General features: G+C 45.8%; 2 protein-coding genes across 2 annotated transcripts; one reads left to right on the top strand and one right to left on the bottom strand.

Annotated features, from left to right (window-relative positions):
• Positions 1–39,197: 39,197 nt before the first annotated feature.
• On the bottom strand, positions 39,198–50,121 carry LOC149358750 (translation initiation factor eIF2 assembly protein-like). The gene is made up of 12 exons (XM_089570927.1): positions 49,932–50,121; positions 49,697–49,790; positions 49,378–49,446; positions 48,356–48,398; positions 46,306–46,341; positions 44,651–44,853; positions 43,520–43,656; positions 42,845–42,967; positions 42,497–42,525; positions 42,232–42,336; positions 40,242–40,376; positions 39,198–39,309 (listed from the first exon to the last, which is right to left on the bottom strand). The coding sequence occupies exons 2-12, from the start codon at positions 49,768–49,770 to the stop codon at positions 39,256–39,258; spliced, it is 1,008 nt and encodes a 335-aa protein (XP_089427053.1). The 5' UTR covers positions 49,771–49,790; positions 49,932–50,121; the 3' UTR covers positions 39,198–39,255.
• Positions 50,122–50,293: 172 nt separating this feature from the next.
• LOC149358749 (vezatin-like) lies at positions 50,294–69,260 on the top strand. Its single transcript, XM_089570926.1, has 13 exons — positions 50,294–50,499; positions 50,708–50,851; positions 51,453–51,527; positions 53,101–53,231; positions 55,200–55,472; positions 56,544–56,702; positions 57,519–57,660; positions 59,761–59,845; positions 61,214–61,433; positions 62,783–62,943; positions 64,316–64,425; positions 65,301–65,366; positions 68,555–69,260. Exons 1-13 carry the CDS (start codon positions 50,458–50,460, stop codon positions 69,095–69,097), a joined length of 2,151 nt encoding a protein of 716 aa, XP_089427052.1. The 5' UTR covers positions 50,294–50,457; the 3' UTR covers positions 69,098–69,260.
• Positions 69,261–71,760: the final 2,500 nt, after the last annotated feature.

The raw sequence follows: 71,760 nt of genomic DNA, 5'->3' as shown, positions 1-71,760 counted from the left end.
CAATAGAAGAAAAGGAATCGGTTATTTCACGTTTTTCTCGCACTCAAGCAACAGGACACGTTTCATTAATTTGTTTCTTATTATTGTTGTGCAAAAATGTTTATCACCTCACCTTTATCAAAACGCATCCTCCTCGATCGTGGTTCAAATACGCGCGAGCCGATTTAAAGACTTCGAATTTTTCAGCCCACAACAGGGCGGACAAAGAGTAAGCACTGATTGTTGGCCTTCTTTTTTCTATGTGTTAAATGTATATAGCACTGAGAACGAGCCTTTACGATGGCGACCGACTTGCATGTATATAGCAGGCAGACAGAAACGTCGCTTTTAGAAATATCGTGGCTATTAAAAGAGAGCTTTGTAATCGGAGCTGAAGCTTTATAGAACCATGATAGTGCGCGTCACCCGTTGTGTTGGGCAATCAACTCCTCTTTCAGGCATGTCTACTTGAAACATGCCTACCCTTCTTAAAACAAATACTGATTGCAAATCGGGCGTCTTCATGTCAGAACGTGTGATTTCTTCGACTCCATTGCCCCTTATTTACTTCTTCACCTAAGCAGAGTAATTTTGACTCGACTGGTTTAGATTAAATTAAGTTAGGGAAGGAATGCGCCGTAACTATCTCACTTCTCAGTGGACACATCAACCACTCCGGAAAGTAATGTAGAAAGGAGGGAGTGAAAGAAGGAAGGGAGAAAGAGGCGAAACACAAAGAGACCCGTGTACTGTGCAATGTCAGTGCACCTTAAACTTCAGGTGGCATGCCTGCATTTGTACTGTTAACAAGAGAAAGAAAGAAATATTTAAGTCTCTGGGATGATACTCCACTCCAGAGGAGAAGGAAAGGGCAATGAGAGAAAACAGAAATAGGGAGAGAGGGGATATGAGAGATGACAATGGGAGAGTATAGTGAGCTGTACTCGCGGTGCTGACTTCCTGATGTGTATACATGCGTCTGCGTTTCCTGTGATATGTGCCGCGCATTCACTGTATTCAATATTTCATTAGAGTCAAAATTTATTCTTTTTACACTCAGTTTACCCACAGCCATGCCACTAAATATTTAGTACTGGGGTATTATACTCTAGCCGATGTATACAGCATGTTTATAGCATTAGAATTTGTTCGTTTCGCTATAGTTCTGACACTAGCGAACCAGCGCGTGTACAGCGCCAGTTGGCGTCTCGCACGCGAAAAGCCGATCGGCGAGCCAGAAAGGCATTTGGCGTCGAGCTGCTTCCCATAAAAGACTGCAACACGGACCAGTACGCCAGCTACTGCGAAAAGGTGAAAGGCGACACGGTCTGCCGACTACTCCAAACACGACGCCGCGTAGGGGTGGCGTTGCCCACTCGGCGATCAATTAAAAGCCCGAGCCAGGGAGCGCGAGTAGTAGCATTGCCTTCAAAATGCAACCCGCCCACCTACCGCGCACCTTTTATCCCTTCTCTCCTCTCACTGTTTCCCCACAGCACGTGAGTTATGTGCCCCTTTGGAAATGCTCTCCCAGGTGAGAACTTCACTTTCTCGCTGTTTGCTCTGAGTTAGCACTTCGTGCGCGGTCTGGCGAGAGTAAAATGAATAGACATATACAGCTAGGCTGTTAGCGAGAAGCTTGTAAGTCTCGGTATGTTTTCCCGCTCTCGTAAAAAAAATGGGGTACTTTACTTTTTCGTTGAAGAGTTGACCATTTAGAGTTTTCGCGTTTGCACTTGCCTGTCTGCGGGTTTACTCGTAGACACAAGATCGTGTGGATGAAACTCTAGCTCAAATTCAGGACAACATGATACAATGTATTTCACCTGTACATTTTTTTTTTTGAAGAAGTTAGCGCAAAAACGGACAAGGGACAGAAGAAAGGACACATAAGACATTCACAAGCGCTTATGTGTCCTTCCTTCTGTCCCTTGTCCGTTTTTTGCGCTAACTTCTTCCCAAAATGCATCACCAACTAGCCCGGCAGCTTGCTCTCCTTCACCTGTATAGACCGTTTACAGCGCGCAGTTCTTCCGTTTGAGACCAGATGGCGCCACACGTGCGCTCCGAACACGGCACCATTACTTGCCTCGTAAGTCGCCGGCGTGTACGCCTCGACGCAGCAGTGGAAATTTCGCGGGTGGTTGCCGAATGTGTTCTTTCTACGATGTGAAAAGGCAGAGGAAACACATGCTCTGTTGTGGATTGCAAGAATTGCGACAGAGAGTGAAAGGTTCAGGATGCGATCGTTTGCGAGCTTCACGAAACCGAACTGCACAAGGAGGTAATGCCAATGTTCGCGCCCGTTCGCCACGCACCCTTTCCGAACTGGCGAATGCAACAAACACATTCGCCAGCGCTAGATAGCTAATAAAGAAAGGTTTCGATCTTGGAAAATCTGCGAGGGTAAGTGCACAACACAGCCGCATGAAGAAGCTGTTCCGCCACCGAAACCATGACGGCGTGCTTTCAGTTATTGTGCACTGTGCTCAGACCGCATTGATCGTAAGTTGTGGTCTGTGACCATTAGTAAAACGAGCGCCGGAGGCCGAATTAGAAACGAAAAAAAAATGACTACTTACGCTCCTTCATACGCCTGCTGTTTGTTATGCACTGCACAGCCGTGCGAGCCGACAACGCTTACCGTCAGTCCGTGTATTACACGCAGTCTTGGTGCTACTGTTCAATTTCGCTCCAAGTAGCGCGGTTTTCGTGGACCGTGTTCGGATTACAGCATTTGGTTTACGGCTGCTGTGCCGGACGGTTGTCACTTGCTCGCGGTCCATGCGAGACAGTCACTAAAAGTGACTCCGTACGCTCAGAGTGAAGCTGATTAATTACAACCAACGAGACCACGAGCATTTCCATGTCCGCATATCGAGCGTCGAGCGTACCAAAATTTCTTATATGAGGCTGACGTTACTGTGAAATTCGTCCAGCATGAACGCGTGGCCATGCGCGCGTTATAACAATTATATCGTGGAATCCTTCGAAACGATTGCACGCCAGCTTGTGAAGGCTGCTTGATGCATGGTACTGCTACCATGATAGCCAACCTTTGTGTGTCTATTTATTTTTGTCGCTTTTCTATGTTTAGTCAACCAGTAAGAAATATTTCAGGTTTCCTAAGCACCGTTAACAGGTTGTAAACAAATGCATACGATGTGCATGTGAGCGTTTCAGACCAGTGTCTGCATGCATGTACAGAATAGGACAACAACCTGTAAGGCCGCAAGAACATTAAATATTGCCGTTTTATATATTAACAATAAAAAAACATTAAGCAGAGTCTTCAGCGCATGCAAAGACAAGCATTCAGGCGATCCGTCCGTTGCCTCGAACAGGCGGAGAGCTCAGCGGCTCTCCGCGACATGAAGTCCGATCGTGTTTTCACGCGTGAAGTGATCAAATTAGGGTTCTCACATGTCCTTCCAAGCTTTGGCCAAACCATAGTTTCGTCTTCCCACTCCTTTACAACCGTATCAGCCGGAACACTGCCTGCCGGAACCGAACCGTCAGACGCAGCAGCCTTCGCGACGAGGCGCGCGCCGAGCGGTCAGGAGGCGAGTAATGGCGGCGTGATCACGTGATCAAAGATGGCAGCCCCCATGATACGCCGCTGTAAAGCGTCTTAGGACTGGGCGCCATACTAGACGGTATACAGGATGGAGACGATGGCAGAGAATAAAGTTCAGGGGTACTTATACAGGAAACAGGAATTCTTGAACGAGACTGGCAGGGGAAAGGAAAAACTGTAGGAAGTTGGCGGGAGGGGGGGGGGGGGGGGACGTTACTTTTGTGGAAGACGAGAATCGACTGTTCATGCTATTCTAGTATTTTTTCTTCTTGCATGCTGCACGCATGTACACTCACCGTCAAAAGTAAATTGAAGACGACTCTGTCAAAAAAAATTAATTTCTTTAAATCTAAAGCATAATGGTCCATGTTTGTTGGTGCACACTGCAATTCGCACAATCAAAATTAGGCTGCACATATGTACTCAAGGATGCATGAATTGAAGGGCAGGCAATGATTAAATTTTATCGTTAATATTGCCTTCCCTTTACTTCTGACGGCACCTGTACACTGCACAAAAAGCAACTTCCATGCATATTCTGCTGGCATGAGCTGCCTTTATGTGTGTGGAAAAGTGTTACGCAGAATTAATCGTTCGCGACTCCTGATGTCATCATCTGCGAGTACACACCGGTCACTGTGAGTGAGGGAATGATGACAATGACGACGATACCGAAGAGAATAACAGTAAAACCTTAAAGAAAGAAAGAAAGAAAGAAAGAAAGAAAGAAAAAAAGAAAGAAAGAAAGAAGGAAAGAAAGAAACAAAGAAAGAAAGAAAGAAAGAAAGAAAGAAAGAAAGAAAGAAAGAAAGAAAGAAAGAAAGAAAGAAAGAAAGAAAGAAAGAAAGAAAGAAAGGCGATTCCGCGGTTTTTAAACCACTCAGCTCGTCGTCCGTGTTGAAGCACACTAGAACATGAAAATAATAAGAAAATAAAATAAATCCTTGACAGGCAGACGAAAGGATCGAGCCGAGGCTGTGCGGTGAGACCCCAAATCACGCCGCTATATACGTTCAGCTCTCGCCGCGCGTTATCGAGCGAGCGAAGCTTTTGCTTTCTTCCAACTCAGCGGCGCGCTGCGGTGAAGTGCACGGCGGCTGGGGATCGCTTCCCTTTGTGCACGCACACAGCACTCCTCCTCCCCCTTCGTCAGCTAGGGTTGAAGCCAGGCCCCGCTGCGCTTTCACGCTTCCGCTACTTCCGTTTCCTGCGGAACTCACGTCTCTTCTTAATGGGGTAGCGCGAACGGGTCGTTAAATTCTCGCCGGTCGAACGACAATCAATGCTCGTCGACGACGACCGCCATCACAACGAGTGCTTCCTTTCCATAAACACACCCTTCAGAGCCGCGACTCTAGTTTTTGAAACTTCACGAGCGCACGCCGACGAGGTTCTGCGGATCGCGTCTGGACTCGTGTGTGTTTTCACGCGTGTACGACGACGACGATGCGTACTTGTACGGGGACGACCGTTCAGAAAAAGTGGAGCCAATCAGTGCACTGTATTCGCCATATTTGGGGACTTGTCTGTTTTGCGCTGTGCTCAAGGAGAACATAGATGACGAAAGGGTCCTTAATAACGAAAACTGCACCGACTGCATGGCTCTCGTAGAAGGGACATCTCAGATGCGGTACGGCACTCACTGAAATATACTCGTAGACTGCGAACCACGGGACGGCTGTATGAACGTTCATTTATATGTCTTTTCTGTTTTTCTCCTAAGGCACACGAACTCTGAACGGCGCGATTGGCGACGTAGTGAAGACAGCATTTAATAATTAGAAAAGTTTATAGGTCGGCATTATCAGTTAAAGCATAGCTTGCAGCGCATGTCATGATCAGAGCATGTCCCGCTCAGGGTAAAGGGTAGCTGATGAAAGGTAAAGGACGGTAGCGGTAATTACGACGAAGGCAACGGTGACGATGGCTGATGATAAGGGCGATGGTAATGGAGAATACTAAGATCAGTAAACAAATGACACACAAGGCAAAACGCAGCTGTCAAGACTATAGTAGTTTCTCCTTCGCGTCTCCTGCGTCGTGTATACACAGACGCAGCTGGTCAGATTGACGGAAAGATAATAATAACCGCCGTAGATAACAGAGGCAAAATAATTAATTGCGCCTCCATCTCTTGCGCAGCCTTTGATCATACAGAAGAAATTGCCATAGCCGTAGCGGTTGCCTGAAAAACTTACCATTACATTATAATATATTACATACCATACCATTACATCAACATAACTGGCTCTCAATTAGCATGCAGTAATTATACTAAAGGAAGAATGGAAAGAACAGCAACCTCATCCTACAATGGCAGAAACCCGATTAGATGGCGAAATCGTCGTCTTAATCCCAGCCTACCAATCTGCCAGTGGTCGACTGCGCCCACACCGCTGTCGAGTCGTTGTCATTCGAGCCCCCAAAATGTCGGATAAACCGCAGACCAGCCCGCTGCACATATATCAAGAGCTTCTCTAGCACTACAGGTTTAGCAGACAAATTTATGTACCACATAACTCGAAACTTAATAAAGAGGGAGAAATTATATTTCCCAGACTATACAAACCCACATATATTTCAACCTCGTGTATATTAAGAAAATCTACGCGAACCTCAACGACGCTAGATGCCAGTTTTGCGTTAAAAAAAAAAAACAATTCTATATCACACGATGTAGGCACGCCAAAACAATCCAGCCATTAAACAACTGGACAATCCCACGATTGAGCAGTGGAAGGATGCGCTGTCCGGCTCTGACCTCCAAGAACAGCATGGGCTGGTGGAGCGGGCCCGAGCTGCGACAGAGTCCAACAGTATGCTGGAATAAAGGACACCGACTTCGTCGAGCGTGTGTTCGATAAAATTTCATTCATTCATTCATTCATTCATTCATTCATTCATTCATTCATTCATTCATTCATTCATTCATTCATTCATTCATTCATTCATTCATTCATTCATTCATTCACGAAATTAGCGTGACTTTTGACAGCTTTCACGCTAGCCTTTCTTCTTTCCTTATGGGCCGCATATCGATCTTGCTTCTTCTTCCGAGTCTTCCCTGTCCTCCGTGTACCAAATGCATGGGAGGCCTAGTCTATCCAGTACTTCCAATCCCGCCCATGCGACGATTTCGACAGAGAAGGCTCCTGGGGGTAGAACCAAGACGTCTCTGAAGATGCCCACAAACCGCAGGAAATAAGCATTAGTGAAAATAAAGTTTTCCCTTCCTTCCTTCCTTCCTTCCTGATAGCTTATCATCTGCAAAATCGAATGCCCTTCAATAACTTCGTGTACCGTGTTGTTAATGCCCATGTTTAGCAGTCTGTTCCCGCGATGACCGGGATGCCGACAACTTTCTTATATTATTTACGTATTATAACGTCCAACTTGATCTTCTCACTTATCTATCGTTTCAGATATACGGCGCTGTGTAAGCGATCCTGCTGACTGGTTGGCGAGCCAAAGAGACGAAGGCGGCTCGTTCTCGCTGCTCACTTGTACATGAGACCTAAGCAGATTACGCCTGACCTCCGAGTCCAATTTGGAGTAGTCACTGCTCCGTATCAATTCTCACGGATCGCTTCAGTTTCCGCGTCACCCCGCAGAGCGAGTCTTGCCTTTGTGCCACTGCGGTACCCGCACGTAACGTAGCAGTGTAGTCGTGTCGCGTCCATTCAGCGGGGCGGTACTGAGACTACTGATTCATAGGACCCCTTTCTAGAACAATATGGGGCGTACCAAGCGATTTCGTCTACCAAATTAATTACAAAAATTTTTCAGGTCTGTAGGCAGCACTTTTGAAAACCCGTATGCAGTGATCTCACGAATTAGTGCTCTTTTTCTAGCACAAACATATCCTTGAGCGACACACTGCCTTTCCATTCAATAAGTCTTTCTTTTTTTATTGCATCCTCATCTCGCTCACTAAAATTGCTCTTCACCTGTCAATACGGAAAGTTCTATTCAAACGCGTGCTCGTATGCCTATTCGGTAATCTTCTCGCATTACAAAACCGGCCCAACTGTGGCGGTAATTTAAGCCAATGAAGAACAAGCGTCGCAGGGGCGACGTTCTCACATATTAAACACGAAATCATGCTCTGTTGAACACCTAGTTAATATAGGAAGGGTATGAGGAAAGGAGACGGAAGGGCGAAGAAAAAGCAACGGGAATGCTCCATAAGATATCCAGAAGGCATGTCTGGATGTGCCAGGGGTCGTCAGAGAAAGAATCAGGGAAGACAACCTTAGTCTTCATTACCAGCTTAGTACCGTGCAGTCGGTGAGATAGACCGGAGACTACGTATATGCATTCTCAGAACTCATGGACTTGAAACGCCAACAACTGACCGCAAGCAAAGGCGAACAAAGCTGTGTGCGACCGCAAAAAAGAAGCGAGGCAACCGCGCACGGACAATACTAACCGAGCTAAAGAAGCTACTTCGCACACGACGAACGACGCAGAGAGCTCAGTAATCCAAAGTAAACGAGAGGCGAACGGGACCCCCGCGCTCTCTCTTTCACTGCCGGCCGCCGGGACACACAAACACACAGAAGCCGACCTCCTCATCGTGCATCCAAGGCAAAGGAGGGGGATATTTGAGGGCAGTGCCGTCAACGGTCAGCTCTGCATTGACCCACCCAGATTGCGCCCCCTCTCGGTTCCTCTTTATCCAGGACCGGGAGACCTCAATGTAACCTTTCTGTCATCACTCCATTAGCCGCAAAGACAAGCAATATAGAAGAGGGGTCCTTTCAAAGTGAGCTAGCGCTGCCGCCGCCACCGCACCTTCTCTCTCCTACGAAGAAGGCTGTCCGGTGGGCGAGCAAGCTAGGCCCGGCAGCACAGTTCTTCCTTCCGCTGCCCATACCAAGGGCAGCCAAGACGTCTTTGCTAGCTCGCCGCAGAAGCCACTGCTTAGCCCCTGAGCGGCCACTGTGGGCAGTTCATGGGATGGGAATTAGGTCTTGAGCACACACAAGGCGCGCGCTCATAGAACGCGGAATGAACAGGACACGAGGGACACTTTGGGGGGCGGAGGCGGAATCGTGGCATAGGAGGGGTGAAATAGAGCGAGAGAGAAGGAGAGCGGAGTGTATACATTGCGCATACATACAGAGATACGCCAAGGGAGAGGCAAGAGCCTGCGCTGGCCGGGAAAGCGGCTCTGAAGAAGTGGTCCACAAAAAACCATTGTCGGTTTGTCCCCTTCCACGACGCTGTCCTCTTTTTTTATACTTTTACGCACACACACAGTGGTCACCATAGCTTCCACTCCTGAATGAAGCCGCCCTAGCGGCTGTCCGAAGGACTTTTCGTCTTTCCTTTACCGCGCCGTCACAGTGCAACGGGAGAAAGGGCGGTCCCCGAGGACGTCGGACTTTGGCGTGGCCGCCGGCCGCTCGTCGAGAAGAGCCGGTCCTTTTGTAGTATGCTTGGCCGGACCCGAAGCGCGAGCGATGCGGTGCTCTTCATCGAAGTATTATAGGTGTTGACGCGGTGCCGTCAGGGAGGGGAGTTCAAGAGGCTCGGCATCGTCGACAGTGGCAGTATGGCCCGTAGCACGACGCGCGTTTCTTGCTACTTGCGGTGTGTCGTGGCAGAGCGTGCTTTATCCGCTTTAGCGTTACAGAATGCCCTGCATTATAGCAGAACCCAGCCATCGTTCTTAAAGACGAGCTCCATGTGATGCGCCGCATGCGAGGAGAAATGTCCGACTGTGCAGCTGTAGAAATCTCTGGTTTAGAACTGGGCGCTCTCCGCGGTCCTCTGATCCCCCGTATCCACCTGCTTACCCCGTTCCCCCATTCCCAGCCCCTTTTATTCGTAGGCGGAAGGTTTTTCGTAGCATTCTTGCCTGCCGAGTACGCTGTGCTCACGTATCCAGCTGTTGTGTGCTGCACCTCTAGGAACGTGTGGAATGTGGCGTGAGAAATCCCCCTTTGAACGTCGTGCGCGTGCAGACGCCTTTTTACCCTTACCTGTGCCTATTTATTTCTTTTTCTTCCAGCGTGCTTACTGAGAAAGGTGGGGAGTGTGTTAATAACAATATGGCGCACAAACTCGGCTCTCACGCACGGTGGTTAAACGGGCTGCATATGGCATGACCTCATAAAGGGAGAAGTTTCAGTGAACTATGCAGACCACGCTGTACCTCACGTGCTTCGCAACGCGCACAGCGCCGTAACATATGGTTGTGGTCACTTTTCACATTTCTGAAGAAGTTCCTCTTCCCTCAAAGTTTCGGTAATCGTAATGCTCCCACTCCTTTTTGTACTGTTTCGCATTGTGTACTGCTTCGGATCCTGAGGGGCAAAAAAGCATGAATGGTTGTTATTTTAAACATTCAAGCTTCTGTGTCTTAATGCAGGCACATTCAAAAGGGCGGGCGGGGTTGGGGGGGGGGGGGGGGGGGGGCTAAAGGGGATTGCCTCCCACCCTTTCCCCATTCTTTTGGCAGTGCGCTTGTTGGGCATACGCATAGCCCAAGATTCCTCCCACCCCCTGATGCAAGAAACATACCTTCGGTCCTAGTGGCTACGTGCCTGTGTTATTGGCTGTATTTTTGTGGTTTCGCTAGCTGAACTGCGGTTATACCTTTAAGCGAAACCACTACTGTGGAGCCTGTGATGGTTAGACTTGGTGATGATTATGATGAATTTTTATGGCGCAAGGGCATCTGTGGTTAAAGGGTGCCATGGCACATGGTTTTCTTCTACTCAAGATGGCGTCAATGACCCATATCGCAACCATTTCACTCTAAAGAAGCCGAGCACCAGGCAGGGGAAAACTTGTACCCATTGTATCACCGGTGGATACCCGGCGGCACTGGGAATCAAACCCGGCACCTCCTACATGCGACGAGGATAACGGTTAGGCTTGCTGCAGTTCGCAGTATGCCATCGCATAAAAATAAGCGCTGGAAAATTATGTTGAAGCTGTATCTTACGGTCGATGTTGCGGCGAGCAGTCGTTGTCCATGCCTACCGCGAAGTCCAAATCGAACAAACAATCTTGTCTGCGTCAGTTACCTACCACCGTTTCCTTAGAAAATAGACACAGAACGCTCAGCTCTTCCCAAGGCTGCTACCCGCTACGCACTTGAAGACACAAGAAAACAGCAACATAACTGTACACACGAAAAAGCAGTGCGGTGGTCTGAACTCAAGGACGAAAGAACGGGACCGACAAACACGAAAACAGGCCTTTTTAAGCAAGGCGGCTCCGGGAAAAGCATCAACAGCGGTGTACGCGAACTCGGCGCGTACGCGGAGCAGTACGGAGAATTTCGCGAGAGCACAACTGTTCTGAAAAACGTATCAACAGCGCCCTACACACTGAACCGGAATAGAGAAAGGCGAGCAGGCAGGCACTCATCTCCCGCAGGCTCCAAATCGCTATTAGCTCGTCACAAGCGCACCCCCTTCTTCGGCTTCCGCTGTGTAGCCCCCGCTTCCTTCCTTCGCCTACGACACGAACTACGAACGTTCCGGCGCCTCGGGGCGGATAAACCGCTCCAGCGCCAACGTATATATCTCGGCAATGGTTCGGAGTAAACGTCGTTACGCCCATCAACCTCGACTTCGCGGTCTCGGACGTGTTTCTTTGTATGTAAACATTTTTTTCTTTAAGTTTAGGCTTTTGTTTCTGTTGATTCGCCCGGTGCCCCTCGCTCTTCCTTGTTCCTCCTTTCTCCTTCCATTTTCCTCTTCCTCTCACACAACGCGGGCGACAGTGGAACCCCGGGAGCGTTATTCAATCTCGCTGTTCGGCGTGGGCGCAAATAAGCTGGAACATAACCGCGATGAGGGCGAGAGCTGTGGTTTTCGGACTGGGTCACGTGACGAGAGATGCACTTTGGGGCAGCAGGGAGGACACAACCCACACCTAGTGCGGGTCCCTCTGAGGAAATGCAGTTACGACGTAAGTTGCGTGAAGTGCGCTGGTCTCTCTGACACGTTGCGTGTTCGACGTGGTGGCATATCGGCGCTGCGGTAACTAACATAACAGCCTGCTAACTTCATTCTATTCCATACAGGGACATGCCCCCTGTATGATGGCTCAGGAGATGTGGCGTTCGACTCCTAAGCACGAGTTGAGTGGTTTGACTCTGTGGCCGCGGCGGCCGCATTGAGAGATTTGCAGTCCACACGCTTAGTTTCGCATTCTCGAAGATTTGCGCAGGAACGAATTGAGCTGCAACTATAGAGACAAAAGGTCTTGAAATGAGTGCTCGGCGAACAAAAGCCACTAAAGTAAGACAACCACACCAACCCCTTCGGGAATAGAGAATGAGGTTGCTTCGAAGGCAGGAAAGATCGAGGAGAAAGAGAGAGAGAGACAGAGAGGGGAAGAACAGGGAGAAAGAGGGTTAGGGAGGGAGCCACAGGGTGGTACAGCGGGAGGGCTCAGCGTTGGCGGCAGCGGTGGCCGGTTTTCGATGCATAGCTAATGCGGCGGGACCCAAAGAGCCGAGCTTGAAACACGCTGCGGGCGGCGGTCGTGGCGGGATCCCGAATTGGCGGCGGAAAGTTCGCGCGCCGGCGATCACGCTGCCGACAACTGCGGCACGGCTTGAAATGAGATGCTAATGGCTTGGGAGCGCCGGCGGGGAAGAAAGCGCGCTACAATGTGTCTCGAGACAGCCGCGAAGACCGCTCGAGTGCGCTGATGTGTCCCTCTCTCTGCCCTCCTTGCTACTTACTGTGTGCACTGCGGAATGAAGAGGGGAAGTGAAAATTGGGGAGAAAAGAAAAAGATATGCGAGGCTTTGAGAAGGAACGCCCTCTGCTCAGACAGCGTTTCGTGGGTTCCAAGCTGGCCAGATCGCTTTAACAACACGCTTAGCATGCAGTAGGGGATGGTGGTGGTGGTCGCACGTTGACGGGAAACAGTTTATTCGAGGCCGTGGCCTCCAGGGCTTACAGTCGAAGGCGAAGGAAATAGGGTGACTCGAGAGGAAAAAGAAAGTGCAGCGCACATTCGTGCACCTGTGTGGACGACCGACGGAGTTTTTGTTTTATTTTTCCAATCCCCCCCCCCCCTTTTTTTTTCTGGCTGATGGCTTTGCCGCCTCGCGCTTTTAGACGCAGTGAAGAAAACTTGCCGTAAGATGGTTTATTTACATATTTCTTTCTTTTCTTTCTGGGACCGAGTATCTTGTTATACGGTGCTGATTTGTGGAAATGAAGTAGTTTATATGATATCACACGTTGCAGATATAGTGATTCTTTCTGTTTTTTATGGCACTAGTTTCATTTCTTAGCGCTCTGCCATAAAAGCATTGCTGCCCCACGAACTATGCGGCCACACAAGCCAAAGATATAGGTTGGAAACAAGCGGAAACTATTTCCACGAAATAATGTCTGTCGCCCAGAAATTAAAGTCGCTCTGTCGTATCATAAGATTTTCCCCACGTTAACGTAGCCACGATATAAATAGGATGAACATCTGGTACGGCATGGTATACGTTATCTAGCATACCGTACCTGAGACGTCATGGGACTGGTCTATGACACTGTATGTCATAGACCCGAAGTATTATATGTTTGGTATGGTATGGTATGGTATGATATGGTATGGTATGGTATGGATTTATATAAATAACATATTGTGGCGCTGCTGCCAAGCCTTATGTCCATGAATAGAAGAAATGTACAGAGAAAGGCACACCTCTTCCACAAAACGCCATAGGCAACAAACGCACACTTTTACTCACTCCTTATTTATTCCTCATCATGGCTACGTACAAGCAGGCATATTAGGGACATGAGAGCACTAACTGGGCGAGGTGACGGGACACTAAATCAAACAGTATTTTGTTTACTATCATTAAAAAACGGAAAGTGAAAGAACTCCAACCAGAAAAAAAAAGGGGGGGGGGGGGAATCTAAAGTAAATAAAAATGAAAATCTAAAGGTAACCGATGAGATCATGATCTCCGGACCCGAAGAAATACAAAATAAGAACATCACTGGCAAAGGCTACTGAAATTGCACAATCCTCGCCAGACAAATGAGCTCGCATAGATAGGTCTCGGAGGTGTATTTTCTTTCCGATTCCAGCACTCGCTCTTGCTTTAGCCCTACCGTGCCGCTTTTCTTTTTTTAATCTTTTACTCACTTCGTGCTCTGGCCCAGCGCAAATCTAGCGCATGGGATCCTTTGTCCAACTCGGGGAACTCATTTTCCTCTTCTTGGCGCAGTAGTGGATGATTAAAAGAAGGACTGCAGGGACCTCGTCGCTCTACTCCGGCGCGCACAAAAGGCGCGCAATTATCTCTTCTGTGATGAGGCCCTCGCAGGGAGCGGAGCGCAGATATCAAAGCAAGATAAGAAGAGCAAGAACGCAGGGGTAGGAGGGCTCAGTCTAACACAGCGCGAACCTTCAATGAGCGCATGAAAACAGCACCCGCCTGCAGAAACGCCCCGAAGCGCACACAAAGGAGCGAAAAAGTGCGTATTTGTATACATGGTGACATAGGTGCAAGTGAGGAAAGAGATGCCCAGATGCTTGATTTCGTTTCTTTTTTTAATCTCTATACTTCGTTCTCTTTCTCTTCGACAGCATGCGACAGCAGCGATTAGACCGCGGCTAGTTTTTTTATCGATACTTCCGTAGTTCTTTTTTTTTTTTAGCCCTTTTCATCCTAATCATGTCGCTTGACCACAGGGTATGAGAGGGCGGTGAAATAAAAACCGAAGACAGAATCTGGCTAATATGGAAGCAGTTATCGGTGGTCACCTGCCAAATTGAAATAAACTTTGTTTCTTGTTGTCATTTTTGCTGTTGTTGTTTTGTTATTTTTTCGTACATATCGACGTTGGCTCTGCAGATTGGCGTTAATCCGACATCGCCAGTAAACATCACTGGCGTGTTGCGTATTGCACGGTGAGTTCCCGAGGGATTCTTTAGTTTATTATTTCCGCCAATCATTAGTTTGTTCCTCCTCTTCCTTTTGCCACCATGCATGCAGGATAGCCAACTAATACCTTCTTCTGCAGTGGTTACCCTTCACGACGCTTTTCCATTTCCATTACTCCTCTCTCTCTCTCAATATATATATATATATATATATATATATATATATATATATATATATATATATATATATATATATATATATATATATATATATATAAAATATATATATATATATATATATATATATATATATATATATATATATATATATATATATATATATATATATATATAAGCAGAAGCATAAGAGGGTTCTCACACAGCTTCCACCCTCGCCGTTCGATGACGTTCTACGTCACATCAGCGGTAACTCAGGACGTGCTACGTCCGCCGCTTAAGAACGTGGGTGGCGCTGGTGAACACTCTCAAGGTTAGGTTATTTGTAAACATAAATACCCCCGAAAGCAGAAGGTTTGACAGCCGTCGCCGTAGCTCAGCGGTGGAGCACCGGACGCGTAATTCGGAGGTCGTGGGTTCGGATCCCACCGGCGGCATGTGGTTGTTTTCTCTTCTGCTTTTCTAATCAATTAGCTTTAAGCGACAACATATTCAGTAATATTCTTACTTGATCAACACCACAAAAAAATAAATTAATTATAAAAAAAATCCTCTGTGCTCCTTGGTTTCTGTGGCTGTTGGCTTCTCTCATATTTATAACGAGCCCCTCATTCCCCTTCCCTTGTTTGCTTAATTGCTTAGCGAGGGCCTCGGTTCTGGCAGCCTTGACGCCATAGGAAGCATAAGAGGGTTCTCACACAGCTTCCACCCTCGCCGTTCGATGGCGTTCTACGTCACATCAGCGGTAACTCAGGACGTGCTACGTCCGCCGCTTAAGGACGTGGGTGGCGCTGGTGAACACTCCCAAGGTTAGGTTATTTGTAAACATAAATACCCCCGAAAGCAGAAGGTTTGACAGCCGTCGCCGTAGCTCAGCGGTGGAGCACCGGACGCGTAATTCGGAGGTCGTGGGTTCGGATCCCACCGGCGGCATGTGGTTGTTTTCTCTTCTGCTTTTCTAATCAATTAGCTTTAAGCGACAACATATTCAGTAATATTCTTACTTGATCAACACCACAAAAAAATAAATTAATTATAAAAAAAATCCTCTGTGCTCCTTGGTTTCTGTGGCTGTTGGCTTCTCTCATATTTATAACGAGCCCCTCATGCCCCTTCCCTTGTTTGCTATATATATATATATATATATATATATATAAGAGAGAAGCCAACAGCCACAGAAACCAAGGGGCACAGGGGATTTTTTTAAAATTTATTTATTGATTTTTGTGCTGCTGTTCGGTTTAGAATATTACTGAATATGTTATCGCTTAAAGCTAATTGATTAGAAAAGCAGAAGAAAAAACAGAAGAAAAACCAACCACATGCCACCGGTGGGATCCGAACCCATATATATATATATAGTATATATATATCGCTATTCCCAGCAAAGAGGAGCTGCCAGCGCCACTGTCAGGCACCTTATATATGTGCATGTTGCACGCGCCCAGCCTCATCGGCTTTTTTTTTTATTTGGATATAATTGGAGGGGATGTTGGCATTCATTGTCGCAACCGCCCATTCCTGCTCTCATAGCGCAATCTATGCGCAATAAAATAAAACTTAGGTAAAAGAAAACATCCCCACAACTCCTAAATGATGAAATCCAGCTCCATCGAGTCCTGCCCCACAAACGAAGACTCCGCGCTAAATGGGCATATATGTATACCAACGTGTACAGGGTGCTTCACTTTTGGCTTTACGCAATTTAAAAAAAAGGCTTTTTTCGGCATAGCATTGTCAGCGGTGAAGTACATCAGAATACAGCTATGACGTGCTAACCTCAGGCTGGTTAACTAATATTGGATAGTTATTTTTTAACTATTACTGTTAGGCTCCCTAATTATGGAGAGACGTGTAGCCCACGGTAAGTGGTATCCATATCAGTTTCTAGAATTTCGAAAACACGGTTACCCTCGGCGTTGTGGTCCAACAAAATTTGGCCATTTCGACGAGTTACATGCACTGGAGAGGTTGCTTTGACAGCAAGCTTCTCGAAAGCGTAGAGGACAAGATACCGCGCATGTACTCGACTAGATCCCGCCACCTAATGCAACGTTTCGTTTCATTTTTCTCCATTGAAAACATGTGTGGCGCACATCTGCGGAGGAAGGCGTGCAGGCAAAGCCGTGCGACAAGCATTCAGTTGTGAAAACCAGTACTAAAATCCCTCTTATAGGAAAGAGCCGTACATATTCAATGTACGGTAAAAAAAATGGCGGTGGCTTAGCTTTGGTTAAGCATGGTAGGTTGCGAAAGCAGGTGTTTTATACTGCATATGCAGCGCCTCTAGTGGGAAGAGCGCGGCGCGCCGTTCCAAGCGGCCGCCGTTACCCGACGAGCCGAGTTGGTAGCCCGTCTCTCGCTCCTGGTATGACGTCACGCTGTGACGTCACTCGGCATGGTATGACGTCAGGGGTCATTCTAAAGGACAAACGTGCCAAATGGCCGCCGCTACGCGAAAGGGCGTTCTTGGGAGTAGTATTGCTTTCGCAATAAAACAATGAACGAAAGAAAAGCGGAACATGTGATCGGATAGTGGACTAAGAAATTAGTGATAAAAAAATAAAATTATGAAAGAGGCATCGTGAAAGGACGATTTCTGACGCGTAAGGATACAAGAAACCACAAACACGGCAAACTGGCCAGTTTGAAATGAACTTCTCTATTCTTTTACTTTCCTGTCGCAGCGCTGCTCATTGCGACAGAAGCGAATAAAGAAAAAAAGAAGGGGAAGATGAATCTGTCGCTAAATTAAGCACCGTATAGGGCGCTTCAATGCCTCATGTAGTAAGAGACAGCGGTGCTTAGGAGGGAACTTCAACTTTGCGGTGGAAGATTAAAGAATGGCGGCAGTCCGCAGCTGTAAAAGAAAAGACAAAAAGCGACGAAGGTACGACAGGTATACGTAAAGCGAGCGAAAACAAAAAGAGAATACAGGACGATGACTTAGTTGATAATCTAAGAGGGAAAAGCAGTGGAACGGATTCCCTATACGCGCTCGACAGTTGCGCTTACTTCGTTCTTCACGAGCCCCAATCACAGAGGAGCTGTCTGTGTATAGGAGTGATGAAGAGACCCTTGCTTTTTATGCTTTTTTTTCTTGCGCACCAAGGATTTACAAACGAAGCCATGGATGCCTGATTGTAGCTCAAACTTTTACCGCAAATTTTTGTTTCATGTGTGCCTCGAGCAACGTTTGCATATTTCCGGAAAGGCGCACAGATAGTAGCAAAGGACTTCCTGCTTGAATGCTAAAAACTGAAATCGCTGACGGACAAGTACAGACGGACAGAACTGACTTGAAAGGGGGCCTCTGTGAAGTTGGAGGTAGAGCCGCTGATGAATAACATGGGGCTGAGTACTGAAACGTAAAACATATTTATCAAAACGGCGCATGCGGGTACTCTGGCGTTGAAAGCCATTTTTTTAGTTCTTGTTTTATAACGCACTGAAGTGCTTTAGCTAACGGACACCAACGCAGGTCACCTCTCGTCCTAAGTAGCACCGACTGAAATCAACTGGCAAGGTCAGACAGTGATTCAGTTACTAAGGTGTTCGGCTGCTGAGCCAAAGGTGGCGGGATTCAATTGCGCGTCAGCTGCGGGTGTATTTCTCCATAGCCAAAGTGAATGAATACCGGCGTTCTGTAGTGCAAGTTAAGGAACCACAGGTGGTCGAGGAGAAGGCAGAGGATAAAACTTTTATTGCAGGCATAGAATTAGAGTAGAGTAGGTCACAACGGTTGGAATCCTTCGCCCAGGATTCCACTGCAGACTGCTGCGGACTTGGACTTTGTTTCTTACTGGGTCGGTTGATTCTAGGAATTGCGTCATTTTGTTGATTCCAGTAACACGTGGTGTGGGTTTGAAGATTTCGCCTCAGGATGAGCACTTATAGAGTAGCGTGGATTTTGCTGAGGAGACTGAGGTTGTGAAAGGAGTTAGTTTTAATTATCCATATAGGATAGTTCACTCTTTTCTGGTTGGGGATTTATTGGGGCTCAACAGACGGTAATTTCACTGAGTGTGCGGGGAGTGACTGCGCTGGGCCTCATTTCCTTCCGACTCTCGATTGACTAAGCATCGAGAGAAGCGATATTTAAAGCTGTTGCCGCATGTAGATGAATGGCCAGGTACTCTAATTATTTTTTCCCCTTTTATCTGGTATTTTGCCACGAGTAGGATATTAAGGGTTATATCCGAGATTCTTCGTGTAGTTTCTGCATGCACTGGTCGAAGTCAATCCAAATCAGTTCGGAGCGCTTCATTACATAGAAATTCTTTCTCTCATCCTCTTTTTACTTCCTCCTTCCTCCCTTCCCTCGCGCTGTGGCTCAGGTGTCTACAGCGAGTGAGCCCTAAGCCTTTCCTTTCTCGCACTTTCCTTTCCTTCCAACGTTAGCTTTCTGAAGACCTTCCTTTTGCTCACTGCATCTGAGAAGGCGAACGTAACAAGTAACATTAGACTGCAAACTCCTCTGCAAAGCATCAACTCTCGATGTTGCGCCCGATGCAGCGCATAAAACCGGCAAAACTAGTGACGAAACAAGGTAGAAAACGGGACGTGAGAAGACAAAGAAAAAAATGTAAAGATGCAGATGCTAGCGGACACCGGATGTGGAGCTGCCCAGGTCTACCGCGCTTCCCGCCATCCCCTTGTCGTCGTGCGTCCAAATTTGTCCTCGCGCTGCGTGAAGGCACGGTGCGGGCGACAAGCGATTAGCGCGACTCCTGCCGCGGTGTCCGTACCGGGTAGACAGAGCCCACCGCCGTCAGCTGCCCGTGTCAGCGTCAAAGGCCGCGATGCTTCCGCGGGCCCTGGCGGCGGAAGCAAGCAAACCCCGCGGCGCACTCAGTCACGCACGCTCTCCGGAACTGGCGCTTTCCAAGCCCTTGCGGGAGAAATCTTGTTAGCACCGCGCCGGGTCACACGCTGTGTCAGCCGACCTTCCCCCCGTCGAACCCACTGCCTTCCGCAAGCAAGGCCCGTTGTGCTTGAGAGAGGTGAGGGAATAGGGGTGTGTCACGTATATCCGACACGCTTGTCTCGGCGTAAACGCCTTAGCTGATTCGTACCACCCTTGGCTTGGGATAACTGTTCATCTGTGCAAAGCATTTAATTGTGTCTCGCTGTCTCTCTCTCACCTCTTACCCTGTACCTGTAGAGAAGGAACGTTTCCTTCTTTCCTTATCCCTGAAGCGGCGTAGGGACAGAGGGAAAAGCGAAAATTCGCAGTCACGTCCATGCTAACGCCGGACTAGATTACTGCTGTAAGACATTCGATGCACTCTGAGGCGGGCACGTATACCGGTGTTTTTTGGTGCGCAAGCAATTATAGTGGCCATTCCCCGCATTTAGCCGTTGTATGTTTGCTTGTCTAAAGCCTGGCACCTAGGTCACGTGACCTTGTGGCGGCGTCATAACCTGCCCACCAGATTGTGAGCAAACTGCCCACCGTGGCAGGTGGCAGTGCAGTTAATGATTACTCGTCCAAAGTTCTAAATAGATGGAATAAAGTTCTCTAAGTTCTAAAGTACGTTCATTCGACTGCTTAGAAAAATTTTTTTCATTTTGTTCAGCATACAGTGTGTGTCATATACTTGTAGAGGGTGGTTAAAATGGTATCTGGAGCGGCTTAGCGCGGAAGAAACTCCTTACTGCATTTGATATTCACGGTTTCCTTTGTTCTTCACCCACCAGTAAAAAATTCATCTCCCGCCTACGAGCTTCTCAAGTTGCAGTGTGTGAAGTTATGTACAGAATGAGGTGCGACGTCACGAACGTCATCACTCGGAGCTGTTCGGAACACACTCAGAGTCACGCGGAAATGCTCGGGGACGCTCGGGGCTGCTCAAAGCCACTCGGAACAAATGAGCGTGGGGAACGCGCGCTTAGCCAGTTCGATGCGTACGGACGTGTCATGCATTAGAGCCACCCACGTCGCCAGATCTGGCACCCGCGGCGGAGAAGAAGCGTGCTGCGGCTGCTGAACGGAAGCGACGGTCTCGCCAGAATGCTGCGGTACATGAACGTGATTTAGCACCAATGTGCCAAGCTCGACATCGTGATCACACAGCGCATGCGAAGGACGCTGAGCCTATGCGACGGAAGCGCCATGCTATACCCCGAGCTGCGACAGCGCAATGCTGAAACCAAACGTGGGAAGGGCATGGTGCACAGTCGCGATCAGAATGGCCTGCAACGCTCTGGCGGCCCCCTTCTCCTAGTTTGCGTTTGATATAAAGTGAATACGTTGTGCTGCACAGTACCATGCACGCGGGCATGCTGCTCGGCATCTACATACAGAACATTGCAGCAGAGCCCGACTCGCATTGTTTCGTGACGTCAGCTCGTACCACCGATGCGTGTTGCAACTTGCAAGTTTCTGTGCGAATCGCTATCGCCGTGACTTTTTCACCGCGCAGGGAAAGAGAAAAAGAAGTATTTTTCTCTTTTTACTGCTATCATATCTGAAGGTGTCATATAAGCCCAACCTGCGTCCATACTCAAGTCAAAACATTGGCCATGTGGAAGGAGCAGCCTGTGGAAGCGAGCACGGCGTGCACTGGGATGATATTGAATAGCTTCACACGCTTTCAGCACGTGCATGCTCTTCCAGATCCTCCGTGTCGTCCCTGCTACTGCCCGCTGCTGCGCGACCCGCTTGCAAATAGTATTTTGTTCTTTCTTCACCAAACAAACCTCTTAACAAATTTAAAATCCGGAGCCATTTGCGCTTCGATACACCGTATTCTCGACTCTCTCAGCTCTGCCTAGCAACCCTTTATCAGAGGCTTTATTATTTTTTTTATTGAATCCATACAGGCGACGCAGTACACAAAAGGGAAAGAGAGAAGAGTATTCAGGTTTTTGTCGGGTGTCGAAAGCAACTTCCTTCCATACGCGAGTCTCTGCCGGATCCTCAGTTGAGGCACCAGATAACCAAGTTAACGCGCTTTCAGCGCATATAGGCTGTATAAAATAAGAATAAAAAAAAGAATAGCGCGTGAAAGAAAGAGAGAAAGGAGGAAGAAAGAAAAAACTGCATTAGCGAGGACATACGCAGCAAAAGACGCGGAAGTGGAATCGTCTTTCCGTTCGTGCTTGCCGCGAGGCATAATACAGCAGAAGGAAGACGACAGCCGGGTCGTCCGTCTCCGCAGTCGAAGCAGCAGCAGCAAGCGCGTCGCGGCGTCCGTCTCACGCTGCGCGGGACCCAGGAATCCCCACCTGCGATGCGCACGTGGGCACACGCTCAATAGGGACCGGGCACGCCGGCTCGGGGACTCGTGCACCGTTTACAATGGAGCCGCCGCTGACATCCGACGCCTGAAGCGGCGCGGCGGGCTGAGCTCCGCGCCAACGCATGGTGGCGGCATCCGCTGGAACGGGTGCCCGCGGTCTCACCCGCGGTCCAGGGTGCCTCCATGCAAGCGCATTCGTTTAGTGTCCTGGCAGCCAGTGTTCGGTCGGGAGACTCCATTTTGTTTTCCAATGACAGCGTTGCCCTCTTATGTGTGCATGGTGCTTCTAAATTTTTACCTGAAATAAAACTTATGTGCCTGGGCAACTGTGTGTTGAACGAACTCATGCACCAGACAGCCGAAAATGCGACCTTTCGGAATAAAATTGCGCCGCCGTTAAGTTGAGTCTTTGAATCATAATGGCGTAGTTGCTAACGCTGACCAGCCGAACACCGAAGTCTCGCACCACGGTCGCTACGTAGACTTCCCCATCTGGTGTATCTGCTGCGCTTTGGAATCGCATGCAGGCGCGAAAAGACCAGGGAGATCGATGGACTTACTAAACCTTTCAGATGCGCATACGAAGCGCAGGGTGTGACTGTTGAATAAATACATTGCCACCAATTTCCTGTCGACGTTCGTGTATTGTTTCCAGGCTACCTTCCTCCTCCACTTGCTCCTGTCTTCCTCTTCATCGAAGCCCAGTTGGATAACATGAATAACTTATCATTCTACCTGGGAGATCATGTGTAACTGATAGAAGAGCACAGTGATGACGTCCTCGCTGAGATTATCGGTGTTATAGTTTGTTTTTGTTTTTTTTTTGCGTAACCTGTGCGTATGTGCCACAAGCTGGAACTGACTTCTGCTCGCTGTCCAGGGCGTGTTGTGGCTTTGTGTCTTCCCTTCTTCTCTCTTTGTCTAGAACATGGGTTTTTACAATTCGACGCGAGAGATTGGCGGCGTAGGTGTTCCGCTATTCTCTTGCATCACGCACGAACTCGCCCAACAATCTGTTTTTCCAATTCGGCGCCAACCGACAAACAGTACTGAAGCTGTCTTGCAATTTCTAGTTCTTTTGGCCGTGTACGTCTCTTCATTAACTCGACAGAGGCACTCTAAGCTATATACTTAGCGCCGTAAAGCCTGCATGTCTTTAGAGCACCCAGTGAACAATTCTTATAGCTTTCTGTATTCCCTGAAATAACCGGAAGCACCTTAGATAAACTGAAGTCCGCATGTTTTTGCATGTCGGGAGTAAGTCACTCGGCCCTTCAAGCCCTGCATCCTGGTCAGTAATTAGGCTTCCACAAAGGCAAGCATATTTATTCATTATTTCTGTTTCTCAGTTTGTCTGTCTATCAGATGGCGCACAAGCGTGACGGTTGCCACCGTCATATGCCCCGTTTCTGTCGCCATATATGGAGGGTTTGGTGATCGTCCCATTTTTCCGGTCGCGACCTGCGGCACGTCCCAGCTTTGCCACCCGAAACTGAGCAATTAAATAAAGGGCTGTCTTCATCCCCTCAAAACAGGACTAGGAGCCTTCAGTGATATTGAAAACAAGGAGGAAAGCGGGGGACAATGGTCCACTGTTAAAGGGAACGTCCGCCGACAGCCAGCGAGAATCGTCGGCACAAGGCGCATGCGCCTGGTGCTGACCAATCTCGCCGACAGCACTTCGCGAAGCGCGGAGGCCACGCAATCGATTTTTCTCTTTAACAGTGGACCGTACTGTAAGTTATAAAGCAAACGGCTTTGCATATAACCACGCGTTTTGTATAATTTAAAAAAAAAAAAAAACTTTATGAAAGTGTTACCAGCCAGTAACAATTAATTGAAAAAAAAAAGATACTACCTAAAGTTGCGTTCCCACTTTTCCAATTATTTGGGCAAGTTGGGGGCGGGGGGGGGGGGGGGGGCGAAGATGTGACGGCGGCTGCACATCGCCGGCAACATGTACGGCGGCAACATGTAGTTGTCGTCGTATGGAAGCTGTCTTAGGAGCATGCCGGGCACGTAAAACGCAGTTGGTCTTGGCGACTTCTTTTGTTTTTAAATTGTCGGCTCCCAAGTTGGGCGGGAGCGGCCCACAAACGAGCGCCGTCCTTAGTCGAGTGCATACGGTATTTCTATTGCTGCGCGTTCGGTTCAAGTAATCGCCGTTCACAAAAGCTTACGCGACGACTATACAGACAGCCCCCGGAAAGTTGGCTGTAGTCCGGGCTTTCCGCGTTTGGAAACGACCGGCCAGAAACCGCACCAGAGAGCGGCAAAAAAGGACCCCCGCAGCCTCGCCGCATGAGGCGGGGCCGGGCCTAGGAGATGGACTCGATGCATGCTGCGTAATTTAATAAACCTCCGGAATGGGGCCAGCATGTACGCAGTTCCCTTATCCGCAGAGAGATCGAATGTCACGCCTTGAGGACGAGAAAGGATGCGTGCGCTCTGTCAAGAGCAGACGCCAGCTCACCGCGGGCGGACCTTCTGCAAAGTAGGAGGTGAAAGAGAAGGGCGATGACTGGAGCGGTCTCCCACCAATTCGGCACTTTTCACAGGCTGAGGCAAAAAATTTTTTTTTTGATAAATTGGTGTTTTAAGGGAAGGAAATGGCGCACTATATGTCTCAGATATCTCGGTGGACACCTGAACCGCGCCTTAAGGGAAGGGAGGAAGGTGGGAGTGAAAGGAGACAAAGAGGTGCCGTAGTGGAGGTCTCACTGGCCAAGGCAAAGATCTGCGTTTAGGGAAGTTCTGACCACGCCCATCCCCTGCCGTTTAGCCAAAAAAAAAGCGACCGCAGTCGCGCAAGACAAATTAGCTGTGGCTTAGCTCTGGTTAAGCCTGAGTGATTGCGAAAGCAATAGCTCCCTGGCTGCGCTTGGCTCTGCTGGTGATTTGGCACGGCGCCGGCGTTTGCGCGCAGCACGTCGCTCCAGCGACGCCTTGTACAACTCCTCAGACATGACTAAGCAGAGCGCGCCTGCGGCGCCCCGTTTATCCTCTGCTAGCGAGCGCCCTCACGCGGCGGGCCGAGGAGGCCGTCACGTGGTAGCCGCCGCGCCGGAGCGAAGGAACGACTACGGCCGAAGAGACGAGTTGGGGCCCCTGCGCTTCTCTGGTCGTGACGTCACGCTGTCACGTGGTCGTGCGCCGCAGCTTCGCCGGAGCGAAGGAACGACCTCGACCGACGGCAGAAAAGTGCTAGCAGTATTGCTTTCGCAATAAAATTTTGCGTGGAAGAACCACTCTGACCACCGACTCCCGGCAGCCTATAAAACCCGCCCATTGACCGCGCCCACGAACACTGCTTGAGACAGCGGTGATCAGTGCTCATACTGGCTTTCTTGGACACTTCGTATTTGACAGGAACGGAAGCCGAGCTTCCAATGAGGCGTTTGTCGCGCGCTTCTGGCGCTCTGGCCGCTTTAGACGACTATGATAGTTACACCCAGTGTCTCAAGCGTGTTACACTGACCGACAAGAAAAGAGCTGTGAAAATTTTCCAGAGACGCTGTATTGTTTTTGTTTTTTTGTTCGATTGAGGCGAAACGTAAGGCGCACGTGTGCAGGGGTGTGGGGCACTGGGGTATCTGTTACAGCCGACGTCGTCGCTTCAGCGGACGCGGTTGTTGCGACGCGCGTCTGTTCTTTTTCCTCTCATATCTTCCAACTCTCCTCTATCTGCCCGTGGCAGCGATTGTGGCTCAACTCGATCCAGTAGGCAGGCCCGTGCAATTTCCTTTTCATCTTTCTTTAAATCGCAACAACAATAACACAACTGTGCGAAGTCAGTGCACGTTAAGGATCCCCAGGTGGTCGCAATTATTTCGGAGCCCTCCACTACGGCATTCCTCATAGTCCATGTGCAGCTTAGAGGCACACGTAACCTCAGGTGCACATCGATGCTCAGACGTCACCTCCAGTTTCACTGCCGCGCTGATACAACCGGAGAGTCGTCCGCGGTGCGGCAAACCACCGCTCCAGCGCTTCTCGGCGGATGCCTCCCGCGGAGTGCTCCCAGAAGGGCCGTCTCCGGCACAATGGGCCGCGCATGGAGCACTCGCGATCGACGCCGGGCTCCACCTTGCTGCAGAGTGCCCCGTACCGCGTTTTCTCGCTCCTAAGCCTCGTTCCTCTCGTTCTTACGTGTTCTTCAGAAAAGTACTTGCATATCGAACGTCATAGCATGTCGTAGCTGAGAACGGCAGCGTTGATTTTCAACAGCATCACAGGACTAATAAATTCATAAGGGACGCGTCAACAAAATTTGAACTTTATTCGCTTCCTTTCATAGATATTATAGGTTTTATAATAAGGGAGTGACTACTCATTTGCATCCACCCAAGCGCAGCCATATACGGCTGCAAAGGAAAGCTATACAGCTTTCTCAGAAACTTCGTTCTAAAGAAAAATTCATCCTGGTCTGGGGTTCGAACCCGGGACCAACGCTTCACCGGGGCAGTCGCTCTACCATTATACCGAACTAATACCATTATAGGTATTAGTTCGACTCGGGGGTTTCATTTTACGGCCATTAACAATCAGGCTTTTGCACCCTGGAAGTTTAAATCCGCAGCGTTACTCTCTGGCACGAACAAATATAGCCAGTGCATCAATTAATTAATTAATTAATGCACTACAAAAAAAGATAAAATAAATAAATCGAACAATCAATCAACCTGATGAGTTGTGCCTCACAAAGCTTCAGGTTTACAGACTTAAAACGCGAGTTGAATGTTAGGAGCTACCCAATAATCTGTAAATCTATATCAATTTCTATTTGCAATATTAATTTTTGTTCTGGCTCGTGAAGCAATTCTGCGGATGCGACACACATTACTGCATGCTAAATTTTGAAGTGGTATGTATTTGTTTTGTTTTTTGTTTGCTATTCGTAACTGATGCAACCGCTCTAAAAATAGGGTGCTGCGGACCCGTCCAGTTGTCTACCAGCAGCTTTTTCATGCATACTTGTCAATCTGTAATGTGTCATGTGACAATAATAAACCTTGTTTTAATGGAACTAGTTGCATTTCAACTTTTATTTGATTTGATGAAACTACCTGCATCTCCCTGTCCGTTCGTCTCTCTCAATTCTTCGATGCGCCGGACAGGCACCCTTGAAGAAAAATTGGAGACAACGCTTAAGCTCGGCCTTCAGGGTACGACGCGACAGCGTAATGGGTTTATACCAATATATTCAGAAGGTTATTCTCTATACTTTACACTCATAGATCCCTAGGAGTCCTCATACCCCTCCTGGCGCAGTGGTGCAGCGGTTAAGCGATGCGCCACTGGCCTGCGATGGCAGGTGCTGCCACCGGTGGGCCTTGCGCGACCTATAGGTTGCTCTCCCCGAGCGACCAATCATTAACTCTCATGGTGGGCAGTTTCCTCACTGTCCGGTGGGCAGGTTGTGATGACGTCACAAGGTCACGTGACCTAGGTGGCCCATCTGTCTCCTAGGGAGCTTGCTCTCCGGGCACCACCTGTTGAGTCATGCTCGCGATTTTTCGATCACAACGTCAAACCCCCCTAAATCAAACCACATGGAACACACTTGGTCCGGAGCCGAGGCAAGCGCTGGTTATATGCTGGATAAAGCGGTACAAATGCCGCCTCCACCTTGCGGCACGTGCTCAGAGCACGTGCGGGAGGCAGCGGAGCGCTCGCTCGGCCGACAAGCTGCGGCGGCCGCATGCAGCGCGGCGAGCAACCGCGGAATTATGACGCGTGCCGCTTACGGGCCCAGATTTTCCAATTATGTGCGTGGCGTGGGCGGTCATGCGCCGCGAGGCTCGAGCTGAAAGGAAAGCGGACTTCGTTAATTACGCTTTATCCCGCTTTTAAGTGCGCACTTCCCCACTGCCCACCATTCATCCCTTCTGCTTTTCCCTTTCGTTTTTTTTCTCTTTCTATACACCTTCATTTTGCTGCCCTCGCCCCGGCATATATACGGCACCGCACAGGCGAAAACACGATGTCTTCTCTACCGATCATCTCGTTCGCAACTCAGAGGCATCGTGACAGTGAGAAAATGGTTCTGTTACGAAAAGAGAGGTATAGAAATTACAGCCGGGAATCATACTCGTTGTTTACTTTCCTAGCATCACATGTTGTTCCAGAACTTGTTACTCTCCACCAATGGCATACTTTAGTGCAGTACGAAACGGTACAGCGCAGTAGAGTACAGTATGGTATGGTATGGTATGGTATGGTATGGTATGGTATGGTATGGTATGGTATGGTATGGTATGGTATGGTATGGTATGGTATGGTATGGTATGGTATGGTATGGTATGGTATGACGTCTCGAAGCGGCTAGTTTGGACGAAAGGCGTCGTTGTAGAGGGCCACGGATTAATTTCTGGTTTTTGGTTTATGGGGTTTAACGTCTCAAAGCGACTAAGGCTATGAGAGACGCCGTAGTGAAGGGCTCCGGAAATTTCGACCACCTGGGGTTCTTTAACGTGCACTGACATCGCACAGTACACGGGCCTCTAGAATTTCTCCTCCAAAGAAATTCCAGCCGCCGCGGCCGGGATCGAACCCGCGTCTTTTGGGTCAGCAGCCGAGCACCATAACCACTGAGCCACCGCGGCTAGTTAGATTTTTAGGTACGCTAATATCACACAGCACACCAGCGTTTTCACATTTCGCCTCGACTGTAATGAGGACGCCAGGACCGGGATTCAATCCCTTGACCGGCTCAGCAGATCACCTTAAATATCGAGTCATCGCGGCGGGTTCCACTGAAAATGTTAGCGTCTAAAAAACATTTCTTCATAGCATTCCTTTTTTTTTTTTACATTACCGAATTGCTGTCATTACGCTTTCGAGATACAATAACGTACGGACCGCTGCACAAATACTGTTCACATGCGCATTTCTGTTTCAAATAAAACTCGGAGAGCAGTCGGTAGCACTATTTTTTATAATGAAAACACAAAAAGTTTTCGTAATCAATACGTTGCCCACCCGAAACGCGCAGCTGCTTGCGTCACAAGTGCGTTTCTAAACTGTGAGCATCGCGGACACTTAAGGGAAAGTCAGCACGTAGGCATGACGAAAGGATCGTACATTATATGACAGAGACGGAATTAAGCTCATTGGATACATCGCGCACACTGAACACGCGTCAACTGTATCAGTAACATCGCGCTCAGAACTTGAATGCGCCTTCCACCCCCTCCCCTTGTCCTTTTTTTTTTTTGTCGATAAACGTGATTGACAAGCGTTTAACAACACAACGAAAACAAAGGGAAAACGGCGTAGCCTAATGCGACATGACGCGACGATAAGGCACCGTGTCCCGGAGGATTCGAGGACGCGTTTGAGGCAATTAAATATGACAACGCCACTGGCGTCCCGTCCCCAGTGTCCCAATGTTCCTATCTGCCACATCGTGAAAGCTCCTTCTGCTTACACTGGGGGAACATCCGATAAAACTTCTCATCTGTTCCAAGTGACCGGCTGAAGAAAATAGTTTGGAAGAACAGTCCTTTTCTGAACATATGACGTTTAAGGTGTAGCGTAAAAAACTGCGGGCAGTCAACATCATTCTTCCTGGGAGGCTGCTTTACGGACCGCTCAGCCCGCCGGCCAGAAATGGCTGGTGGATCGGGCTTTACGTGAAGCACAAGCCCGTGGACTCCTGGACCAGTAGGGGACCACCCTGGAAGATTTTTTTTTTGTGTGTAATAAAGTTGTTTCCATCCATCCATCCATCCATCCATCCATCCATCCATCCATCCATCCATCCATCCATCCATCCAACATCAATACACCATATGTGTATCTAGACAAATTTTTCCAGCTACTCTACAAAACATCGAATGTAAGAGAATCCATACTCGTGTGAAAAAAAAAAAAAAGAAACACTGGTGATTACGTATGATGATAGCTGCTTAAGGTCACTTCAGTGCGTGACTGTCCAGTGAACACTCGGGCAGACAACCAACACTGTGTCCGTATTGTTTCTGGCTTTCAAAGAAGTATATGCTCTTGGAAGGAATTGCAAATCATTTGAGTTTGCATGCGTGCGTGCACGTATTTTATTCCAATTCACGGTAACGGCAACGTCTTTTGAAATGCCATTACAAAAAATTAAGAGATCATACGCATGATATCGCCTTGAACTTCACTATACTCTCTGGTCTTCTTTTTTTTTAATGGATGATGTGTCTTGTGTTGGGTGCAACTATTACATACACGGAGACTTTATTGGCGCAGGAGTGGATGTGGCTGACTAATATTTCGGTCAGAGTCACTGTCACAGCGTATGCGTTTTGATTAATAACGAGAGAAGAAGTACCAGGTTCAGGACATGAACGCTAACATAGCCTTAACAAACATTTAAAGAAAATAAAAATATTAAATTATTATTCTGGTGCTGTAGGAATCCGACTTCGTTTTCCATGATTCAGCCTTTGCGGGAGTGGTGCGACGTGCTCCAGAGGAATTCTCGGCTTCGATATCCCTTTCCAATCGCGTCCTTGAGACACGAGAACTGCCGGCAATGGCATCATCAAACGGGTGTCGGCAAACAGACCTTCGAATCGACTCGCAATGTCAGTGCTCAGCCTTTGTCACGTCGTATCAACGAGGACTACATACAAGCAAGTGACAAGCATGGACTCGGAGGTGGGGATGGAAAAGAAAACAGACGACCATTCTCCTCGTTTTCTGTTGTTCCTGTCCCAGTGCCTTCATTTCTCTATTTCTTCCCTCTGCCTTCATTTCTCCATTTATGTTAGCCCGCACATGATGTTACAGAACGCGTAAGAAGCAGAGAGGAGAAAACGGGGGGGGGGGGGGGGGGGGGGGGTAGTGACAACCAGCGCCAGATGGAAAGCGATGGTCGACGATACCTTCTTTATTCGCTTAGCGCTGCTCGAAGCGCGTTCGTCAAGCCCTCGACGGCGAAGCGAAAAGCACACAACGCGTTTCTCCCCCCCCCCCCCGCCCCCCCTCTATTCTTTCTCCAGAAAGCAAGCGCGACGACCGAGGGGTGTACTGGAGCACGGGGCTAGCTGGGTGGGATGAGAGGCGGAGGGGAAGAGAGGTTGTATCCACTCAAAGAACACAACTTTCCCCCCGTGTCCTTTTCCCCAGCTCTGTCCCGCCGGCTTGGTGCGCACCGCGTATGCGTCTGGTCCGCGGCCGTTCATCCCTGAGGCGATTCCATCCGCTTGTGTCAACTCTGCGCACGCACTCGGGAACTGTTTGCAGAAGAGTTCCCGGGGAGAAAATATTCGGTGGCGGCGCTCTTCTGCCGCTCGACTCCCCAGTCCTTTCGCTTTTTCTCTTTTATCTTTTTTTTTGTTCGCTCTCGCCGAGCGAACTGCGAGCGAGTGCCGGCGAAACGACTGGCGCTGGAATGCGAGCGCTGAAGCTCGCTTTCCATGGCCTCCTGAAAGCGCGCGCTTTTTCAGCCTGGAAGGGTGTTGTCGCCGAATGCACATAAGCTTTGCGGCGAAGCGCACAACACCGCGGAAGAAGCGGACGAGTGCTGTCAGAGAGAGGAAGGAAATGCGTTGGTCTTCTTAATTAAGGCGCCTCAGATCTTTTGGAGAACTCTTGAGAAGTAAGAGGAATTAAAAAAAAAATAAGAGCTTGAGGACCAGACAAGAATTTGAGAAGACGTGGGATAAAAATTTTAACGAGTAAATTGAAACGAAAGTGGAGCAGAATGGAGAGTCGCTAGAAGGTAGAAAGTAGGCTGGAACTGCTAACCGGCTGTGGTTGGTGACCCGTTGCAGCTTGACAACTCCAGAAACACTGTATTTTTTGTTATTTCTGAAAGTGGAAATGGAACCTGTTTCGGCCTGAGCGTTTTCGGTGCGGGAAATCGAGACATCAGAAAATAAAAAGGGATTTTTTTTTCTTAAAGCTCTAGCTTATAATACTGATTGTAGTTTATTTCTTCAACGCGGGAAAGCCAACCTCAACAAATTCATAATCAATAAAGGAGCTGGTATTGATCACATCTGACAGTTAGTAACAACTGTAGACGAGTACAACTTGGCTTTTGTATAGTGTTCGAGAATCTAAATACTATGTTCACACCACTGAAACGTACAAACATCGGTGAATTTTTCCATAGTACTGTCATTTATCAGCAGCTGCACTGTGCCATACAGGCGCCAGTTTGTCCTTATGCCGTGCATTCTAAGTAGACAACATGCCCAAGCGTGAGCATGTTGGCGAATTTTTCCATCACATTGTCACCCACAAGTGGTTAAATATGCAGGTGACGGAGATATGAGATGTGTGTCTTGTTGGAAGACTACGGGGACCCGTACAGTTGTGAAAGGATTAACGTGATGAAAAATTTAGACAAAGAAAAAACAGGTTTCAAGCGACTAGTACAGACCTGACGTACTATGCGGGATAAAATTATCCAGGACGCGATACAAGCGATTTTGGCTAATAGCTGCCACGTTTGTTAGTGACCACCTGCTATCATTAGCACACATCATAGCACGCGAGTCCGACTTTCAAAACCTGGACAAGTGTCGTCTCCAGCCAGTGGCTAATCACAGAGCTATCTGCTTCGGTTCCCGATAACGTGTCCTGGAGAGTTTTGTCCGCCACAGTACTCAGTGGCACTTTCAACAAACAAGATGGGGTCAGAGCTTCTCTCAGAAAGGGATGGGAGCCTGACGGTCCCGCCCCTCGCCTCCATGTCCCTCGCGCTCTCGAAGCTTAGGAAGGTTCTTGCCACTGTGTATGCATTTTAACCAGATTACGAACCTCTTGGCCGCGCTTCGTGCAGTACAAGAATCGCCAACTACAAGAAGCCTCGCGAATACGCACCCCATGTACATACCTCATGTGTGTACGCAAGCGCATGATGGAGTATGCGTCGCTTGCTACCATTTCAAGAGGCAAAGTGAAAGCCAGTATGCGCACATTGCGATAACCATATCAGCCAAAGCGCAGCCAAGATAGGCGCGGAAGTGCTTGAAACTCGGATCTTTCATCAGCGAGATGAGACTGACCAAGATAAAATTATAGCCGACACAATAGCGAATGAATTCGACTCGCACATTTCGATGGAGGCACTACAGCGTAGGCTACATGGCAGGCGTAGAAATTCGTTGCGTCAGAACCATCTGAATGGAAGCGAAGATACGCTCGTAAAGTTGGCCATAAAACTACGCGCCACAGTGTCAAATGCATGCAACGTCTAGAGACGCTGAAAGCGGGCAGTGGACAAGCACGAACAGACGAACAACAGATTGAGTTTGCACGCTTCATAGTCTAGTAAGAAGGCTGCTTAAGGTTACTCGTTGTTCAGTATTGCTTTCTTATTTCTTTTTTTGCAGCGTTCGTCAGCGATCCCAGGTACTATCACAGCCGCCATTTCTGAGCCCCCCCACAAAAACTCCGAGGCAGTCCCGGCGACTTTTGTCGCAATGACCGCTATATTGGGCTCATTCTTTCGTCCGCGAAGTGCACGCGCTGCATTCTGTTCGAGTCCTTGCAAATGTTCTCGCACTGTCAAGAGAACAAATTCCCACCAACCATAACTGTCTACCGAACGGTGCAAAGCCACTATGTAGGATGCGCTTTTGCTACGCTTTCTCAATAATTCAGCACCAGAACGTAAATTAAACATCGCTGGAGCATTAACCCTGTTGATGCACTGCAATCTCGCCCACGCGGAGTCCCATGAAATGACACCTCTCTCGGACACGGAAGAAGATTGCAACTACACCAGCGATATGCTCTAGGCTCAAAATTCATTCTAACCGATTGCTCACAGAGACTCCTCTGTACTATCGAGGTTATCTTCTTCGTCCGTTACTGGCTCCTCTTCTTCATCTTGCTCTTTGTTTAAGGTCACCTGGATAACAGGGATGACCTGACCTACCTACGGGGCCACGCGTACAACTTATACTCTTTTTAAGACATATAGATCGTCCTTATTGTTGCCCAGGTAAGGTCTGCAGTGCGAACACTAAGCTGAGAAAAATACTGGAACGCAATCTGCAGGATGCATTTCTGCGATTAAAAAAGAAACATTAATAACGAATATGATGACAGGCAAGATATAGGACGATGGGAAGAGGGGAGGGGTGAGGGAAATGTCTCAGCCATTACGCGAGCGTGGCTGCTGAAGAACGCCGTCCCATTGGAGAGAAAGAGAACGGGGGAGGGGGAGATGGGGTGGCATCACTCGCCCGAGGCGAGTCGGAGCTAGAATAGCTTGCTAGCTAGCGAGTGTGCGCGCCGATGCGGCGAAAGTGTTTGCACGCGCTCTCGGCGCAAGCAGAGCGCGCGGAGGATAAATACATAATGGAGCCCAGAAGGAGTCTCGATTATGTGCTTCCCAGGCTGAGACTCAATCCTCCCCTCCCGCCCTCTTTTCATCTCCAGCCCTTCACCCGCATCCTTCTCCTGTGGCTGCATCAGCGGCACTCGGGTGAGGAACAGCGCTAGCTCTGCAGAGTGTCTGTCTCCCATACGCAAAGGAGGAGGAGGAGGGGGGGGGGGGGAGAGAGAGAGATGACTTCGACAGTCGGTAATGTTTGCGCTCCTGTCTCGATCAGCGCAAGACTATGTGATAGCTACTTTAAGGGAAGCGGGATAAGATGGCGGCTGAGTATGGAAAACGCCCGGGGCACTTAGGCTGCGGTTGGCGCTCCTCAAAGGCTGCGGCGGAAAGGTCAACGTAGAGGCGGCGTACCCTGCCGACGATGATGAACACTGAAATATTTACGGGGGATCGTTCGGTGACTACCATGCTGATCACTTTAATCATTGTTATAGTTATACGTAAGCGCACAGACACGCTATGAAGATGAAGAGGACTGGTTAGGTATTGCTTTGTGAAGGCGACACGAAGTGAATCCCGTTGCGAATCGATTTTTTTTCGAGCGTTTTTTTCTTGCTCATTCCTGTTAATTTCACACCTATTTATACTATAATTAGAATTCGATGCCCTATCCAGGCCCGCGGTCTTGTGCGCATTTCACGAACCAAGAGAATAGCAACAACACTAAGTCTGCGGGCTCAAGCGATATTAGGGAGCTAATACAGCGGCACCGAAGTGTAAACAAACAAAAAAAAAACACTCGGTCGCATGACTGGCTATCCGTCACGGTCTGTTATCTGCGTCAATACCTATAGCACTGCAGGTAGGAGAAAGGAAACATCAGAAAAATTAACCAACAAGAGAGAGAAAGCAGTTTTCGTGAGAGGCGTCTTCGAAGCGCTTTCAAGAACAGAACAAGCATAACGTGCACTGAGGGCAGACACACTTTCAATGGCGTGTGCGCAGTCTATCCATGATACTTTGGACAACTTTACTGCCGTTTTCATCGGCTTCGACGTCGTTACTATAAAGTTTTTGGAGGCCGTACCATGTATGTGCGTCTACCTCTAAATTCTCTACTTGCAACGCATAATCCAAACTTCCCGCAGCATCCTATGCACCTATGAAGTGTCTCTATGAAACACATTTTAGTTCATATGTACTGGGAATGTTTGGGCTAAATGCGACGCGGTCTGTGCTCGTCATACGGCACTTCATCTCCATCACTTATCTTGCCGACCAAAAACACTAGCGTCATTTTGCAAGACGATTACAATCAAACTTTAGCAATGGTTACGCCACGCGTTATGAATACAAACATTACCACGCGGCCATCAAAATACTGCGAAACTCTGCTCTACCTGGTCTGTTAACCCAGGCCTTACTATAATGCTATTGGTGAATAAAGGCGGATAAGGGTAAAGCTCCCAGTGAAATCTGCAGCATGTCGTTGCCCGAAAGCATGTCGTTGCCCGAACACGCATGGACTATCGTTCGCGGCGATATTCGCGGATTTCTTCCCTATACTGCTTCGGGCGACATATTTTGTATGCCTGGGTAGCGAGAGACTAAGTGACGGCCCTTTCACCATTCACACTCCATGAGCCAAGCACACCGAGACTTACCATCAGCGTAACTACGCCCACTGCAGGACAAACGTCTCGATTAACCCCGCTATGGGCCAAGCTGCTCCCACCCGTGGCTCCGCGAAGTGAAAGTAAACCCGGTTGCAACATGTTTCGATACGAGCCCAGCTTCACTTATGCAGCTAGAGCTGTGAGATCACCCTTCAATGCAAAGGTGTTGTTTATCCAGAGCTACGTCGAAGCATTAAATGCCGCCTTCGCCTGCACCCTGTGCATGTTTTCTTCCATGCTGTGACATTTTTTTGTGTATAATAATTCCGTGTTCTTTCTATCTCATTGTTATCTTTTTTTTTATAACCACCTGCACGCGGTGGCATTTGTGTACTTTTTCTTCTACCCCCCCACTGTAATGCCAGCCAATGGCGCTGTGGGTATGATGATAAATAAATAAATAAAAAATAAATAAATAGTCCCAACTCCTAACATCCTCGCTATTCCTTACATTGCCGCTGGCTACAGGTTAGGTATACAAGAAAAAAGCAGCAGTTTCCGTAGCCGGCAGGCATATTACCTACGTTCCTTTCGGTTATTGTTTTAAATATAAACCACTACGACCGTAACACACACACGCTTTCAGACATTGTAACGTCTCCTGAGAAGCGTGCTTTGCCACTACTTAATCTACAATGCGGCTAAGCCAACAGACACCGCCGCTCGGGCTGTAGTAGCTGGGTCTTTTATGCGAAGCATACTACTTTAGCTACCACTTCAGCCCTTCACCGTGGTCATGCGCCTCCAAATCACGTGATACATGACGTCACACCACGTGACACGATGACGTCACGACAGTAGAGAAACGGGGGCCCACCTCGCGCCGTCGCTGTGGTTGTGCGCCTCCAAATCACGTGATACATGACGTCACACCACGTGACACGATGACGTCACGACAGTGGAGAAACGGGGGCCCACCTCGCGCCGTCGCTGTGGTTGTGCGCCTTCAAATTACGCGACACGATGATGCTTCGCATTCTCCAGGCTTAACCAAGTTAAGCCTCAGCCATTTTTTTTCCCCATAGCCTTCAAACCTTGCAAGTAACTTCCCCGAATTTTCATACAGGCAGAAAACGAGCCACCACAAGAATTCCCGCCGCCGCGGTGGCTCAGTGGCTATGGTGCTCGGCTGCTGTCCCAAAAGACGCGGGTTCGATCCCGGCCGCGGCGGCTGGAATTTCTTTGGAGGAGAAATTCTAGAGGCCCGTGTACTGTGCGATGTCAGTGCACGTTAAAGAACCCCAGGTGGTCGAAATTTCCGGAGCCCTCCACTACGGCGTCTCTCATAGCCTCAGTCGCTTTGGGACGTTAAACCCCATAAACCAAACCAAACCAAACCAAACCAAACCAAACAAGAATTCCCAGCTTTAGTTGAGGGCAACTGCAGTCAGTGAAAAACTAGAGCCAGCAAGCCTGCCGGCTATCTTTCCCTATGCCCATAACTAATCAACAAAATCAAAATATCCAATGACTGCAACCAAAAGATTTGGATGCGAACTAGGCCCAAGAGTCATCATTAAAAAAATAAAACTTAATAAAACCTAGGAAACTTTCCTCTTCCTCTACATGAGACTTCCCCTTCTTGGCTGCGCCCAACCGACTGAGGCGCAGATCTCCCTTGGTCCCTAGTTTCCGTATATGATCCTCTCTATTCGACCTGAGGTCGTAAGCACTTCTGAGCACACAGCCTAAGCTACAAAGATTCGCGGCACTATTGTGAAAATCTGCCACACCCTTGTAGAGATGAGTCAGCGGATTAGAACGATGTCCAGCGCAAATGCATTAAACTTTGTGGCACTCTGCTAGCATCTGCTACACAGACGCAGCTGGATACGATAAGAACCCGAAAGCAGCTTAGGCCGAGAGTGATCGTCGTTAATCGCATAGAACCGGCGCTCAAAACTTGAGCCTTACGGAAAATTGACTGGGGACATGTCTTAAATTATTTGATGATGCAGAGGAGCATTACAGTGGAGCTTTGCACTGTAAAAGGGCTGCAGTGCAACGCTTGGTATAGGCGGGATGGTAGTTGGTAGGGCTTAACCACATCCGCTCCTAATGCCATTCGCGCGGTACCGCACCATTGACCTTAATATTGCTTGCAAACTACAGAGTTCGGCAAAACTCATTCCCCGAGAAATGCGTACTCTCGACCTTCTCACGCAGAATAGCATGCAGCTTCGTTAAAAGCAACGCTCATTTCAACCAGCAAACGATTAATACGAAACTTAAGCTCAGACGAGGAATTTCCCCTTCATTTTCATTGCGGCTATAGCTATTCTTACCGGCACTTCAGGCTTGGCTTGTGTGAGAAATTTTACATAAGAAAACTATGCTGAACGCCATACTTTCAGCGAAAAACGTCATCGAAATACATAGTTCAAATAGGACCCCCCCCCCCCAACCGTTCCCTCCAAGAGTGACCCATAAATCCCACCCCTAGGCCTATGGCTAGATTTATGAATTGCCCCCCCCCCCCCCCATCCCCCCAAAAAATGCTTCATTTTTGCAAGAGGAACTCTGTAGCTACGAGCACCATCGATAATCTGGTGAAAACTCCAAAAATAATGGCAGTAAGAAATGAATCATTGCATACCAAAGGTCATTTTGCATACCAAAGTGCGCGTATGGCAGAGTAAGAACAGCTTTGGGGGAGGATGGACGCGGAGATGCTGGTGTGAGCGTACTACTAAAATGCAAAGAATAAGCAAAAATAAATTGCATGCGACCTTCGAGCATGCATTGAAAATTCGACCAGTTTGTTTCTTTTTCGAGGGGGGGGGGGTTCGTCTCACTACAGCTTCGCAACTCTGATTTTTCACGTTTTTCAAAGAGGTCAATATATTCATTACCACTAATTAGCCCAACTGAATAATTGAAGGTTACGCCAACCACCAATGAAATTATGTTTATCTTGGCCCGAAAGTCACGTTTTCGATCTTTCCCGTTTCTCTTCCCCCACGATTAGTCAGCCGTCTACCGCTGACTTCTGCAACGATCAAAGAAAGCACAAAGCAAGAGAACAAAAATAAAAATACGGTAAAAGTCCGAAGCTACGACAAAGAAGCAAGACAAGAAGAAATGCCAAAGGCAACAAAGATGAACGTGAAGGTGCGTGAAATACAGAATGCCGATAAACGAGGCCAGTCGGCCAACAATGAGGCGGAGGCGCCATCTATCCGATGTTTGCAGTACCAATAAGCGGTTGCCGGCGCGCAGAGAGTGCGCCAAAAATAAAGGACGAGGCGATTCCACACGCCATATTTTTCTATTCTGGACGGAATTGTAAACTTTTCAGGTTGCAATGTAGTTAACCTCTTGAGCTTGGCGCCTGTCCCGTAATTTTATGTGCACTCACGGCCTACATTATCATAGGAATAAAAACAGCATTGATAAAAGCAGATTTTTTTTTTAATGTGTCATCACTGAAGTTATGCCACGGCTTTGTCAGCTTGTACCCTGGTTGGAGTCTTCTTCGTCAGTGGAGTCTTCTCCTCGTTTCTGCAACAGAAGCGGTGTTTAATTTAACAAACAAAAAAAAGATATACCACAACTAACAGTGGTGCAGTCAAAGCAATCCTGCAACCAAGCACAAAGGCCTGTGCCACTGTTCCAGGCTGCAGTAATCATGTTTTGACAGTTGTTAGCTGGTAATATACAAAAAGCCCATGAATAAGCCAAAATTCGAATGGCTTAAGTCAAACTTCAACGTGCCTTTTTAATCACATTTTTCATGGCACACTGTGAATGATCCCATCCTTGTGGGGCCACAATTTTCGACATTTTCACTGACCACTTGCAATCTGCACAACATTCAGTACTTTTGTCTCTTCTAGCGCAACGAAGTTGGCACCAAAATTTTTCAAAAATCCCATTCAATTTCGACAGCCAAACAGTGGCTATGATTTGCAAAAGGTCACGATCATGAGGCCACGTGAGGAGACATAAAAAAAAAAAAATAAGAATAGTCATGCTGACTAGCTATTAGTCTGACTCCTGAGGTCAACTGGTATGAGAGCTGGAACAAATTAATACAATGAAGCAGCGATTATATCCCAATCCTTGTTTGCCTCACCCAACCTCAACCCCATGTGTGATGATGTATGTAACCATCATCTGACCGCTGAGACCATATGGGAGAATAAATTCTATGAAAAATCATTTACTGGGCGTGGGAGAATCCCATGTGGTAATCCAGGTTTTCTAACACCTTAGACAACAATCCACCGAAACATACAAAAATAACATGCAGAAAACAGACAAAGAACACACTGCAAAAAACTAACTCTACTCCTTTAAGAGAATGGTCTTACCTTTCGTTTTTCTCTTAAAAACACACATGCACATTTACATTTCAGTACTTCATTTATACACTGACATTCAAGCGTCATTGTGACTAGCACGTGCAGTAGGGCTACACTGGGAGTTCTTACCAAGCTCATAAGATCCAGAAGTTTCTGTGCATCTTCACCGGCACACAAGTCCACCACATCTCGAGGCAGGGCATAGTGGCGGTAAGCGCTCGGTTGTACACCACGGTTTTCTTTCATGTACCGGAATATTGGGAACTGAAACCAAATTCCAAAGCAACAATTTTCAATGAAATATTACCTCTGATTGGTAATGACTGCAACGCCCTCCTCACTGGCCCTACCTAAATGATAGCTGTAGCAGTTCGGCTGACATATTTTCGTTTCTCTACACCGACAGATAGAACGGAAAGAGGCAAATGCTTCAAGAACTCCTAATTAAGAGTAGAGAGCCATAATTTATTGAAGAAAAGTGCAATTTACGGGGTTTAACATTCCGAAGAAACTCAGGCTATGAGGGACGTCATTGTGGAGGGCTCTGGGCTTGACAGTTCCGCCTGAAGATCATAATCACAGTAAAAACCTGCAATCTCGCAAGACCGGCAAGAAATGTTACACACTCATTACAGATGCAGAGCATCCACCTAAAGTGAGAGATCAGCGCATTTATAACTTTACATTGAAGAGCTCTGCCCCCACCCCATTATACTGATGCAGCTACACATGGTGACAACTGTTTGTGGCACTGCATTAAAAGCTACGAGAGCAATCCACCAGCTTCCAGGCTTGTGTGATGGCTCATCAGCATGCGAGAACAGCACATTTGTGAAAACTGTTGCCTCACAACTTGTGGTTTCTGCTCTGCTCCACAGGATGTTATACTCAAAGATAGCCAAAAACTTCACTGGCCCTAGGATGCTGACAGTAGGAGAAAAGCAAGATATTTAAACATGCTGCAATTACAACAAGACTACCTGTTTCACCTTCTTGTCACTGTCGCAACAATAACCGCCTTCTTACATGACAGGTGAAGACTGTCCAGCATGTTGTTGGGACAACACAAATGAGATGCCGGAACAAATTGCAATTCAGTTCCGTCTTCTCTTTCAGGTTTGGTTTATGGGGTTTAACGTCCCAAAGCGACTAAGGCTATGAGAGACGCCGCAGTGGAGGGCTCCGGAAATTTCGACCACCTGGGGTTCTTCAATGTGCACTGACATCGCACAGTACACGGGCCTCTAGAATTTCTCCTCCAAAGAAATTACAGCCACCGCGGCCGGGATCGAACCCGCGTCTTTTGGGTCAGCAGCCGAGCACCATAGCCGCTGAGCCACCGCGGCGGCCAGTCTCCTCTTTCAAGCCCTCCTTACAGTTGTAAACATTGTTCATGGTGAGATATCTACAGGATATCCACACAAGTGTATACACTTCAGTGCACAGAATAATGCCCTTGACCTTACCTGCTGAGGTGCTCAGAATGATATGAGATGGCAAGTTTACATGCTCACAGTTGTTTGGTAAGAAAATCAGTACGATACAGAGAGAACTGCATTTAGTCACTAGTGATGACGATGGTGATGATACAAAGTGAAATCAACTAATTTCCCAGAAATACATTTCCCGAAGCCGCGGCAGGCTCATGAGCTGTTTGCCAAACAAAGGTCAGAAACTGTCTCGTTACTGAATATGTGCAACATTTTAACAACTGTAATTGTTCATGAAGAATGCCCAAACTACCACCTGCAAGATGTGTCTCCTCTGCAAGTTTACAAAACGTTGGCCGCCAACTTTTCAAAAGACTAGGAGTTCAACACCCTTGATAGAGAACGATATCACTGGTCTCTGAGACATCTAATTTCACACTTTGGTTTGATAGATTTTATGACACTGTTCTTAAATGACATACTGAGCCTCACATTGTTATGGGATGCTGCTGTAACATGCAATAAGATAAACAGTAGTGTGCACTGCAGTCTTTACACATTCTCATAACAAAAATAATAATAATAAGGCAGTGTGCATAAGCACCCTCGTAGAACATAAAATCAGCACTGGCAATGTGAGCAGGAATTGGGAGCCACAAGAACAGCTAACGCACACAGGTTAAACTTACCCCAGAAGTATCATCAACTTGCAAATTTTCAAGCTCTTCCCAATCAAACAGCAGAGAGTCAGTGTGTGCCCCAAATGGGTTGAAGTCAAGCAGCTTTACAACATCCTAGAGTGAAAGAGTAACACAAACATGCAAAAAATATACTAATTGACAGTTCTGCGGCAAAAAATCCCCTTGAAAGCAATCTTAAGAAAATAAACAGAACCATTTTGTGCTCAATAGAGCAATATGCTCCAAACTAAAATCAAGTATACACGATTCTTACCTTTCTCTTCCTGTAGACATCAAACACATCTGCAAAGGATAAGAAATTAAATTTTTTTTTATGCATGCATGGCAAAAGGAATATAAATCTTCGCTATCAACAACTGTTACAATCAAGGAAACAGAATCACTTTATGCTATGACCTTAAATTCACATTGCTCAGTAAATCCAGGTACCTTCAAGGCCACAAAAATTTTTCAAAATACAGCATGGTGACACCTGTAGTACAAGGAGAAACACCTATAAAGTAGATGCATGAATAACTTATCACACCTTGTATATAACTACAGCTACTGGCTAGTAATTAAAATTTTTTCTTGAAATTCTTTTGAAGTGAAAGATACTCACATGAGGATGAGGCAAATCTGGACTTGATTCTTTCATGAAAAAATGACAGTATGTCCTGTACAATGCTGGCTTCCTGTTCTTGGATGTGACCATAGTAGTGCGTGTAGTCTCTCTGTGAAATGCCTGACAAAGAAGATAACATGAGAATGTTTAATACTCCCTCTTTGAACAATATGGACTCTTTTGAAGGTGAACTCTGATAAAATGAATAATTCAAGGGCAGTTATTTAGTTTCTGAACAAAGCGGCGCAGAAAAAATTTATATGAATCCCTCAGTTTGAGTACTTTGAGTATAAGAATTCAATTAAATCAGTTTGTGCATGAAGATCTTTCAGAATGCCCTCCTATATCTGACAGGAAAAAAATGTAGCAGAAAGGGTTGAGGGGAGCGACAACTGACTAAAACCTGTCATGAGATAAGATTATAGAGGAGATGAATGTACGTATACAAGTAACAAAGCAGATCGATGAAGTAAGAAATTTAACAGCAACAGGGTAACAACAGCTGGCACCGCGTCAGGTTAACCAGAGCTCACTGGCACAGGTTTTTGTCATGCACTGGAATTTAATTCAGTTGCTGATGAGATGATGAAATGCTTCATAGGCCTAGTCCACACAAAAGGTATGAAAAAAAAAGCCTCACAAGGCAAACGAGATGTATTCAATGGAACTTGCCTACTAAAACAGAGTCTTTCACAAAGCACCGAAACTCTGTACTTGGGTCGATCTCCACCCACTTTCTGAGAATGAGCTCATACTGAAACAAATTGTTTGTGTCCGTTTCCTTGTTCCAGTCGACACAGGCTTTGAATCTGCACAAACAACAGAATTTAAGACACTGTCCACTAAAAGAACCTCAGCAACCAACTATTACAATTCTTTTAGTACATTTTAAGTGCTCTTGCTTTCCTACAACATCATGTAAACAAGTTGCAGAAAAAAAAAAGTCAGTCATGGCACCATGTGAAATTCATACCACCCTGGTGGTATGAGGTGAAAAATCAAATTAAATTGGAAGTGCAATCAAATGGCGGCCAAATGCAAAAATTAACATGCTATCAGTAACCAAACCAGGAAGCAGCAAGAATGTAAATAGAATTGGTGCTAATATGATATAAACCCAAGCCTTCAGTGAGAAGCAGCAACTGAGTTTGTCCCTCAGATGCATGGCATGATCAAAAAGCTTTATCACGAAGGGTGATCCCGGGAAACAGAAGGGCACACAAAGTTGTAGTTAGCATTTTCACTTTCCTAAGGGGGGTAGCAATGGGGAAGCAGACAAATGTTTTAGGGTTGGCTAGCTCCCTGTCATTTGCCCTACAAGCAGCTTCTTCGTGGGAACAGCCGAAATAACAAAACGCAGACACAGAAAGGAACACACAGAACGTAGATGACCTTTCTGTGTCTGCGTTTTGTTATTTTGGCTGTTCCCACCAAGAAGTATGAACCAACTAGCTCAGTTTTCTACTCTTTTAACCTACAAGCAGCTTGTCAAACTGGCCTTCCAGCAATTAAACATTGACATATACAGCAGCCCATTCTATGGCTGTGTTAAAAGAATACGGAGGACAACTTCTACTGCCAAGTTTACAAACCATGGCCCAATTCTTATCTGCAGGCATGCATAATTGAGATTTCATGCAGCAAGCAGCACAGGCTTGTAAGACTCTCAGACCTCATTCCACTTTATTTTTTAGATCCTTAGAGAGGCAGAGCTCTATGCATATATATGCCCCGATCAATTTTCGGTTCACACATGGAAATTCCGGCACTAACTATGGTGGCAAGTGATGTGAAGTTTCTTACGGTTGTGTTAGGTCGTGCGTGACAAAGTCCGAGCTCTTCAGGAGGAGGCAGATGTCTGCAAAGCATGTGCAGCAGGGACTGTTGTTGGTCGCTATCCATGCGGCATCCTTGGGACTGCTCCAGTTCAGCTTGGGGAACACTCGCCCACCAAGACGTTTGATGGCGCTGGACACTGCTTGCTCCAGCTCTGGGAAGGATGGAATCTGAAAAGAAGCTTGACACTAAGGTTCAAAGATACAAGTTGCAAATCATGCACTGCATACGTCATTTGTGTTCTTCAAAGTCCTCGCCCTTGTGGCACAAATACATACCTTCAGGTTGAGTGACCACTGAACACCTTTGGGCCAAAACTTTTTCGTATTTCTTTTCTACTCTATCTACTACAAAAATTCAAATATGCGAATAATTTTTTCTCAGCACCTTGCCTTTGGCGATCACCTATACCTTGTTATATGCCAACTCTACTATGCCTCAAGGAGATGCAAGACTGTTGTTGGATACCTACATCATAGTAGTAAGCCTTTGTCCTCATTTGCTTATGTACCACACAACACAACACAACCCTTTCTTTTTATTTGTTACAAGATGACGCTGTTGAAACTCTACAATTTCTACTTTAACGAACATTTTTTGGCTGAATGACATGGTCAATGGTAGAGCATGTACTTGTGACATCGCTGTCTCAGGATGAGGTGACTGATACGTCAAAGAAGGGCACATTTATCTATCATTTGAATGCATGCCATCCTTGCAACATGTACAGCAGTAATTTCTAGAATAAGAAGATGACAACCACCGGCTTATCCCAGTGTTCATGCTCATTCACTGCACTCATGCCCGCCCAGAAGTGTGTGAACTATGCAAAGAATTAGCAAACCACATTTCTTTCTAAAGAATTTTCTTATCATTTTTAAACACTTTCTTTTTTTTTTTCAGGAAATAATGAATACTGTACTTGCACACTTCCTACAAGTTTTTTCTCGACTGTCACTGAATCTGTTTGCCACTTAGAAAAGAAATTTATGTAACAATGCGACTATTAAAGTGTCCTCGGATACACTGTAAAAAAAGCTTTGTCTGCCCCTTTGAAAAGCCCCAACAAAGATTTATGTCAATCATGCCACTGTTAAAGTGTCTTGGAATACGTTGTAGGACCTTACAGGTGATACTGTCCCCAAAAGTTTTCCTACATGCCCAAAAACAGAGCAGCGACATTAAAAACATAAGATTTAGCTTTTGCAGTTTTCCTTGACTCAAATCCTTTCCTCTATTTCACCTTAAACTTGGGCTTTTAGAAGCAATGGCCTATATATGAAGGCCATGTCCAATTGTCACCCATGGCAACTCCGCTTTTGCCCATTATCTTGGCGGGCGGACGGCTATGCAAACAGACGCTGGCGCTTACTCATGTAGACAGCTGCTCTACGACAGCGCAATTCAAACAAAAAAAGCAGCCATAGGAAAGTAAGGAGAGATCACTCTGGTCTTCGTTTTGGGCGGTTTGTTCCGCATAAGACCATGTACCTTGGCTGAGGCGTTCATAGCGATGCACTGCATCAACTGGATGTGTGAATGCGCCCTACTTGAAGGGTGCGCCAAGGACATTCAAAACCAAACATGAATGTGCCAGCAAAGCATGCAAGAAGGTAGTTTACCTCAGTGGAATCTGTGTCGGCCTCAGACCAATCTACCTGGAAAATTAAGAAAATTGGAAGCTTGAAAAAAAATTTGCAGAAGCACAACTCTGGAATGCAAGTACAATAAGCAAAGATTTACATCACATGTCAACATTTAGGTTATACAGGATGATGTAAGTGGCTCCATGATTTCTGCTCCTCAGTGGTCCTTTTGCGTGTGCCAATACTTCAGATAACGGGTATCTGCGTGTTTCAGCCCACAAAATGAAGCACATTACCAAGACCAAATTTATGCTTCACGCTCAAGAACAGAAAGCCAAGATTACCCTGTTATTGCTATGCACAACTTCCTATTTTGCCCAATACTTTCTCATAAGTAGGGCCCGGAACTTTAGGAATTTGCCTAAACATGGCTATAAATGCCTAAACGGGGGATTTTTGCACTTGCCTGCCTTTTTGCCGTTTTTTAGGAAATACTACCTATTTAACAGCACTAGTTGCCTATAAATGCCTAAATCCGGCATTTCGGTCCTTGGTGCTGTTTTTCAATTTTGAGGCATCTGTCTATGTATGACGAAAGGCGCGCGCCGATGCTCTCACAAAAGGTGCGGGTCTCGCCGAACGTTTTTCTCGAAGAGTAACTTGAACCTAGTGTACCGAAGTGTTTTTCTCGAAGTGTAGCAAGAGGCTAGTTTGGAAAGAGAGCTGACAGACATTAGTGCAATCTTCTCAGCATTGACGGAAGGGATCCCAAAGTGGGAAAAGACTGGACTCTGAATAGATGAATCATTGGAGGTAGTGGCAGAAGTAACAGCAGCACTTTGGGCAATGGAAGGAAAGGGCGCTACTGCTTCTACGAAGATGCAACAATCTGTAGAAAAAAATAGATGCCTAGGAACAATTTCCAAAATCAGAGACTTTCTACGCGGAGACGATACAGCCATACCACCCGAAGGCCTGAGCCCTTATCAACTCTCATGTTTTAGGTTCGCGGCACTAGCTTCATGTGACGTCGAAAGAAGCCTTTCAAAGTACAAAGCTATGCTTAGCGAAAACCGAAGGAGCTTCAAGTTCGAAAACCTGAGAATGCGCTTTACTGCTTCAGTTGAGGACTGTGTACGCTCCGTGCTTGACTGACAAATCTTGTACTAACAAAAGAGTTATATTCAAAGTGCCTATTTTTGCTTTATAGAGCCTATTTCAATGTTTTTTGGAGCCTAGATGCCTGCCTATTTCGGGGTTTTTTAGCGCCTAAATTTCCGGGTCCTACTCATAAGACAATGAAAACTGTTTCTCCTGCTCCATGGATAAAACAAGGAAGCTGAAGTGAAGTTCTCATGTTGCAAGTTTGTTTTTTTATTAAATGCACAACAAGTCAACCTTTAGGAAAAATTGTAAAGCGGATCACAAGTGTCAGCATGTCTTAAAATATTTTGCCCCTATAAAACATCTGCTCTAGAGCTTCCATTTTAACTTACAAAAGCGGGGAGTATGCAACACAGGCCACTGGTATACGATGCAGGACAAAGACCATACGGGCTTTGACAACAGTGCTCTCCTCAACAAGCAACGCATACAAACAAGGTGCATCATGCCATTTCATATTTCATGTATAAGAATACCGGCTTGATCATGTTAATTTCGATGGCTCTGGCAGTCTCAACTAGCTGGAATTTCAGAACTTAAATGTGAAAAAAAAAAAAGCACACTAAGGCCAGATTTCTTAAGTCATGCTTGTTAAAGTAATCACTAAGTGTGAACAACTCATGCGGCGCTTGCTCTGGCTATGAACTTTAATGTTCCAACTTGACAAAAGTGAGACCTTGAAAGGCCAGCTCATATGCTACAAGTCACAAAAACCAACAGACACAATGTGTATAAGAACAATAAATTTGAAACTACATTGCAATATTCTATTCGATCCTACCAGAGAAGGATAAACGTGGCTTTTATAATAATTTACCATTTCACTCACAAGCACACTCAACACAAACAGAATACTTATTTGTCACTTCGACTTAGCCACACAATTCTCTAAGTTACTACATATAAATGACTTATGCCTCACCTCATCTTCTGAATCGGTGTCGTACTTTTGAGATGAAGGAGCCCTGAAAAAGGTATTAGACAAAAATTTAAAAAGAGGATTGCCACAAGGCCAAAGGTGAGTAGTCCAAAACAAATACACTCTCCTTGATCAGCTTCTGAAGAAGAGTAAGCATCCAACCAATAAGTAAGAAAGCATCTTTCACCTGCAAAATTTGGTCACCATAGTACAAAGCCCGATGAGGAAAAGGCAAGCTATAGGTTAATGAGTTATCAATTCAGAAATGCATTCTAGAGTTTTTGCCCCACGTTTTCGCAGGTTATACATGTTATCCAGGTGAGCTTGACAGAACATGAAGTAGTAGACAAACAAAAAGGAGATACCCTGAACAGAATGCACAGGCTTCTATGGAAGCTCCCAAAACAAGAAGAGCAGAGGAGAGGCATGACAATCAATCATCTATTGCAAGCGCAATCAGAGGGAATAAATTTATGCAGCAGTTGCATAGTACGTTTCCCAGGCTTATTTTGCTCAGACCTGCCATACATGACAAGCCAATTTACTGTTATTGTATGTCATGCTCAAGCGTGCACTTCACCTCAAAGTGCTATTGTTAAGCCAGTTTACAACTCCTTTGCAATAAGTCATAAGTAATAAAGCTGTGCTGCTATCAGTAGAAGGTCGGTCAGGCTTAAATCAGCACATGCCTGTTTTGATCACTGTGACTGCTGTACATATATAGTGCAGTGGGCACTCCCCTTGTGATTTTACAAACCCCTGCTCTCCAAAGAGAACACAAAATTCCGCATACACCGGCCGCATAATATTAAATGCCCAACAATCACAAATTCAATTTAGTACACACAAATTTTGGCGCTCAGTAAACACCGAGAACAGCACGCACAATATTTATAGCACCCTATCGAAAGTATTGGACTACAGTTGTACACCGCTATTGGCTACTCTAAAGCAACTGCTGCAGTCACAGACAAAAATGCACAAAGCGTTTATGCATTGGTGCATTAACAGAAATTCATACTCACTTTCCTGGTAGCACAACGCCGTCAGAGAGGAGGTATTTTATGAACTCGCTCGTCAGAGGAATGCAAATACTGCAATGCGAAACACGACGCTTGTCACAACTTTCGACCTTTCTACAGAACTCGCTAAGTGAGTCGACGGTCGCAAGGTATAAAACAACTTAACTCTCCAAAATTCGCAGTGCATTTATTTTCGGTGGCATTAATCCTACAAGGGAACGTTAACGCTGCGATACACATTGAACGTACCCTCGAACGTTTATTTCCTGGTTAAACACACACGCCAGGAACACAATAAAATATTATGTGATGCGTAACTCACCTCGTAACAGTAGCATTTTTGAAGGCACCATACCAGGATGAAAAGCTGCAGCTCAGTACGTCTTGCACCTTCATAGTTGCTGTCCGAAGGCAGGCTGCAAGAATTTCACAACGTTAACCCGACTGGCAAAGGAGCGCATAAATGAATAACATTTTCAGTGTATAGTTTCAGCTAGGGACGGCGCGACCTCCGGATACAGCACGTGGGACGGCGGCCAGAAAACCGATGAAATCACCTTGCGTAGAATGAAGGAATTCCGCTCGATAAAAAAACGCTAAGCAAGGGCGTTGCGATACCGCAACCACATGCTCAGCGTAGATGATGCAGCTGACCAGCCGTGGCGATGGTGACGACAGCACCACAGACCGAAAGTACCGAAAGCAAGCGCAAGCACGAACCAAAACATAAACACGCCAACGCGATTGATGTTCCTCCTACTCGCGATTTCCAGATGTTGTGAGCTCGCCGAGTCAGCTCAATATCTTTCTCCGCTGATATATGCGCGTAATAAATACACCAACAAGACAAAAGAAAATTTCAAATTTTCAACATAACCGGAAATTTAAGTACAGACTGCTTACGTTGCTGACGATAGGCAAGCTTTTCGAGGTGATCAGGGATGTCAGAGATCAATGGGCACGAGCGGCATGGATGGCATGGGCATCACCAGCTGAGTGGCGTACTTCGCATTTGAAGTCTCGATTTCACAATCGTTTCCAAATTTAGGGGATAAGGCGCAAGAAATTTGACACCAGTGAACAATGAACGAGATGGATTCCGATGACGACGGTGTCATTCTGCCGGTAAGAACATATTTTCTTCCCTGAAAAAGCTACAAGCTTTGAGCTCTTGAAGAACCTCGATTGCTGTTGTCAAAGCTACGCGGTTTTCGAACCCTGGATTTCCGTTTATCTTTCCTTTGAACTGGTAATTTCAGCCACATTTCTACGAGCGGCAGCAGCATTCTAGTGTCATTCGATCGATGAAAAACCATTGTTCGTTTTATTCCAGAATTCGCCTTTGTATGCCCACCTCACCGAAGCCGGGTTTGAGCTTCCGGACATGGACCTTGGTTCTGTGAAACCCGCCGATGAGCGGCCTACCTCGCTGAACAAAACGTGTCATCTGCGTCGCTCCAACATAATCTCCTTTCTGGTACTCTGAGCTTAATTTACTTAGTCACTGTTCTTGGGTGTACGCGACATCTTTGTACGTGTATCGATCGAAACCGTCGTCTGACGACGCCGTTTCGAAAAACGGTATATTCTCTTTCGTTAAAACCTATTTCGTTAAAACCTGTTGCTGACGTTGTTGGTTAATATGTGCTACTATATGTTGCTTGTGAGACACGAACGCAATGCGACTAACAAGAAATATAACGCTGCAGCTAAGTGGTAAAAGCACGGCTTACTTTAAGCTTCGTACAAAAGTTAGCTCAAAACACGACACTCACAAGAAAGGTAGACAGGACAACGCGCTTCCTGTCTACCTTTCTTGTGAGTGTCGTGTTTTGCGCTAACTTTTGTACGAAGAATAATGCACCAACTAGCCCAGCAACAATTGTTACTTGAATTACTTTAAGCTGCGACGCGTGATCTCCACTCTTTATTGTTAAACTTGAGCCGGCGCACCATTAAGCCTCATATGACATGTTTGCTATAGTTTATTCGCTACAGCACATCTCAGAAGACATCATCTGCATCAGCTATATGCAATTTTGCCAGCTGCATCCTAACATGTGCTGTCTCATTTTCAGCCGAATGTACTCACGCTCTTTGCGGGTGGCCTTTCCAGAGCCAAGTCTGCCGCACTGCACTTATTTCATCACTTCGTGAGTAATGTCATCTTCCCAAGTTTATAGCGCTGCAAATGTGCAACATAAATCATACTGCATTTGGCAGCATGCTTGCCACCTACAGTATGCTGTCTTCCATCAAGACACGTTGATCCTATTCCTGTCTGTAATGATTGTTGTTATGACGGAATCAGCACTTCAGGGAAAATTCTGCTCAGGTTAATGTATTGATTTGGAAGCCAGTGGTGATTGACCAAAGCTGTGACCAGTGGCATGCACTCTAGCAGTGGGCTGTAACTCTCCCGAAATTTCAGTGCAAAATATGATGAGAGAGAAATTAAAAGCACAGGCGCGGTGGCTGTAACCATGCTCTTTACCCCTAACTTTCGTTCTGCACTTTGTTTGGTTTGGTTTGGTTTATGGGGTTTAACGTCCCAAAGCGACTAAGGCTATGAGAGACGCCGTAGTGGAGGGCTCCGGAAATTTCGACTGCCTGGGGTTCTTTAACGTGCACTGACATCGCACAGTACACGGGCCTCTAGAATTTCTCCTCCAAAGAAATTCCAGCCGCCGCGGCCGGGATCGAACCCGCGTCTTTCGGGTCAGCAGCCGATCACCATAACCGCTAAGCCACCGCGGCGGCCATTCTGCACTTTGTGTTAAATAGATTACTAAATAGGCTGTTTTCAAGCAACTGAGTATTCCAGGTGCCCGTTTTGTTACTTTGAGCCAAAATAAGCTTCTACATACCTGTCAGGGAGCTGTACTCTTACTCTCACTCTCTGTATATGTACTTCTTTCTTGGACACGAGACAAAATTTTTGGGTGTTACTCACGGTATGATAACCATGTTGACCTGTGCCGCAAGTTTTGTCATAAATTTGTAAAATGTGCATCTGTCGTCTCTGAATGTGAATGTTCTCTTAATCTCTATGCACAGAGTACACTCAAGTCCTGCATAAGATCAAAATATGTCATTCTTGCAAGTGCAAAAATGCAGTCCACCCTACTTTTCAAGCATAGCAGCCTACACTGGCATTGCATTAGGAAGCATATGTTCATTTTTCTCAGTAACCTTGACTGTTTGAGCACAAGATTTGTTGAAATTCACTGCAGTAGTATTCTAAGCTACAGGCACTCTCCAGATATTAACAGTAATTTTCTTTGCGAAGAGCCGTGTATTCACACATACTGGAACAGAGGTCTTCAATGTTGGCATATTAAATCCTGCTTCTTCGGCTGTTGTAAGTGTTGGGTGAGATGCTATTCTCAACTAATGAAACGCAGACAAGAAACCTGAAATGGCTACGTAAAAAACAAATGTATTAGCTCTAGGAAAGAAGATACAAGCAAGGTTGATTAACACTTCTAAAAGAAGTATTTGCACTTTATAAATGAATTTAGCCTGTTATAGTACTGAGCATCCTTCAGCTAAGATCTCCTCTTTTTGCTGCTTGTGTTTAGTTGTCTTGTTCATTCTTCATTTGTTGAGAATAGCACATCCATCAGTCATAGTATTTGCTGTCTGCATTTACCTCGAAATTTTATGGATTTAAGCATGTGTTGTAGGTTATCCAAACCATAAGCAAATTATTTGGCTGCATTTCAGGATGGAGTGCCTTTCCTGGAAAGGATTTTGGAGAGTCCTTGCCTTGACGAAGAGGATCAGCGATTCTTGCGGAACCTGCTGGAAGCCCAAGACTTGAGTGTCAAAAAAGAAACACACAGAAGCAGCTTCTTGTGAGTACATCTGTATATACAGTGTCATTACGAAGGTGTCTTGTCAAGAATCACTCCAATTTTAGTGGAGACTTTACTTGAGAGAGTGCTTTCTTCTTTGATTGCTAATGTTCTGTGTGCAGCATTGATGAGCTGTTTGTAGCTTATGCCTGTGAAAAAGCTCGTGCGGAAATTTTTTGTGTCTTCTCGCTATTTGTTGTAGTGTCAAAAATTCTTGGAGGCAGTGGTTTTTCGATGTTGAGTGAATGTGATGTAACCAAATATAACTTCTGCCACTGTGGTGGCTCAGTGGGTGTGGTGCTCGGCTGCAGACCCGAAAGACGCAGGTTTGATCCCGGCCACAGCGGTCAGTTTTCGATGGAGGCAAAATGGTAGCGGCTCATATTCTGTGCAATTTCAGTGTACGTTAAAGACCCCCAGGTGGTCGAAATTTTACGGAGCCCTCCACTACGGTGTTCCTCATAGTCTGAGTTGCTTTGGGACGTTAAACCCATAAAATCAAACCAAACTGAACTCACAGTTGTGACAGCATCAGGTGTGGTTAAGTGACCATAGTACCACTGCACCAAATACCACTGTGCTACCTGAAGCACACATTTTATGCTTGCATGTACAGCCCACCAATTTTTTCATATTATCTGGGGAGCATCAACCGCCCGGCTCAGCGGCGCCAGACCGAACGAGACCAGAAAAAGTGCAAGGTTTAGGTCATGCACCAATACACTGCCGCCTGAACAAGCATCACCTGCTAGGCTGTTATGCTGATTGAGAACAACCCCTGCCACTCACAGATAGTAACTTCTCTCTTGGCATTGCCTTCCTAATCTAAAGAGGTTGGTTTGATTTAGAGCCTATTCAGCCACGCATTAGCAAGGAGGGCATATAGGTTACTTTATTCGTTTAAGGTAAATTTACTGGAGCCCAGCACTGAAGTCATCTCTAAATGTGTGAGGATCTTAATGCATCTCGAGGAACCTTATGCAATTAAGAATAACCAGTTACTCCCAGAAATAAATCACCCTTGTATATTTTAATTTTTGCACCTATTTTGTGTTCATCTTGAAAAGGGCACTGCATGTTATGCATACTGGCAGTGAACAATATGTTTGTAATGTGATTCTAGAATACTGCTTTTACTTTTTCCTTGTACTCTGCATGCACTGTGTCCTCGGTTGTCAGTGTTAGAAGCTAATTCTGTTGAGAATAGCAAGACAGCGGTTGAAAATATATTAGCATTCATTTATCTCTGTTCATTTTCTTGAGAGTGTTGCCACTCTAGTGTCTGCTAGCATAAGTGCCCCTTTCTTTCTTGAGCAAGTACTAGTATGTTTTGTGAGGTGAAAGCAAAGGTGGTGTGCTTTACGATACTCTCACTTGTCTGTTATTCTGCACTTCGTAATTTTGTGTTCAAAGGATGAAGGCACCAAATTTTGTTTTCTACTCTTGATCTGGAAGGACACAGATGATGTTACTAAATATAGACCATGTGAAATTCGCCTATGGTCGATAAATAATTCATAATTAAATTTTTTGTGAAGTGTAGTCTGTTTCAGCGCCTGAATGATGGCTGTGACATCACATGAGGCATGTAAGTTCTGCATTAAATTTTCATCGTTTTAATTAATTACGGCTCTTACACAAGCCTACTGCAGTAGCCAGAATGGCAGCTGGTGAATAAACAGCAATTATATTGGTTTTTGTATGCCCCGTATGACCTCAGCCCTACTAGTAGCAACATCAGAGCCACTGCAAGGCTTTCGGAACTGATGCCAAAACTGCATTACAGAAGAAACTCAATTATAAATCTTTTTATTGGACATTAGAAAATTTCACTTCGTGAACCACGTTTAGTGATGACTTAAACATCATTAAAGGAAACACAAAACATTTTATGTGCCTGCCTTGTCTACACTGGCAGCACTTCGTGACTCCTAATGCATGCGGTTGGGTTTTTTTTTGTCTCTACAGTACTTGCAGTGTTGTTGCTGCTGTCTGCGTGTGCCTTGTTGCAAGGTGCCTGTCCACAGACCGAGAGACAAGTGCTGAGAGCGTGGTATTGGGGTTCCTCGCCTGTGCGTTGCTACTTGTGGCCGGTACAGCCATTGTGAAGTACTGCCTGCTGCGACAATATCGCGCGAGCATCGATCGCCTCTTGGCTACCATGCAAGATGTGCAAGCCATGATCAGAAAGTGCCTGCAGATAATCCAAGAGGCTGAAGTGGTTGCACGTGGTTTTACACTGTAAGTCAGCCTTGGAGTCAGATGTTTTTATCCCTTACTGCACTACTCCCAGTACACGTCAAAGGAAATAATAACAAACTTCAGCAGTCTTCGTAATCTTTCATGATATTGTTCACAGCGCAACAAGAACGGGAAAAACGAAAGACGAAAGAGTAACACAAACGGCGCTTGTTTGTGTTACTCTTTCGTCTTTCGTTTTTCCTGTTCTTGTTGCGCTGTGAACAATATCATGAATACTTACCAACTCGCCCAAATTTCTGCTTTGCTGTTCGTAATCTTTAAAGGGACACTGAAGACTCCAGTTTTTCATTCTTGAAAAGTTTTGCTGTTTGCTTTGCGTGGCTGTGGTGATTTCATCAGCAGTGAATATGTATTTATTCACTGCTGATGAATGAATTCGGGGTTGAAAATGGAAGTTTCCCTGCAGTTTGATTCAAGCTTTTGAAGGTAATGATGAATGATTCAATGAGAATTTGGACTGCATGCTTGCTGATTGGAAGTAAGATAGAAGCGGCATTTAGCCTCAAAGATCCGCAAACAAAAAAGTACTTAACATAATCACAGTTTGCTTATGAAAATGACTTGTGCTGGCGATATCTGCATTTCATCTGTTTTAGACACTGCTAACTTATAGAAACTCTGTTCTGGTGAACATTGTTTTTTTGTCATTAGAAGTAATCGATTGATATAAGCCAACTTCAATTTGTTCTGAGTGTCTCTTTACCGGACGCATGTTTTTTGCGAGCATCTTTTCTTTTGCTTTTATTTCTTCATTGCTTAAAACTCTTGCTGGAACTGAGTAGCTTCTGTTTTTTGAACATTTGATGTGGATCGGTTTAAAATTTTTCACCTTAAGTTTTCCTGATCATAAGGACTTTTTCCACACTTCATTTTCCTGGGGCTACTTTGTGCTTATGTTGATGATGAGTATGGAACATGTCTCTTGTATTTTAAAGGCCACAGACAGGCTTCCTAGTCAGAGTACAACCAGGTTGTGCAGCGGTTCCTTGAGAAATAACAGTAGCCTTGTGGCCAGCAGATTGTGTGCAATAGTGCCCGATTCTATTTCAGGGCATCTCACAATGTCCCACTTCACCGAATCGAGATGAACATGCTCATGCCAAACTTGGATCCTCAAAGGCAGTGCCCCGAGCTGCGGCGGTCAGTGTTTCTGTGGACCCGGGAGCTTTTCCTCACTGGGAAAACCGCTACAGTGGAGGCTATTGAGTCATATCCTTTGGCAAAGCTCTTTACAAGCAGGTCTTTAAAGGGCTATAAACAGCACGTTTTCTTCTCTATTACAACACAGATGACACTACTATACATGAATCACCAAGCGGTATTCGCCTATGACCACTAAATAATTTGTGATCAAATTTTTCTGTCATACTGTTTTGGTTTCAACAGCTGAACGACAACTGTGACGTCAATTGTGACCTATACACAACTGTGACCTATAAGCACACGTAGACATCACAGTCATTGTTTGGCTGTTGATACCGAAACAGAATGAGAAGGAAATTTGATTAAAAATTATTTAATGGTCATGGGAGAATACCTTGTGATAATTCGTGTATGAAAATGCCTTATGCGTCATTACAGAGAAGAAAACACGCACACAGAAGTTAGGTTTCTAGAATCCTTTAAGTGGCTTGCATGGAAGGAACAGTGCTGTTAACATTTTTGTCTTGTTCTCTTGCAAAGGGAAACAGCAGCTCAGTGATTTCTAAGTATCTTGAGCTGTCATTGCAGTGATCCTTTCCCACAGTCGCATTAAGAGATTTTACTGCAATTTTTTTTTTTTTTTTTTTTTCCGTAAGCACAGAAATGCGGAAGCACAAGATCCAAAAGAACACGCTGTGTATCTCTTTGGGAACTTGCCGCTCTGTTAAAAAGCGGAATAGGTTTCAGAATGTCAGAGCAGTCTTGTCCATTGTTAAATAAGCTGCTGTGTTTGTGCTTTCTTGTTTTAGCATTGAAGTGGCATGCAAAATTGCTGACAGCTGCTTAGAAGTCCCAGCAACCTTAACCGTGATGTCAGTACACTGTTCCACTTGAAGGTGAGCTTGACGTGAGCACCATCTACCTGGCTTGCACAGCTCCTGAAGACATCAATGCAGAGCTTTTTACACCACTCGGTCGATCTCTTGAAGAAGGAACGGACAATTTCTCTCTTTCAGCACTAAAGGTAATGCATTGGGAACAGAATGAAAATGAAATATGATGGAGTGATAAGATCAGGAAATTTGCTCTAATAGCGTGGCTGCGGCAGGCATGAAACAGGGCTAAATAAAAGTTGTTGAGAGAGGCCTACAGTGATCTTAGTTTCGGTGATGGTATGATATCAGTAAGTAATCTTTTGCATTTCCAGCAAAACACTTTTCTTGGTGCACTGTTGTTAGAGCATTTTATTTGATCGCTAAAATGTACTGTAGGGAGTGAACGCCGTGTATGCCACTCGTCATGGCGTCGCTCACTGCTCTTGCAGTGCCCTCTGGCGATTTTGCGGAGCAGGAGGGCCACAGGTCGCAAAGCACATACAAAATATAATTAGGATGAGTATGCGATGTTTGGACTAAATGTACATTGAAAAGGGAATTTCAGTATACTCCGCGACAACTTTTCTTGGCAATGAAGCTAAGGCTACAGAGCCAAAACACTTCTTTTCTTCCCACACAGCAAATGTAGTCCCGTGTTGCAGTTATATTTGTTTCCTTTTAAAATATAGCCTATTGGTAACAACCAAAGTAGCACATTTCCAACATAAATTGGTATTTTCAACATTCAAGAGTCACTGAAAAAGGTTTCGTTGCTTACAACGAGTTCTTTAGGTGCATCTGGTTCCAACAAGCATCCATAGATGGTGCCAGCTGCTCTAGTGAAGGAGCAAAAAACCGCACAGCTTGCTAGGCAGCCGTCCTGTGGCTGAAGTACTGGTGGAATGACACCGTTACAGAGGCTCCGTACTTTTCCTTTCATTGCCAAGGAAAGCTGTCATTGAGTATAATGGCTGGTATGGGTGAGGTGCCCAGTTTCCCGCTATTCGACAATTCCGCGAAAAATGGCAAATTGAAGCATTTTTCACAGCATTGTATGTTAGCAGCCACATTCTCTTTTTTATGTTATTGTTGTTGATATCACTGGAAATAGTAGAAAGATGGGAATCTGATTAATTAAACCTAGATTTTGGTAACAAAGTTCTGCTGATGCCTGGACATGCTCGCTTCTCAAATCACTCGGGTGAGCTACTGCGTCAAGCGTGGCTGCTCTGGCGATAGCGCATTCACACTCTTCGATAGAAGCAGTCATGGTACTGGCACCTTTCAAAAGGAGTATTAATTGTAGTGGAAAAAGTCTCTAGTTTCAAATAACGCTCAGCTTTCATTCTAGGGCTTCCCCTTGTTGCAGTGCCAAGCCACCCGGGAATGAAAATGAGTGATAGGCGGGGGCCCAACTTTTGTAGAGCTGCATTCCATTCGCAGGCAGTCATTATGTCTAGCACGTACTAACACTGGACTGCGACAGCCACTTACAATATTAATGAAGGTACCTTTAAAGTATTTAAGTGTTGCGGAATGTTGCAGATTTTTCGTTGATTTGGCAGAATTCGAAATTTTCCGCTGCAGAACATTAGGGGCCTTAGACCATAAGGGTGCATGTGTCGTTTGAGTGTTGACCTAGGCACTCGGCAGGGCGGGAGCATCTCATTGACGTAACTTCCTTTATCATTTGTTCTTATTGTCACCCATAGGCTTTGTAAAGCTGGCAAAAGAAGCAAAATGCAGCATCTTTGTTAATTTGCCCTGTCCATTCTCTCCCGTTATTGATTTCATTTTAGAACAAGTTATATTACCCTATTTTTGTATTTTGACAACTTTTGCATGTTAGGTGCCTTTCAATGCTGACCAGTTACACCCAGCAGGATCTTTGTGTGGGCTAGTGGGTCATTCTTGCATGAATTCATGTTAGCAGAGCACATAAAGACACAGGCAATGAAGACACGGAAAAACAGCACTGTGTTTGTCATTTATGTGTCTTCGCTGTCCATCTCTACGTTGTTAGGCAGTAGCTAAATTTTGTGTCAAAACTGAAAGTCAGCTTGGCTGTTTACTCGAGTGGCTTGTGGCTTCGCCACTTGTTGTGGCTACTGCTTTATAGCGTTGTTAACCTGAATGCATGGCTGTGAGTTGCTTTGATGTTCATATGGATTGTTACTGCTGGACCAGATTTCAATTCTGGGTATTGAAGTTGTAAGGAAAAACATAACAAGTTTTTGTTTACGTTGCAGGCAATGCTGTACCTGATGTACATCCAGCAGTCAGAATTTCTACGAAGGCTGTCACTCTGTTTGATGCCGGGAATAAAGAAAACCTGTAAGTAACATAACCATGCCAGGTTACATCCCAGGCTTTCCATTAACTGTTGCTGATGTGGAAGAAAACTGCAGTAAAAGAACACAAGGCATTAAAAGTTCCTAAGGAATATATTGCCAGGAACAATTTGTATCAAAATAATATTTTTGTATTGCAGCTGTGGAAATATTAACAACTGATTAGTTCAACTGGAGGGTATCTGAAGTACCTGACTTTCGCACTCTGTAATAGGTGTGTTCCTCAATCTGTGGGGAAGTTATAATAGGCACGTATCTACTTAGCTCACTTACAGTACTCGCTTTTAGTTGGAAGGCTGTTCAGTTCTGCCATGGCTCATTCGTCGATCACAGGGCAGCCCATAAGTGTGCTTTCGGACACAGTCGCTCGGTACTGTGCAAAGAAATAAGAGGAGCCCAAAATGAGCTTGCTTTAAAGGTGCACCACGATGCTTTCCTCAGTGCCGATTAATCTGGTTAAATTGATCCCTTTACATTCCAGAGAGCAGTTCAAAAAGAATTATTGAAATCGGAGCTTGCAAACGAAAAGTTATTCCACTTCGAAGGTTCTGAATGAAACGATCAGATGAAAACGCATTTCACTTACCCATTTCACTTGCCCAGTGGTAGATTTGGCGCTACCAATCAGAACCACGCTTTGCGCACACACAGCGGAAGTGTGTATGCAATTGTTGCCTTGCTGGGCCAGCCCACAGCCACGCATTTTGACTGGGGCGTCTTTTCGCGTATGCGCTATAGACAGGGGAAGGGTGACTGACTCAACAAAGGAAGCTCCCTGATGTCTTTTGTTGATAAGAATATAAGACTAGCACGAGTCCCTCCCCAACCTCGCCTCCTGTCTGGCTTTTCTCTTCAATTTTTTGGGGAAGATGTGTTGACTGATTTTCTTTTTTTTTCTTTGTTTGAATGTCACTTGCCTCTTTGAAAGTATGAAGCCAAATGGAAGATGTCACCCCTAGAGTTATTCTTATTATTTTTTATTTGTTTCCACCCCTTATTTTCAGTTTTTGTGGCATGCGAAAAGCTTACAGCACTGACATCAAATTTTGGTATAAAGGAACCAGATTTGAACTGAACACCCATCAATCAGAAAAACAGTGCCCATTCTGGCTGTCACCTCATTTCTGCTGCTGAAAATTGCCGCTGCATTTTTACACCATCGGCTCAAAATGAGCATTCTGGGAGAAGATGAAAATATTAGATATTACAATTTCGGTGTTCAGGATCCCAAGATCCCATACTTTGGGTGCAAAGAATAAACACCTCAAGCTTATTTAGCTTTCCAGGGCCCTTTTGAAACTCCCAGTATCTTTGATGATCATCTGGTTGTCCACCTTTTCTCTCTCTACAGGTCTGTTTGATGTATTCTCAATGAAAACGATTGTCAACGACCTTGCAACAAGCATCCAAGCACAGTTGAGGAACTTCAGCAATGCCTATCAATTCTACAAGAGCAGCCAGGTTACGGCAGAGCTTGAGCGGAGGCCGTCCAGGGCACTGCACAAGGCCCCCCATGAACTGCACACAGCAGCTCACAGCTTGGGTTTACATCTCCTTGCAGCACTGAAACGGTTGGTTTGGTGTTTATGCCATATACATAACAAGCAGCAAACTTGCACAGGTATCAGAAGAGGCTTTCATGTGAACATGAGAGCAGAAGTGGGGCCCTACCCTTCAAGCATGGCCTCACAATGAGGTTTTGCGCATTCATCAATTTTGGTACGAGCTAAAATGAACTTGTGCGTAATACGGAATATGGTTTGTGCCTAGAGCAGCATTTGCATGTGACTTTGATTGAAGATTTGGGTGAGAGAAAAATAAAGTGCATAAATGCTGCATCTAATTAGTGTTACGGAGCAGGTTTATCTAGGCACTGTTTAGCATATTGTTCAACTACACTTTTTTGCTTTCTTTTTCATTTGGATTCTAATTGAAAATTTGATGTTTGAAATCTTGCCCATTTCTGAAATATTCCGGCATAATTCGTTACAAGCTTTGTACAGCTTGTCATGCTTGCATCACTGAAAGAATGCATGATGTTATTAAATTTTATATTGCTGTTTTCTCGAAGTCTATCAGGTGCCATATTTACTGCTCCATTAGTGCATAATCAAGTGAAAATTCTGCTTGTATCGTTTTGTTTAGTTTCTTTGTTATGTCCTTATCACTCTAGTGACAAAACCTGACAGTTGGTTAAATGCTATGCTGCTTAAGTGCACTTTCCTTTAATCTCTTATTGGCATTACATTTGAAAGATTTCTTAATATATTTACCTGCTAGAGCTCTCTTTCTGTAGTTTTTATAGATAGCACATTTTCAGTTTTCAATGCAATAAATTGAGATAATTTTTTTATTTTCAATGTTTGTGTAAAGTCTCTTAAAAAAAAATCTCAAGCATAAATTTTTCTTGCATAATTAAATCTGCATGTGGGAGGCAGCTAAGATGAGGAGTCTACTGCAAGCTTTCATGATTTTGATACAGTGAGCATTCATTCGTGCTTAAACTTAAGATTTCATGTATCAAACACTCCACAATTGTTTCCTCATTACTGATTGACCCACCTCATTTGCTGAATGGCTTTGGCATTCAGCTGCTGAGTCCTAGGTCGCAGAATCAAGTACCGGCAACAGTGGCCACATTTAGATCGGTGCGGAATGTAGAACGGCTGTGTGCTGTGCAGTGTCAGTGCACATATCTGGAGCTCTCAAACACGGCCTCTCTCATAGGCGCACTTGCAACTTCAGGACAGCAAACCCCACATGTTATACTATTAGTACAGAATGGCTCTTCACTTACAGGGATGCCAGCCATACTCTAATTTGATGTTTCTCTCCTTTATAGCTTTTCCTAAGTCATTAACCTGGTATCTAAAGTTTGGGCTTTGGACGTGAAATTTCATGCGTCATGGATTAATTTCAGGGCCCAAGCAGTTGAGAGCATCACTGAGTCCATTGGAGAAGACACCGACATCGAACCGCTGGAGGCGAACCTCAGTTGCCTGCTGGCTGAAGTAAAAGCCGAGCTTGCATCTAGCTCCTGCTGTCTGGAAGAGGCCTCTTTCCTGTTGGACAAGAAATTAGGTGTGTGTAGCACCACTTGTACATGCTATCACTTGGTGCTATTAGTGAATTTATGGGAAATGAATGCATACAGTAGGACTTTGCGTGTCTTTTTTTGTAAATGGGCTTTACTTTCTCGCTTTCACTTCCTGTTTCTCTCTCTCTCTTCCCCACCGCCCTCTGGGGCTTGTAGAGTGTCTAATGAAGTCTTTTTGAATTTGCTAAAAACCAACTGAAACCCTTGGTCATCCCCAGTTTACTTATCAGGTGTCTTAATTAAGGGGCGACACTACCCTAAACAGTAAACTTTTGAACCGCTCGCTCGATTTCATTGAAACTTGTAGGGCTAGCTTATATTACTAGTGGGACCACCTCTGCCAAATTTAATTATTCTAGAATAAGTATAAAGCAGGTTATGCAACCTTTATGCCAAGGATAACTATGCTTACTTAGGAAAACAAGGGTAATTTTTTCAATTTATTGTGTTATGTGACATTGGGAATGTCCAGAGCACACAACTATGGAATTATTTTGCTTAATTCTCCTACATTTTGAAAGAATGATACCATATAAAGAATGACATTGGATTTTCATTTTACGTCAATTTTTTAAAAGTAATTTTTTAGAGTGAAAAAAGGGACAAAATTGACAAACTGAGCGCACAGTTGTGTTCCTCATAAAATTTCGTTCCAGAAAACCTGCTACAATACCAATATTATCTAGTAAAATTTGAATGATAGTTTTTCTAAGCTGACAGTTTACTGAAGAAACTGGAGATGAGAAAAATAGACTCACATGATTGAAAATCATCCCATTTCATTTTAAGCACTACAATGTTCAAGACAAGCCCCCAACTGAATAATAAAATTTGGCAGAGGTGGTCCCAGAAGTGATATTTGCAAGATTCAAAGAAATCAAGCAGGCGGTTCAAAGTTCACTTTTTGGGTAGTGTCCCCCCTTAAGCTGTCTTAACAGCCCATAAGAAATTACCTAATTTGGCTTCAGATATTCTCCTAGAATATGGGAGCCAATTGAGTTATACTAAAACTTATTCTATTTTTGAAACAGGAGGAAGAAGCACACTTAATTTCATTACGATATCTCTAATAACAGAAGTTTTCATTGTAAGGCTCTTATCTTCCCTTAATGAACTGTTATTTTTGATCTGCCCATAATTGTAGCCAGCATCATTGAAAAGGAGACAGCAGATTCCACTCTAATTATAGAACTTTTGCACATGACAAAGAAATGATTCATTGGCCAGATTTTCACTGCAGCCTGTGCTGCACTGCCTGTGATGTACAGTAGCTGTCCGCTGCTCTGAAATCTTGCATTGTCGGTTGCTAGTGTTTCTATTCGGAAGGCTATACATTGTCCTTGAATTCTTCCTCAGCCCCCAAACTGCCCGTGGAAAGCACGCCCCTGGAGCTTCCTTCTCCTGTCACCAGCAGTGGGCCAGTTGTTGTCATCAAGGAAGATGATGTTCCTGTTGTTGAAGATGAGGTACGAGCCCCGCCTGTGCTTTGCTTAGTCTTCTCTCAGATTTTTGCGATTCCATTTCACTCACTTGTGCTGTGAAATTTTCTACTTCGGCAGAGTGAAGGAAAGCCCAGCGCAGTAAGTAACACTGAAGTCTAAGTGCTTATGAAAAGGTTCGTCGCTGACAAATCTGTGTGCACTGTGTTTGGGTTGCAATGCAAACTTGCGAGGGACCCTCAACCATACCCTCGCCAAACATGAGAACTGTCTTGGAGAGTCTCTTTTATAAGCAGTGTCATCCCTGAAGGAAGCAGCAGTGGAGAAATTAAGTGCTGTATTTAGCTTTTGCCTCTTCCCTGAATCTGAATTTGATCCTTCATCTGTTTTTCTCAGGAATAAATGTGTTGTTTGCTGCGAGCAAATATCAGCTTAACCGGAAAGAGCTATAGGATGATTTTTACCGAAAATAAAAGTTTGTTGAAGTTGTCCTAAGTGTTGTGAAGTTTTACCAGCAGCATGGTTATTGCATTCAGGAGCTGTTTTGCATTTCTGGCATTGTAGAGAAACCCACTGCCCTGCACAAATGCTTAGTGAAGCATTCACTTGTGTGACATCTCTGCATTTGTTCGTTCTCCTTCAAAACTTTGGCTTTGTGTGGAAGTGCCCAAAGCATTCTCATGTGCGGAGACCAGAGTTATTTCTTTCAAAAATTTCTTTTGCTTTTGAATGCCCCTTTAAAGTTGCTAGAGTAATCACATCACTTTTTTTTCAAAATAATGTGTTCATACTTCAAGCAGGTTGCATATCCATTTTTCATCTTCAGGCCATGTGTGGTTGGAGCGTATTGGTTTCAGTCAATTTTTGTGATCATACTATTATTATTACTTTTCTTGGTCCAGGTTTTTGAAGCTATGCTGCCAGACAAGGCTGAACCTGATGATGTCGAGAGCGCAGATGACTATGATGTAAGAAACCTCATCTTAAAGTCCTTAATTTAACATTAGAGCTTTTGCATAGCAAAGAGAGAGTTCTGCTTGGGTGCTTGGTAATCTTTCCTACTTTTAGCTTTTCTTTACAAATTTGTTCCAAGCATTGAAGTTATGCTGTTTCTTCCTCAAGTTATCATCAAACTAAGAAACAAAAAATTACCGACGATTACGTTACTTCCTAATGCGAAATTTGAGCGCAGCAAATAAGCTGTTTCACCTTTTCGATAGATTGAGGCAAAGAAATCGAGCAACACATGTATGCGCTATCACAGAATTTTTTTTTAGCAGACGGAGGACTTCCATCGGTCGTCTCGCTCATGGCTCAGAAAGAACTGGCAGATAATTTCGCAGTGGCGAACGGCAGCGGCAATTTCGGCTCGGGCGGTGCACATATACAGATCCGCCGCCACCGATCTGGCTCTCTGATTGCCACCGCACAGGGCGAACGGCAGCGGCAATTTCGGCTCGGGCGGTGCACATATACAGATCCGCCGCCACCGATCTGGCTCTCTGATTGCCACCGCACAGGGGTTGCATTGGAGGAGGAGCGAAGAAAGGAATTAAGTTCAAGCCGGCGCTTTGACAACCGGAGACTCGCAGGAAGAGGGGGGAGGGGGGCGGCGTGTACACCCAGCGGCAAACGATGGGGGCAGAAGCGCGCGCAGCAAGCGGACAACACGATAAAGGGAGGAGGGAAGAGATAGCAGCGACTGACTGATGCCGCTGACGCCGATAGTGAGTCAACCCCAGCTGCGGATGAAAGGGGGGCGGAGCTGGTTACGAGGCCAACGCCGACGACAACGCCGACGACGACGCGAAACCCAGGAACGGACGCCAAAGAGCTGCGCTCTAAAATAAATTACCGTAGAGTGAACAGCTGTGAGCATAGCTGCACATGCTGTTTCAGACTTTCAGCAATTTTAACATAGCAGAAATGTGTTGCTCTGCAGTAAGCATTGCAGGCAACAGTGTGACAGTCTAGCTTTAGGTTTTTTCTGGTGGTGTTATTTGCAGCAGAAGTCTATTTCTTCAATGCATGCCTTTATGAATTGATTTATAGCTGTTGAAAACAGATGGTGTTCGAGTGCCTCAGAGCGCTGTCAGGGCACTGCTGAAGCAGTTTATTTTAGGGGTGTGCGAATATTCGAAATTTTCGAATATAATTCGAATAGTATATTTTTAGTATTCGTATTCGATTCGAAATCTAAGTATTCGTGTTGTTACGAATATTCGATCCGACGCGAATATTCGTACCCAGCCGAATATTCTATTGCGAGCACCGGCGTTCATTTCGGTCCGCAAGTCCTATCAAAAGAGACATAACAATATAGCGACGTCCAGAGCATTGCGTAACGTTGGGCAATGCAGTAGCTGACTACGCTGGTGAGCTTCTTTGTGGCTATGCCTGCGAAGCTGGTATAGTCAGAGCTCTGCACGAAATACCTCGCAATACATGCCAGTTAATTGCCAAATTAGAGGAGGCTTTTTTTTTTTGGCGGGAGAAGTCGCTTCAGGTAGAAGGGAACTAGCTACTTCTGCCTGACCGTGTGGAGCAGCCGGTTTTCCTTCACGACAACCTTTTATGTTCATCCCAGCAACGCACTTTTGTACTTATGGCAAGCTAGCCTTAATCAATGCTGTGTACTAGCCATCTTCTCTGATATTTCCACTCTTCTATGAATAATGTTCGAGACTTTGATACTTTTTGGGCAGCCACACACATCTTTTGTGTTCATTTCATCACTGATAGTTGAACTGCGATGTTCTTGGGTGCTTAAATCATGTTTTGTAGTGGTTAAATGCATCTGTCCTTGATTATTTGATATTCGATTCGATATTCGGACCCAAGTATTCGTATTCGACTCGTATTCGAAAAATTTGATATTCGCACACCCCTAGTTTATTTGCTAAATGTAAATATATTTGAAGTTTTACTCTGCAAAGGAGAGGGCTAAACTAAATGCACTGACCGATTGAAAGGTATCAGTGTTAAGCCATTCGTTGCTGTAAAAGTAAGCAGAGCTTAAGGCTACTGTTCTGTGACATTGGTCAGTGATTTGCATTTGAAATCTTTTAGTGGGTGTTCTCAGCCTATTGAAAGTATTCAAATCCATATCAAGGGCAACATAAGTGACCTACAGAAAGGATAATGATAGAGAGAGGAAGGGGGGATTATTGACGGGAAAGGCAGAGAGGTTGGCAATAATGATACAGGTAACATTAAGGGATTGGAAGGGGTGAGCATAGGTTGGCAAACAAACACAACTTAATGAGGTCCTAGCTGAAATCAAGAAGAGGAAATGGACTTCAGCAGGACATGTAGTGTGGAAGAGAGATTACTTATGTTTTTTTTTTTTCGACATAGTGGAGAGGATTCAGAGAGAGAAAAAAACAGCATGAGACAGCAGAGAGTGAAGCGGACAGATGAGAAAATTTGTGGTGATTGGGTGGCCAGAGCTCGCACAGGACAGGACTAGTTTGAGATGAATGGGAGAGGCCTTCCTGCTTCAGCTAGCATAACTGGACTATGATAAATTTTTGTGGGTATACTACCTATGTCCAAAACTTTTATGGGCCTCAGATGTTGATACTATGCATGAGCCGGGTACCATCCAGAAATAGGCTACAAAACAAATTTTTAGCGTGTATTTTATCTATGTGACTTAGTTTGGCTGATAAAATCATGGGGCTTTTGATTGCTTTTGCAGCTGTTGCCTGCTGGAGATTTTACTCACCTCTTTAGGCACAGTTCGTCGTGGAGTTCTATTTTGTTTTAAATACAGTGAAATGTCATCAATACATAGCTTGCACTAATGATGAAGAACTAGGCAGAAAACTGTTCTGTCGGTCAACTGACAGCAGTAGATTTTTCCATGCTTTTATGCCAGAAGAAAATACTGGGCAATGTTTATTACTCAGAAAATGCTGCCGATCTAGTACACATTTTTATCTTGTGCAAAGAACGATGTGAAAGCAGTACGCATGAACTGCTAGGTGTGAGGTAAGCCTAGAGAAGTGGTCAGCAAATACAATAATGTCATTAGTGGGAATTTGCTGCATCAGTGTTTAAACTATGACTGTGTTTTCAGTAAGTACATATTAGCGAGCTCCCACGGCATAGACCTTGCATCTTATTACGCTTTTCGATCACTCTCGTCTTTCAGCTTTCTTCCGAGAAGATGCAGAGAGAAGCCTCGGCGGTAGTTTTCAAGGAATTGAAAAGTGTGCTTGTCATCAAGGCTAAGGAGCACCGTGAGCGAGAAAAGAATGCACTGGCACGTACTGGGATTGAAGGAGGCCACTTCGACAAGCTGGGCTTTGTCGTGCCTGACGCAGAGGGCCCTCCTGAAAGCAGCACTTACGTCGGTGACTGCCCGCCCGCATACGAAGACGGGGCTGCAGCCAGAAGCACAACGCCCTTGCACAAAACAGCAATGGGTGATGAACGATCCGAAGGTCTCGAGTTGCGCCTTGGCAGTGGCGGAGAAGCTGCGAAGCAGGAAATGTCTGGAGCTCCTGCAGACACTGTTGCAGAGTATGCATCGCTGCCAGCTGAAAGGATATGTCTTCCCAACCCCCGAAACATCGCCCTGATGGCTGCAATAAGGTCGAGGCAGCTTGTGCCGATGGAAGTGAGAACTTTCGAAAATGACGTGAGCAGTGGCTCTTCAGAAGAAGATGAACTGGAGTGTGACGTATCTGTGTGAACAAAAATGGGCTTAGTTTCGTTATGAACAAGGGCATCCAAATTTTTAAAAATTTGCACCTGTGGGGCATTTTTTAACTCACTGGTGGTGTGTGCCATGCCTCTCTGGAATGTGAAAATGTGCATAAGTTATTGATGAATAAATTATCTGAATTGTTCAGAAATGTTTTGCGTATACGCTCATACGCAGATGGCACATGTTAAAGGGAAGCGCATGTGCCCCAGAGCTAGCCTTCAGCTCTTTGAAACTTGATTTGAAGCGAAGGGATCATGTTGCAGAGTTATTTAGCCTCATTAATTCATAGTGAAATGTGTTTTATTTGTTGCAAATACCTTTCTTCAAGTGAACACTAAGAAGGGCTTGTAGATGTTTCGTTTCCTGTTGAAATTTTGGAAGAAACAGCAGAATTTTGTATGGTGTCTGGCTCGTTGGTGTTCCTGGCAGGTGGCAAAGCGTGACCCCACTGGTGGATGTGGGGACATGGTATTCTTAATTATGCTATCAAATTCATAAAAATCTGACAGCCTACTTATCCCTCTGCAGAACCTGCTGCGGTGACTCTGTGGTTAGTGCGCTCAGCTGCTGAGCCGGAAGAACAGAGTTCAGTTCCTACCATGGCAGGCAGGCATCTTTATGGAGGTAAAAACAAAAGGCGCCCGTGTGCTGTGCGACGTCAGCGCACTCTGAAGACCTGCAGGTGGTTCAAAATTTACCCGGAGTCTTCCTTTCACTTTCACATTATTCCCTTCCCTCACAGCGCAATTGAAGTGCCAAACGAGAAGCGAGACGTTTAATGCGCCCTCCCCTCCTTCAAAACCAGTTATTTAAGTTTTCCTTCCATTCCACTTGTCTGTACGTGCCTGATAGCTGGGATGCAAAGAAACGGCACCTAGATGAAGCAAGGGAATCCAGGGCAGCAGCTGGGTGAGAGAAGTCACACCCGCAAGGAAAAGAAACTGTAAAAGAAACCGTCTCTACCACTCTGGCCACGGCCTTTGTCTCCGCCCGTGTAAAGGTCTCTTAAAGGTGGAGGAGTGGCTCCTGCTCCACCTGTATACTAATACTTTGCTGTGCCCGGCAGCTCTCAAACATTTTGACCCTTCTTTCTCTGGCAGCTGTCCGCACTATGAGGAGAAGTCTTCGGACACCTACCACATGGTGTGGGCCTGCCCCTCCAACCCTGCTCTTCCCCCCTCACCCCAACCCCACCCAGGAAGTCTGGGAGGCGATCCTGCTCGGCTGCTCTGACCTACAGGCCCAAAAGGCCCTGGTTGAGCGCGGCCGGGCAGCGGCCGACGCCACTGGGGTCCCCTGCTAGAGACCCCACCTATTGTGAGGGCCGGCCCCTTAAGAGTCAAACCAATCGTACCTCCCTGTACCAATAAAAATCTTTCATCATCATCATCATCGAGGCGAAACATGGGCTATGAGGGGCGGCTTAGTGGAGTGCTCTGGAACAATTTCGACCGCTTGGGGATCTTTAATGTATGTACACTGACACAACGTAGTGCCCTTGTCGTGGTGGTGGTGGCGAACAAATTATTGGCTATGTGCAAGGAGATGTTTGGGCCCAGGCCCTATCGGCCCACATCCTCACAGATCCATGGAGGTGAAATGCAAAGAGGCGCCCTTGTGCTGTACGATGCCAGTGCACGTTAAAGGTACCCCAGGCAGTCGAAATTACTCCGGAGACCTCCACTCCCTCACCTCTCTCTCTCTCTTCTTTCACTCCCAAAATTTCTCCCTTCCCTTAGGGCGCCTCGGGTGCCCATCGAGGTGTGAGACAATGACTGCGCCATTTCCATTCCTCAAAAACCATTTGAAATGAAATTTAAATTGCTTTTTGAAGAAAGAAATGGCGCAGTATCTTTCTCACATCTTGGTGGACACCAAAACCGCGCCGTAAGGGAAGGGAGGAATATTAACGCAGAAGCCTTTAATGCCTCATCGTTGTAAGCAGGAGTTGTCGACAAAAATGTCACGCTTTTCAGTCACAGTGCGCAAATTTCAAACGTCGCAATTGTACTTTGGCTAGTAACCATGCAACCAATTAAAGGGATGGTATGGTGATGCTCCAAGTAAGTGGGACTGAAGTTAGTTAATTGCTTAATTGTCCTAATTAACCTTTCTAGTCAGACTAGATAAATAAATACAACCAAGTAGGAAATTGGTCGGGTTTGGGAGTCGAACCAGGGCCTCCGGAGTGCAAGACGAGCACGCTACCACTCCGCCATGCCAGCTCGATGGTTTGGAATGAACAAAGGCGCGTCTAGTAAATACGTTAGTTAGTTAGTTATATGGGGTTTTATGGCGCGTAAGCAACTATGGCTATCATGCGCCAAACACAAGGTTAGATGATGTTATGTCAAGTGTATAAAGGTTACATTATAATAGGTTTAAAACCTTGGCTTTCTTTAGAAAGTTACAAACAAGTGAAAACCAGACAAGTGTCTGCTCGCCTAAAAGCAATGCGGGATGAAATGGAATCTGTTGATTGTAAAATACAGTAAAAAACTTTCTCCTAAGTTCTTAGAGATGGGAACAAGAAATTAAAATGTGATTCACTGTGAGCTCCTCGCCACACATTTCACACAAAGGTTTGTCTTTTTTTGTTATTAAGAAGTTATGGGTGATGTGTGTGTGACCTATGCGTAAACGACATA

The sequence above is a fragment of the Amblyomma mixtum genome, chromosome 2, assembly GCF_055824585.1.
Source record: "Amblyomma mixtum isolate Tamu chromosome 2, ASM5582458v1, whole genome shotgun sequence".
NCBI lineage: Eukaryota > Metazoa > Arthropoda > Arachnida > Ixodida > Ixodidae > Amblyomma > Amblyomma mixtum.
Note: the sequence above shows the minus strand (reverse complement) of the source record. Positions and strands in the feature narration are given on the sequence as shown.

Excerpts from the sequence above, each read along its gene's own strand:
- LOC149358750 (XM_089570927.1), bottom strand. The coding sequence starts at position 49,770 with ATGAAGGTGCAAGACGTACTGAGCTGCAGCTTTTCATCCTGGTATGGT. Across the intron at positions 49,447-49,696 it reads AAAAATGCTACTGTTACGAG|TATTTGCATTCCTCTGACGA; the intron begins GTGAGTTACGCA and ends TTCGCATTGCAG. Across the intron at positions 48,399-49,377 it reads GGCGTTGTGCTACCAGGAAA|GGCTCCTTCATCTCAAAAGT; the intron begins GTGAGTATGAAT and ends TACCTTTTTCAG.
- LOC149358749 (XM_089570926.1), top strand. The coding sequence starts at position 50,458 with ATGAACGAGATGGATTCCGATGACGACGGTGTCATTCTGCCG. Across the intron at positions 51,528-53,100 it reads TGCACTTATTTCATCACTTC|GATGGAGTGCCTTTCCTGGA; the intron begins GTGAGTAATGTC and ends GCTGCATTTCAG. Across the intron at positions 62,944-64,315 it reads CCTGTTGGACAAGAAATTAG|CCCCCAAACTGCCCGTGGAA; the intron begins GTGTGTGTAGCA and ends ATTCTTCCTCAG.